The 52,400-nt window shown below is 39.8% G+C and overlaps 2 protein-coding genes across 6 annotated transcripts; one reads left to right on the plus strand and one right to left on the minus strand.

The window, feature by feature from the left end:
* The first annotated feature begins 5,094 nt into the window (after nucleotides 1–5,094).
* On the plus strand, nucleotides 5,095–38,993 carry ry (xanthine dehydrogenase rosy). Of its 2 annotated transcripts, XM_066299846.1 has the most exons (24): nucleotides 5,095–5,412; nucleotides 5,632–5,689; nucleotides 15,649–15,745; nucleotides 16,557–16,714; nucleotides 18,339–18,578; nucleotides 18,741–18,924; nucleotides 18,980–19,165; nucleotides 19,514–19,668; nucleotides 19,725–19,853; nucleotides 21,235–21,483; nucleotides 21,554–21,856; nucleotides 25,169–25,444; nucleotides 25,515–25,684; nucleotides 25,746–25,901; nucleotides 26,087–26,395; nucleotides 27,023–27,223; nucleotides 27,282–27,418; nucleotides 27,471–27,607; nucleotides 27,666–27,835; nucleotides 29,714–29,811; nucleotides 31,518–31,693; nucleotides 36,426–36,649; nucleotides 36,708–36,875; nucleotides 38,801–38,993. In XM_066299846.1, the coding sequence occupies exons 1-24, from the start codon at nucleotides 5,347–5,349 to the stop codon at nucleotides 38,849–38,851; spliced, it is 4,098 nt and encodes a 1,365-aa protein (XP_066155943.1). In that variant the 5' UTR covers nucleotides 5,095–5,346; the 3' UTR covers nucleotides 38,852–38,993. The 2 variants fall into 2 exon arrangements, with proteins under 2 accessions (XP_066155943.1, XP_066155944.1); XM_066299847.1 differs by lacking the exon at nucleotides 5,632–5,689 and having other exon boundaries at nucleotides 5,096–5,412.
* On the minus strand, nucleotides 38,989–51,273 carry LOC136348732 (uncharacterized). Of its 4 annotated transcripts, XM_066299844.1 has the most exons (9): nucleotides 50,977–51,273; nucleotides 50,342–50,926; nucleotides 48,454–50,281; nucleotides 46,296–46,822; nucleotides 46,099–46,226; nucleotides 41,797–44,526; nucleotides 41,561–41,734; nucleotides 39,153–39,390; nucleotides 38,989–39,087 (listed from the first exon to the last, which is right to left on the minus strand). In XM_066299844.1, exons 1-9 carry the CDS (start codon nucleotides 51,161–51,163, stop codon nucleotides 39,002–39,004), a joined length of 6,483 nt encoding a protein of 2,160 aa, XP_066155941.1. In that variant the 5' UTR covers nucleotides 51,164–51,273; the 3' UTR covers nucleotides 38,989–39,001. The 4 variants fall into 4 exon arrangements, with proteins under 4 accessions (XP_066155941.1, XP_066155939.1, XP_066155938.1 ...); XM_066299842.1 differs by having other exon boundaries at nucleotides 48,454–50,926; nucleotides 50,983–51,273; XM_066299841.1 differs by having other exon boundaries at nucleotides 48,454–50,926.
* Nucleotides 51,274–52,400: the final 1,127 nt, after the last annotated feature.

The following is a 52,400-nucleotide window of genomic DNA, read 5'->3' on the forward strand; positions in this document are numbered from 1 at the left end:
TGAGAGACTCTGGTCCTTCCTTAACAACTGTAAAATGTTGTGTGGCAGAGTTTTAACGCGGTCACACGAATTGCTAAGATGGCACCGCAGTGGTCGACCCAATGACGCTCCAGATTTGACCAGTCCAGAAATTGTGATTAGCGAAAAATCACAAGACTGTACTGGAAGAAAGGGATTTCCAAAAATACTATACGTTGCGTTCTGATCCAACAATTGGACATGAGGAAGCCGTGCCAAAAGATGAACAAGAACTGCGCCGTGAGGACGCGTCAATGGAGTGCTTGACACAATTTTGCAGCAATGACACCGAGTTTTTGTCAGATTCGTAATCATGGATGAAACATGGGTCCATCGTTCCACATCAAAATAATGGAAAATGGAGAATCTGCTCCGAAGGAGAAGTGAACCGTTCCATCTGCAGAAAGGGTGATTTTTGGGATAATTTTTATTGACTACCTCCCTGAAGGAAGAACAATAAACGGAGGTTATTATACAAATTTGGCGAGAAGAAAGTTGCATTTCATCGTAGCGACACACCAATCGACTTGGTTTCGAAATTTTTCCTCGTCCGTCCCATTCGCCAGATTTGGCCCCCTCAGATTATTTTTTATTTCCAAATTCGAAGGATTCGGTCGGTGGAAAGAGATTTGTGAGTAACGAAAAAGTGACTCAGATATCGGTGTCCATTTTAAAACTTCACTATAAGCAGGGTGTGGAAGCCATAGAACGTCGCTGGAAAAAGTGTGTCAACATCAAAAGGCACCATGTTGGGAAATCATTTAACATTTTCCAATATTTTTTCTCCTTAGTCGAGTACTTCCGAGATTATCCTCGTATGTTCAATTTATTTTCGGCAATCCCACTTAAAATTATCAATTTTATCGTTACGAGTGAGCACGCATTTAATTTATTTCAACCAATCTGACAACCCTGTTGGCGATTAAATATAACTTTAAAATGAATGCTAATGTTTGTTAATATATACCTGCAGGGGGGCATATCTAAAATGTTCATGATTTACTCTGTCGCAAACCAAAAACAAAGAAATTATGATAATCCCAATTTCCACACTGTTATCTTAAAATTCAGATGTAGTGAAAATAGAGATTTTCACAGACAATGGCTTCGGTGTAATTAGTTAATATTTATTTTCGTGTTGTCAATAAAACTAGGTTTATAAAACTTTTGTTGTGTGAGTTAACTGACATTAATATCACAAATGATTTATTAAATGCATAAAGTAATGTTTCACATTTTTTGCATTAAGTAATTAGTCCAATTAATTACGTACGTGTACAAGGTGTAGCAGATCGAGCAGATGTTTCAGGGCGTGGCAATGCCCGGTATAAAAAGAGGAAGTCACTAACGTACCCGTAGTCAAAAACACGCCATTTTTGATATACAGGGGAACGAAGTTCGATTTTTTTACATTTTTTGCCATTTTCTTTCGTATGCCGTAAGGTAGCTCAACAAAATTTCGCGTTCCTGAGTTTTTAAATCCTCCACAAGAAAACGTCAAAATTGCTGGTCTCCATATACAGGACCTTACGTTTTCCTGCTTCGCACGCTAATTTTTGCTCTTTGACTTTTTCGGAGCACCCTGTATGAATTCTGATTTCGCCTTACGATTCCTTCCCTATTTTTTTTTAACTTCTCGATCTCTTGTATTATTCTTGTATCTTTCATCATTTACTAGACATTTGCATAAATGCCTATCGATGCGGATTAAGAAAGGCGGAGAGGAAGCAAGAGAAAATCTTAAGCATTTCTCAACAATGAATCACATGTATTAAATTAACAGGTATACGGGTATGAAGTGAGCGTCAGGATATACCAGGTATACTGGTATGAAGTGAGCGTCAGGATTTACCAGGTATACTGGTATGAAGTAAGCGACAGGATATACCAGGTATACTGGTACGAAGTGAGCGTCAGGATATACCAGGTATACTGGTATGAAGTGAGCGTCAGGATTTACCAGGTATACTGGTATGAAGTGAGCGTCAGGATTTACCAGGTATATTGGTATGAAGTGAGCGCCAGGATATACCAGGTATACTGGTATGAAGTGAGAGGATATAAATGTCTCGATATAGGGCATTTGTTGTAAACAAACCTTTTTATTTGTTTGCTTGGGTGTTGTGCAAACTGACAAGTTCATTTAGTACAAATCAAGTTCTTGAACAAATAACAATAAATTATTTCATTGTGACAAAAATGTCGAATTTTGTACCACAAAATGATGATTTGCGGAAAGCATTCATGTTTTGCTTTCATTTGAAGAAAAGTGCTGCAGAGTCGCATCGAATGCTTGTCGAGGCATGTGGTGATTATGCTTTATCAGAAGCAACATGCAAAAGATGGTTTCAACGATTCAGAAATAACAATTTTGATTATCAAAATGAAGAACGTGGTAGACCACCACAAAAGTTTGAAGACGCCGAACTGCGATCAATAATGGATGAAGATGACACTTTAAGTCTAAAAGCAAATGGCAGAAATGTTAAATGTTGCACAACGGACAATTTCTGATCGCTTAAAAGCTGTGGGAAAGATCCAAAAGTGTGGAAAATGGGTGCCGCACGAACGAATTGGATGGAAGACAGATGGAAACCGAAAAAACACCTGTGAAATTTTGCTTCAAAGACACGAAAGAAAATCAGTTTTGCATCGAATTGTTACTGGAGATGAAAAATTGATTTATTTTCAAAATCCTAAACAAAAAAAATCATGGATCGATTCGGGTCAACCATCAACATCGACTGCAAAACCTGGTCGATTCGGCAAGAAGGCAATGCTGTGTGTTTGGTGGGATCAGAAAGGTGTGGTGCACCACGAGTTTTTAAAAATCTGGTGAAACCGCTAATACTATCCGCTACCGACAACAATTGATTAATTTAAACAATGAATTGATCGAAAAACGATCGGAATGGGCCAGAAGATACGGGAAGGTAATTTTGCTCCGTGACAACACACCTGCACACAAAGCAACACCGCTTCAGAATACCATCAAGACACTTGGCTGGGAGTTGCTACCCCATCCGCCGTATTCACCAGACTTGGCTCCTTCGGACTATCATTTGTTTCCGTCGATGGGACGCGCATTGGCTGAGCAGCACTTCGATTCCTACGAAAAAGCAGAAAATTGGGTGTCTAATTGGTTTGATGCCAAAGAGGCACATTTCCATTGGCGTGGTATCCAGTAATTGCCAGGAAGGTGGTCAAAATGCGTAGAAAGCAATGGTCAATACTATGAATAAATTTTTTTTTCTTTCCTTGTTAAAATTGGTGTTTTATTTTCACGAAATAGCGCTCATTTCATAACGGTAGACCTGGTAGTGAAGTAACATTAAAAGTAAATCTAAAGAAAAACAAAACTATAGGAACTGCTGAAAATGTCCTCCTCTTGCTAAGATGCGAGCTCTCACTCTGCGCCTCATAGGCCGGCGGACTCTATCACAAATGCCAGAAGTATTGCGAACAATTTCTCATAAAGTCGCTCTTCTGTTTCCCAACTCCTACACTGCGTCAATGGGTCTGGTATACCAATGATTTAAGGTGTCCCCAGAAAAGAAGTCGAGTCTATTCAGGTCTGGAAGTCTAGGAAACCATGGCTGCGGTTCCCTTCGACCAACCCAAAAGTTGCGACAACGTTGGTTTAGGAACTCCCTTACTTCCACATTAACGTGAGTTGGTGCACCATCGTGCACGAATCACGTTCGGGTTCTAACAAGAAAAGGTACCTCTTTTAAGAGGACAGGAAAATCTTCTTCTCGGAACCGACGATCATTACCCCCATTCAGTCTTAATATTTGTAACTGTTCTTAGATGAGGTAGTACCCGATCAGAATACCTACGTACGTAAACTCTGCACTCTTCATAGGAATTGCAATTGGCCTGACCATAAATCAAATGCATCTGTGCATCCTCTGGAACAGTAAACTCAATCGCCATCACTTAATAAACACTTTAAGAACACTTTGGAAACAGAAGGCGAAACTAAGGCCTGAATGCTAAAGGTCAAAAAGCAAAACTTAACTTAAACTTGCCCACCCTACTTAGTTTTTTTACCCTTAATATTCAATATACATCAGTAGGTATTAATGCAGATTTTTCGTAAACGGTGAAAGATACGAGAACAATGGAGCAGATCAAAAAGCTAAAGGAACGAGGAACAAATCCAAACGCGAAATCAGAATTCATACAGGGTGTCCCGAAAAATGTTGAGAAGCAAAAAAAATAGTATGCGATCGAGCAAAATATAAGACCCTGTGCATTTGGAGACCGACGATTTTGATATTTTCTTGTAGAGACTATTCAAAAACGCAGGGGTGCGAAATTTCATTAAGTTATCTTTGGACATATGAAAGAAATTACCAACAATGGAAAAAAATTGAAATTTATCACCCTGTATATCAAATATGGTGCGTTTTTGACTTTGGGTGCACCAGTATTTTCTTCTTGCTTTACGGAGTACTGCCGCCCCCTGGAATATCTGCACGACGATCTGGTGCACCAGCACAGTAGCCAAAGAGATTATAATATTTTTGGGCACTTTCAATAGCTGCAGGTTTGCAAGACAAACTAACAAAGCGCAGCTTGAAAGCTGGGAAATTTAAACCTATAGTACCTGCAGTCCCTCACATGAAGGAAGCAATGCGCACGTATATGCGATTCCAACTTATTGAAAATCTCGGGGCGCTGCTTCATGCAGGCATTTCCCCGTGCAAAAGACACAATGACATATATAACAAACGAGTCTAATTGGAAATTCTGCAATGTCATATTTTATTCGGAATGCGTCAAATTCCCAGCCTTGTGCAATCCAGCTAAGAAGTTAGAAGCATAGTCCTTTCCCAATCAAATTCGACGTTTTAGCCGAACCTCCGACGACATCCATTTGCCCAACTGTCATCGCCCGGTTTGTGTACGATGAAAATCACCTGTATGGCGCTCCACGATCGACAAAAAGTTGGAACGGCATATGTGTGTAAGTTTGAACGTTCAGCCTCCATGAATGGGTTGTGGTGGAAATGTTATTCAGGTGATTGTTAGGAATTTGTACCTAGTGTAGATTAATGTGTTGTAGTTGACACAATTTAAATAATATCTTATTCAAGACTGGTAGTCTGAGATTGTTCTTGGTGTACTTATATCACTCTGTAAAACGGGGTAAATCGAATTGTTAAGTCAATATTCAACATAACATAATTTATCAGATTGAGCAGTACTTGTTTTCGTTGTTGCTTCATTAGGCGGTATATAACAACTCATTATTATTACAAAGCATACTTTTATATTAAACTCACGCAGAAACGTGTAAATAGACGCAGTTTGATCCTCAATATGGTGGTCCCAAATAAGGAAAATGATGTTAGCGATATTTTGGTATTTTATTTGAATGGGAAAAAGGTAAGTAAATTTTTCTATTTCTCCGACTTTTGCTTTCGTTTTTTACCTTCTTTTGAAAAAATTTACTATAACCAGGATAAAATTCGTAATTTAAAATATATTGAATATAACGTTGAAATTAAATTTAAAAAAATGACGTTGGACTCGTCGTGCAAAAGGAACGATCTCCTGATTCTGGATTATTAAAATTCCGATCCAAAATGCGTGACTTGTTTCCAGATTGAGGATTCCAAGGTAGATCCCGAATGGACGTTACTTTATTATTTGAGGGCTAAGTGTATCCTTTCTATGTTGCATTTTTGTGATTTTTATCGTATTATTAAATTCCTTTGTGGACCACTGCTTAATAATGGACACTCAACCCTTTGACCGAAGGTTACGCATGTCCTACGTGCTTGAGACGGATTTTTTATATTTTCCTTCTGCCGTTTTACGAGAATAACGCCTCAGATACGAGGGGGAATTGTTGGAGCGGTGGAGTTGCACCTCATCCTCGGTTAAAACTAACTGAGAATCAGATTCGTCCCGTACTAAGGGCTCTGACACAAAACTCTTGTCAAACTTTCTTAAAATAATAATAATTTAATAAATATAATAATAATAACAATAATACGAAAGGTGCAATAATATTAACACAATAAATATATTAACAATAATATAATAAATACAATAACTACAATGTAATAAAAAACTTATTGGTACTTCGGTTCAACTCTCAGTTCTTTAAAGCTTTATCATCGGCACGTTTCTGACCAGCAACACGGGTAATAAACTCTCTAAAAATCGCCGTCGCTCGTGTAACTATTCTCTTACTTAAGTTAAACGTTTTTCCCCTCTGCGAACCCGGCGAGCATTCATTTTAACTTAAATCAGCACTCGTTGACATTTTTCATACTAAATTCAACAAAGCTCACTCAATCCGTTGAAAGCGCATTCCGCAGCAAAGCACCAAACCGCCTGCTAAAGTCGGGACGCCACCGGGCAATTGCTCGGGACGTCCGGGAAATTAAACTGCGAAACTTCGTTTTTCGGCAATTCTTTAACAAATCTGAAACTACTTTCGAATGACGATAAGACATTTATCGCAATTTGTTTATGGGTGATGTAAGGCAAATTTGGAAATTTCAGTTTGTTCATGACTCACATTCAGTTTAGCCTTTTACGGGGGCAGTTGCAGAAGTAGTCTATCTAAAAAAAAAAAAAATGGGAAAAATTACATTATTTCTCATATAGTCTCCTTTGGGATTCACCCCTTTCCCATCGATTCTCTACCGTTTCCATATGGTGTCTATAGTAAAGAACTTCGCATGTTTCAAAACGGGCGCCGAACTCAGATCAACCCCTTTTTCACCATTTTGTCAAGGTTGGAAATACAGAATCGTCTGAGGGATCTAAATCTGGCGGATAGGGCCGATGAGGGAAAAGCTCGAAATCAAACCGAGTGATTTTAGCCATCGCGACGACGGAAACGTGGGCTGGTGCTTCGTGTTGATGAAACAAGATTTCTTTCGATCGCTTTTTCTTAATTCCTTTGTTCAAACGCTGCAATGAACTTGTACAATATTCTTCCTTTATCGTTTTTCCTTTAGGGGAATATTCAATGAAAACTATCCCCCGCGAATCCTGCGAAGTGAGGCCACGACCTCATTGGGTCGACCACCGCGGAGTCCGCGTTGGCAGTTCGCACCTCCGCGTTTAAACTCTGCCCTTCAAAATTTTAAGGTTGTTAACGAAGGACCAGATGCCTCTAGTAAAATCTAACGTCGTTTTGATGTCGGATGAACAGTGACTTTCAAACCAAAGTATTGAATCACGAATCGATGATCGATTTTTTCCATATTCACAAAATCTCCAAAAGCGTTCATTAAAAACGGCTCTGAAGCCAACACGAGCTGAACGTAGCACCCTCATTCCTTAGATATGGGCTTTTTAAGGTTACGTCTTTGTAATATTATAAACAAATTTTTAACAACAAAACTGGCATCTATATGTCAGATTGGGTACTTCTGGGACTACCCTCGTACGCTAGACATGCTCATTATTTTTAATACGTTTTTGACCCTTTTGACAGTACTATCGATATCGCAAAACCGACCATACAAGTAAGTCTACTAACCATTTGAAAAAAAAACTAATCTTTTTTGTCATCTTCCTCCTCAGCTACCTACATATACAGGGTGTTAATTAAGTACGTAGATATTTCAAGGGATGAACCTCTGACCGATTCCAATACAAAAAATTCCGCTTAACATATGGTAGCAACGGGTCCGTTTAAGAGATACAGAGTGTTTAGCGGGATGTATGCGTGTTAAGCGTACTTAACATGCGTACGTGGTAAGTGCGCTTTCGGTCAAACGGGGACAACTCTTGAGATGAGTGATTTATGAATTATAATCTTCTAGTGCTCTAATACATTATAGACCCAAATTTAAGTGAAACATGGCGAATTACGAACACCATGTTGATCTATAGTGTACTTAAAGGTTTCACCGACATTTTGCCGCATGCTGCAACCCATACAGAGCTTTATTTAATTTACGTATTGCGTTTTTATTGCTTCCTATACCTTCGTGAAAACCTCTTCACTCAATTTTCCATTAAAGAAAACTGGTTTTATATCCGTATGATACATAAATAAATTATATTGATTTGCAAGAACCGGCATAAATCGAAAATTTGAAATTCTTGCAACTGATGCAAAAACTTCATCATAATCTACTGAGCATTGTTGACTGAGTCCTCGAGCAACTAATCGAGCTTTGTATTTCAATGGGTTACCAAATTCATCATTTCAATTGTAAATATCCACTTACAGTCGACTATGTTTTTGTTTACAGGTGCTGGTACTGAAGTCCACGTTTTATTTATTATGAATGAATCAATTTAATCCTTAATTACTCGCTCCCAATAGATCCTGTCACTTCTTTCCATAATCTCTTGATATGAACTAGGAACTTCGCATAAAAGAATTTGTGCACATAATAAATCATTTTCGTCAATAGGTTCTTCATTATGCGACGCATGCGCAACGGATTGAAGCCTTTCTCTTCTTCTGAGTTCGCCAAACTCATTTTTATTATTCCTATGGGGAAGAAAATCGATTCTTTTATTCACCACCATTGACAATTCCTTAGATTCACTATCTAACTTTTGTTCCTACTAGAACCAGATCCCAGCATATCTGATTTATTGCATGTATCAGATTTTAGAGACTCTACTGATTCTGCTGACTCTACTGACTCTACCGTTTCTAACTCATCAGTTTCAGAACTAGAGTTTTCAGTAGTTAATTTATTTAGATCCCGGTCTTACAGGTCTAGATGCCACAAAAGAAGTACTGAAACCTCTCAATGCCTACACACCAAACTTTATAGCCGTTTCGTTCGTGCCCCAATAAAATTCCTTTCCAAGCTTTATCGTCAAATTTAGTTTTTAAAGTCTTGTTATACAGGGTGTCCCATAAGTGTTTCGTTATATTTTAGTGGGTAATATTTTTAGAAGTTTAATTTCATTTAGACGATAAACAGCTGGAACATTTCAACGCGTCAGAGCATCAATGAGCAGGCGAGCTCAATTATGTCTTGAACAAAATGGCCGCCAATTTGAACAGTTTCTGTAATGTTATAGCAAATTAATAATATTTAGAACACGTTTAATATTATTAAAACCATTTAGAGGATGATATCGCGCATGTAGACAATTTTTTACTAGCAAACGCTACATCGGACGAAAAAGCGTCAAGGGGGCATTTCTCTGCTAAATGAAATTAAACTTCTAAAAATAATTTTTATTTTGATAAAAAGCAGTGGCGCACCATTTTTTTCTTTAAAAATGTGCTGAGAGGTGTCCGTGCCCACGCCACTGGTGAAATTAAAAATTACCTTTTTGCATAAATAAGTGCGTCTACATTAACTCTCAAAACGTGCCGAATTTCATTTACATATCTCAAGCGGCTTGAATATATCAATAAAAGTTGGATTTTTTAAGTAAAATGTAACACCCTGTATCTTCTTAATGAAGCATTGTTGGAATATGGTTTATATGGGGAGTCATATTATTTTTCAATGTACTAAAATATAATGAAACACTTATGGGACACTTTGTATACACAAGTCGTCGAACCAAATACCTTTAAATGTTTCAACTGTGGCTTCTTACCATGCCACGTTTCATATGGTATCTTGACTTCTTTAAGGGCTTCAGTTGGTCATATATTAATTAGGTAAGAAGCTCTTAAAACGGTTTCTCCCCAAAACAGTTTTTCTAACTCAGCTATTAGAACTCGTCTCTTTTCAGTTATCGTTCTATTCATCCTTTCAGATACAGCGTTTGATTGTGGAGTTCTTGGGAGCGTTAACCGGTAGGGAGATGCCCTTTTGAGCACAGAATTCTTTAATTTCGTTTCACATACATTCCCTACCATTACCGCAATATAAGTGCACTAATTTTAAATTGACACGAGATTCGCCCTTTTAAACAAAATCCTGAAACACGGTTAAAACTTCAGATTCAGACGCAATTAAATAAGTTACGTAATGGTGGGTATAATCGTCCATGTACGTAACAAAATAGTTTTTACGATTTAATGTAGGGAGTGTGATTGGGCCGCGAACATCAGATTGAATGCGAATGATCATCATATGATTAATGGACGATTTGTATGTTTTTTATCTTTTGCCTTTCTAAAAGGTAACCAAGTGGTTCGCCTTTAATACAGGCTTCACACGTTTCATCATCAGGCATCACACATCTCGTCATCAGGCATCACATATTTCATCACCAGGCATCACACGTTTCATCATCAGGCATCACACATCTCGTCATCAGGCATCACATATTTCATCATCAGGCATCACACATCTCGTCATCAGGCATCACATATTTCATCATCAGGCATCACACATTTCATCATCAGGCATCACATATTTCGTCATCAGGCATCACACATCTCGTCATCAGGCATCACATATTTCATCATCAGGCATCACACATTTCATAATCAGGCATCACACATTTCATCATCAGGCATCACATATTTCGTCATCAGGCATCACACATCTCGTCATCAGGCATCACATATTTCATCATCAGGCATCACACATTTCATCATCAGGCATCACATATTTCGTCATCAGGCATCACACATCTCGTCATCAGGCATCACATATTTCATCATCAGGCATCACACATTTCATAATCAGGCATCACACATTTCATCATCAGGCATCACATATTTCGTCATCAGGCATCACACATCTCGTCATCAGGCATCACATATTTCATCATCAGGCATCACACATTTCATAATCAGGCATCACACATTTCATCATCAGGCATCACATATTTCGTCATCAGGCATCACACATCTCGTCATCAGGCATCACATATTTCATCATCAGGCATCACACATTTCATCATCAGGCATCACATATTTCATCATCAGGCATCACACATTTCATCATCAGGCATCACATATTTCATCATCAGGCATCACACATTTCATAATCAGGCATCACACATTTCATCATCAGGCATCACATATTTCGTCATCAGGCATCACACATCTCGTCATCAGGCATCACATATTTCATCATCAGGCATCACACATTTCATCATCAGGCATCACATATTTCGTCATCAGGCATCACACATCTCGTCATCAGGCATCACATATTTCATCATCAGGCATCACACATTTCATAATCAGGCATCACACATTTCATCATCAGGCATCACATATTTCGTCATCAGGCATCACACATCTCGTCATCAGGCATCACATATTTCATCATCAGGCATCACACATTTCATAATCAGGCATCACACATTTCATCATCAGGCATCACATATTTCGTCATCAGGCATCACACATCTCGTCATCAGGCATCACATATTTCATCATCAGGCATCACACATTTCATCATCAGGCATCACATATTTCATCATCAGGCATCACACATTTCATCATCAGGCATCACATATTTCATCATCAGGCATCACACATTTCATAATCAGGCATCACACATTTCATCATCAGGCATCACATATTTCGTCATCAGGCATCACACATCTCGTCATCAGGCATCACATATTTCATCATCAGGCATCACACATTTCATAATCAGGCATCACACATTTCATCATCAGGCATCACATATTTCGTCATCAGGCATCACACATCTCGTCATCAAGCATCACATATTTCATCATCAGGCATCACACATTTCATAATCAGGCATCACACATTTCATCATCAGGCATCACATATTTCGTCATCAGGCATCACACATCTCGTCATCAGGCATCACATATTTCATCATCAGGCATCACACATTTCATCATCAGGCATCACATATTTCATCATCAGGCATCACACATTTCATCATCAGGCATCACATATTTCATCACCAGGCATCACACATTTCATCATCAGGCATCAGGCATCACACATTTCGTCATCAGGTATCACATCTAACGTATGATTTGCATCCTCAAACATCTGTTCACCTTTCAGTTCACTGGACTCAACCTTACCAACATGACCTAGTCCTTGATGCCATAATTTATAGATTTCTTTAATTACCAAGCTATTTATTTGCTCGTTAACAGTCCCGGAGTTTGAAAATACAACAAAGTCTACAATAAATAAATTATTCAGTTCTTTCCCATTTAAGATCAATTTACCATTTTCAAATATTTCAACCCAATGCTGACCGAAAACTACCGTTATTCCGGCATTTTGTGTCTCCGAAACTGGCAATAGGTTGTGTGGTGCTTCCAGGCATCTTCCAGAATCCCTTCGATTCGCGTATTACTGATGTTCTTTTAGCTCGTATATAAAATTCAGCTTTCTCTACAGATATCTTCATTGGAGTTGATAAATGAAAGAAAGTCGTAAATAGGTCATCCCCATCGACGACGTGGTCTGAAGGTCCAAAGTCGCCAAGAAATGAGATGTTCCTTCCATTATTTGGTGATTCACGTGTGCCTGCCATAAACGCGAGACCACCCTGTGAAGTTGTTGCATCTTCTATTTGGATTGTCGATACTGTTTTATGTTTATTAATAGATTTCTGACGTTGGATCTGCTTTCTCTTTGCAGTGATAACGATCCTTTTCGATGTGACCATCTCGACCACAACGATAACGGTTCAGTTTACTTGAAAGACATCTTTTGTACGGTTCAGTGCCGATACATTTTAATTTCTTTTGTTCTGTGTTGTTGCTTTTCTCAGCATGTAATATCTTCGTGTTTTAGCTTTGTTTCTTGGTCGAGTAACCTCGTTTTCGCAAATTCCGAAGTAAATTGGTCTTCTTTTAGAGATTCTATTGCTATTATTACACCGCCGTATGGTGTGGGAAAAGTTACAAGCAAATGTGATACTTTATTGCTTTCTCCTATTTTCGCTCCAGCAACCAGCAATTCGATTATTAAATCAGCAAATATCGCAAAGTGTTTATGATAAGAGGCGTGTGGGCAAACTCGGCGACCTCTTTCGGAGGGTCGATTGAATAGCAACGCTTTTCCGTTCATAGATTGCACCTAAACCCTGTATAATCTCTCTCGCAGTTTTTGTAAGTTGAGCGAAGCCAAGCAAGGAATCTGATGAAAAATCAACAATAGCACCTCTTGCAGCTCGATTGGCCTTGTTGCATTCTTCCATAAATTTTTCTGGGATTTCTTCGTCCATAACACTCACTACATTTAGTTCGGTTAATGACGCACGTATTCAGAGTTTCCAGACACTGTTCACTATCAAAAACGTGCATGTTCCGTTTCACTTTTAAACTTTCCATTGTATCCATTCCGTATTAATCACTAAACCGCACGAGTTTTGAAATATCCGCTTTCCCTTTGTCCCAGCTTTGAATCTGGACCCATAATCCATTGGTCATTATTAGTTATGGTGGGCGAATTAAAGAAGAGCACACACTTGTTACTTAAATCTTCTATTTAACTGAAGCCACTGGATAAGTCAATGTGTGATTTCCACGATGAGCTCAGGTCGATTGTTTGTCCCTTCCAGAGACACATGCACCAAATCCTTATGTTTATACAAACTCGGAGCGACCGGACTCAACGTATCCCCCAACGAAGACAATTTATGTGTCCAAAGAACTAATATGTAATAGATTTTGTCAACTAACGTCCATTATCCAACAGTAAGTATATAAATATGTAAGAAATGAAAACTGCTTCAACCTCCTTGTGAAGATAACAGTCAAAAAAGTGAATTGCTCTTACTCTAAAACGGCGTTTAACAAAAAAAAATATATTTTTTTCGTTTAAAAATAAAATGCAGATGTCATATTTATTTCGAGAAAAATCAGTGTCGTACGATTTTTTTTTCGTTAAATATGTTCAAGGTAGCGTCCTTGCGCGAGCTACTGCTGAAATATATCATTACGCTTTACTTAAAAAAAATTGCTGTTTGACATGAGTAATGCCTAAAAAATTGAATAAAATACATAAAGCTGCTAATGGGCTTTTTAATAAATTTGTAGCTTTCCACGAAGCTTTTTTGGGGTATGACCTACAGTTGCTCAAAAAAGTATTCGTACAGCGGGAAAAAAATTCTGTGACCCATAATTTTCGACTGATTTTGTTCAAAATTGGTATAATGAAAAATCAATCCTAAACTCAGTTTAGGTGTTCGAGCAAGTTTTGAAAATTAAATTTTTAGAGTGCTTTTCATGGTCTTAAAAAAAACTCCATTTCGAAAATTTCTTGTGCGGTGGAAATTTTTCAGTAGGATTTTAATGATCCTGTAGAGGGGATTTTTCTACGTATATCCTGAAAATTTGATCAAAGTCAGACCACAAATAAGGAAGTTGCAGCTTTTTAAATTCGCCAAAAATGTTTAAATTTTATTATTTTGCGTGAGAATCGTCACTTTTTGACGTTTTTGAAAGGCTGCAACTTCCTTATTTGTGGCCTGACTTTGATCAAATTTTCAGGATATACATAGAAAAATCCCCTCTACAGGATCATTAAAATCCTACTGAAAAATTTCCACCGCACAAGAAATTTTCGAAATGGAGTTTTTTTTAAGACCATGAAAAGCACTCTAAAAATTTAATTTTCAAAACTTGCTCGAACACCTAAACTGAGTTTAGGATTGATTTTTCATTATACCAATTTTGAACAAAATCAGTCGAAAATTATGGGTCACAGAATTTTTTTCCCGCTGTACGAATACTTTTTTGAGCGACTGTATATCGCAAACTACGATTATTATTCTACGTGGATATCGTGGTTGCAGTTTGACCCCTTAAAGTTGGAACACCCCATATAGCTGCACAAAAACCTAAATATAAACGTTATTATTGAGGACGCGACTAAGATTGTGCCAATCGCTTTACGGAGAATCGATGCGTTACGCATGTTTGCGTTAGCGCAAAGATGCGTTTAGATTGGAGCACGTATGTTCTCAGCATATGCGCACAGCATCCGTTTGCGTTCATGGAAACCGTTTAATTTAAAATTTCTTTTCCGACAAATTTCGCATTTTTTAAGAAAAAACCAGAGCTGTGTCGTTACTCCACTCTATGACGAAACGAAACTCCTTTTCAACAAAATCGTGTGTTTATGCCGAAAAATGTGTGTCGCCATTAATCGTCTTGTGCAAACTGAACATTCCTAACATAATTATTTAATTTGAGAGTGTCCCCGAAACCGATAGCAACTGAATCGCGCACGCGACTATTCGCGCAGAAAAATACAAGGCGAGCATGCGTGTATAATCGGATACACTTGCGCATTCGCAGTAGATCAATGCATACGTGCTCAAATCTGAACGCACTTTGACGCTTCGAATCTTGCTGCATTGATATGCCGCCCAGAAAGAGGACACAACGGTCCTAGAAACGGCTGAGATCCGCCAATTCTCATTTTGTTACTTGAAAATCAGCAATTTTTTTCTTTAACTTATCTACTGTACTTGATTATAAAATGATATGAAGATAAATGGACATGACGAGGATATCGAGTTCCGTTGAGGCCCAAAAAGTGACATTATTGGCCCTGACAGATCTAAAGTTAAGGACTGCCCTTCTAAGTGGCGCCTGCGACCCTGCACTTGAACTGAAAAGTGCACGATGTGCGTTAACGTCAAGTTCCTGGTGTTTACGGACGTAAATGCGTGGCCACCATGCGTAGGTGCGCATACCTTTTACGCATAATCTGCTTAAAATACCTATTACTTGTGATTGTTTTTTTCCTTAACAATATTTAAGTACGCCTATGCGGTACTAAACTTGGATGTGGCGAAGGAGGATGTGGAGCCTGTACCGTGATGGTTTCAAAGTTCGATAGAACGAAGAAGAAAGAAATGTATCCTTTTTAGAGAGAATGAGCAGAGTTACCAAGTACAAGTAATAGTGGTGCGCAAGTCTTGAAAAAAAAATTATTATTAAGCCTTTCCCAACCGTTTTGCTAGATTATTCGAAACAATTTCGACGGCGTGAAGTTAAATTGGTGAGTATACGGGGCGTCCCAAACGCAAATCGCCGAAATTTGGCCATATTATGAACTGCAGCTCAAAAATGCTTCTTCGCAGGAATAGATGGCGTACCTCGCGCGCACCTTATTCTTGGTCATGCAAAATTTTGATTTTAATTTCGACGCCCGTTGGGACTTCACCTGCTACATTTTTTTATAATGTTACCATAACCTCACAACAAATCACTAACAGTTTTGCGTTACACAAGTGATATTTTCTACAGTATTTGCTAAATAGGGTTTTCGAAATAGACTTCTATAATACGTTTCAGATAAAATGCCTCACTAATACCCAACACAAACACAAACATTTCACTTCATCAACATCATAACTGGTTTAACTTTCACTATGAATATTTGTTTTCGTCCTGAAAAAGATAACTAATCTAAATATGTAAATTTTTCCATTTTAAAATAACAATGTGGAGGAGTTCGGGGAAATATGAAGTAGACAGGTGATATGGAATATGTCTCTAACGTCTGTCAGCGCCATCTCTTGTACAGCAGCGCAAATGCAGGTGTGTTCAGATGACTTCTTAAGCTAACATGTCAAATCTCAGTAACTGCTAAACATAACTTTAAATATTTGACAGTTATTCGTTCGAGTGTATTTCAAAGTTGTTCCTTAACGACTTTTGTACAGCCACATTCCCGTCAATGCTTGTTTAGCCCCCGTATGCTCCATGCATGGCTTGGCGGTGACTACTGTTGAAGGCATTGGATCAACAAAAACCCGACTTCATCCGGTACAAGAAAGGATAGCTAAAGCTCACGGATCACAATGTGGCTTTTGTACTCCAGGTAAGGTTTCCTGGGAGTAGCAGCGGTAAGTCTAGCGCCCTCTAACGTATCTCGCGCTAAGTAGAACGCACTGGTGGTACATCATCGAATGGAGCAAGAAAGCCTATTGTAACAAGATATTACTCTTTAAAATTAATGAAACGAGTATTATACAGGATGTAAGAGTAAACCCAACCATATATTTTCAGTTACCTCTCCATTGCGTTTCTTCAGTTATTTCAAATCGTTCGTATTCTAAATGAATCGCGCCATCTAGCAGTAGAATCACGAACTTAAAATCTATTTCCAATACGTTTCCTTGGCCACTTTTGCCACCAAAAGTTTTTCGAGTATTGTGTTGACGAAACACTATACACGGTGTATCATCCAATACAGAACGGAGCCATACCTATATACAGGGTGACGAACCGAAAATTTCCCCTCAATACTTTTCCTTGTAAACGAATAAATGAAAATTTGTTTGGACACGTACAACCTTAGTTGCCAGAGGGAAAGTTTTTTACACTTCCTCTGCTCCAACCCCTACAAAGAGGTGACTGTCACCCTTAAAATTTGAGGGGAGACTTGGAGGACATGAAAATCCAAAAGGAATTCAATTTCCTTTGTTGTGCACCTTCCTCGTATTATTTGGTCGATAAATGAAATTCATAAAAAGGATATTATTTTGGAATTTCACTTAATCTTAGAAAAACCTGCTATTATCAATTTGTTCCTCCCAAAGGCAGACGCATTGAGAAAGTAGATGTTAAATGGCGCTCAAGATCTCCTGATTTGTCACCATCGGACTTTTTCCCGTGGAAGCATTGAAAGTTTAAAATTCACACAACCAAACTCAATTCCTCAGAAGACTTGCGGCAAAGAATAGCGTACGAGTGTTAACAAGTAATTCTCGAAAAATTTCATAATGTTCGTGAACATATCGCACAGTGACTTCAGGATCATGTGGAGGTTGGAGATGAACATATTCAACATTTACTTCTTTGAAATACATAAGTGACGAGATATTTTGTTGCTTTTACATTTAACTTCTTTACTTCTCACGAACTACTCAATCGATTTCAACGAAGGAGATCTACAACGAGGGGAGTGCAATTCCCTTCAAGACAAGATTGCACCCGCCCCCCTACTTTCTATTCAACATTTTAAAGATGGCAGCCATCCCTTTGTCGGGGTTGGAGAGAGGGGGTGCAAATATATTATGTGAAAAATGTGTTCCCCTAAAAACTAAAGTTTACATGTCGAAGTATATTTTCATTTATTCCTTTGTAAAAAAAACTTGAGTGGAAACCTTTCCGCGACACCCTGTAGAGCTATATACTTCTATATCTATATTTATCTCTCCGTATGTAAATTCTAATATTCTCCAAGAGAAATTACTGCATTTGACTAATTACAAGTGGTGTAAAACTCCTTTTTTTAGACAATAATGAAGTAATACTTGATAATTAGCAATTTTTGTGGAATTTTACCAACTTACCGATCCTGCTCACTTAATGGTTGCCCGAAAAGAACAGAAACTATTGTAGAAAGAACCAAACTGCAATAAATTGCCAAATGCCAATTGCAATTGCTAATTACTAATTACTAGATGATGCAAATGACCAAATCCTATTTGTTTTTTCAGGAATGGTTATGTCCATGTACACTTTACTGCGGCAATCACCAAAACCGACGTTGCATGAACTGGAGGAGACTTTCCAGGGAAACCTCTGTAGATGCACCGGGTACCGCCCTATTCTGGAAGGGTTCAAAACTTTCACTGAAGAGTGGGAAGTAGCTAGGAACGTAAGAGCCGTGAACGGTACCAGCAATGGAGTTTGCGGTATGGGCGACAAGTGCTGCAAGGTGCAAAACGGTACTAAAGGTATGTTTAAGGTACAATGTTACATGATCGAAAACTGAGATACTTAATAAAATCCTTCAGAGAGTTTTCCATAGCCTCGTTCGTCAGAGAGCCATTTTACACTGTTTTTAATTATTACACTCCAATTAAGCTTGATGGAACCATTCGGGTACTTTTCTGTAGAAAACGGCTCGATGAATGGAAATGGCGTGCAGCAGCAAACAGACCCATCGGAAGAGGTGCTCTTCAAGACTGAGGAATTTGTACCATACCATCCTTCTCAGGAACCGATTTTTCCCCCGGAGTTGAAGCTTTACGACAAATACGACAAGCAATATTTGCTGATTGAGGGTCCGAATGTCCAATGGTATATGCAGCTTATAGAAAAATACTTAAATATTAATTAAAAATATCAATGATAGGCATCGTCCGACCACGTTTAAACAATTACTGCAGCTGAAAAATACGTATCCTCATGCCAAAATCGTGATAGGAAATACGGAGGTCGGAGTTGAAACGAAGTTTAAAAGAATGGTGTACCCGATCATCATTCAGCCATCAATTATCAAAGAGCTCAATTTTCTTGAAGAAACATCCGAGGGAATTAGGTAGATAAAATTCAACTAACTATTTCTTCCTCACGCTAAGATTGACTCACAAGTGCGGGAATCCGCGATTCTATTCTATTCGGGGAATTATTCGTATGTCGATTTCGATCGACTTCGAACGGGAATGGCGAATAATTCCACGAACAACGAACATTTGCCCACAACAGTTCATTCGCACTAGTTGGCACGTGCCGAATGCTGAACGTTCGCTATTCGGGACTCGCCGAATTCCGCATATGTTTAATTTCTGCTTAGTACTGCGTTCGTCAGCACGACCCTGTTGTTTTGACTGTGAACTGGACAGTAGAGCGAGATTTTTCGCATTTTTAAATAAAATTATTATTCCAGAGTAGGAGCGTCCTCTACATTAACGGACCTTCGGCTGTTCTTAAAAGAACAGATAGAGAAACATCCTGAAAGCAAAACCAGACTCTTTAAAGCCATGGTGGATATGCTCTATTGGTTCGCAGGAAAGCAAATTCGAAGTGTTGGAGCTATTGGAGGTTGAGCAGAGTTAAGTTACGTTAAAAGTACAGGGTTAAGCGAAAATTATCTGCAGGCAACATTATGACTGGTAGTCCGATTTCTGATATGTTACCGATCCTGATGGCCGCTAAAGTAGAGTTGGAGGTGCAGCATGCGGTAACGGGGCTTAGAATTGTAATATTGGACTCGCAATTCTTCACAGGTTTGTTCAGTTTTTCTGTTGTTGATAATAATTTTATGACGCAAGGAGTAAATAAGTAAGGAGGAGCGATGCGCAAAAATAAGACATAAAGCTTTGCAGGATATTTAAATACGTTTATTTGATGTCGAACTATTTTCATACTCTTTCATAGCCTTTTCATACCCTTTCATAGCCTTTTCATACCTTTTCATAGCCTTTTCATACCCTTTCATGGCCTTTTCATACCCTTTCATAGCCTTTTCATAACATTTCATGGCCTTTTCATACCCTTTCATAGCCTTTTCGTACCCTTTCATAGCCTTTTCATAACATTTCATGGCCTTTTCATACCCTTTCATAGCCTTTTCATACCTTTTCATAGCCTTTTCATACTCTTCCATAGCCTTTTCATACATTTTCATAGCCTTTTCATACCTTTTCATAGCCTTTTCATAACATTTCATGGCCTTTTCATACCCTTTCATAGCCTTTTCATACCCTTTCATAGCCTTTTCATAACCTTTTATGGCCTTTTCATACCCTTTTCATACCCTTTCATAGCCTTTTCATACCCTTTCATAGCCTTTTCATACCTTTTCATAGCCTTTTCATACCCTTTTCATACCCTTTCATAGCCTTTTCATACTCCTCCATAGCCTTTTCATACATTTTGTTTTCGACTTTTAAAATCATAAATAAACAAATTTTGATTGGAAACTTTCTTATGTAAGCCGTCATTGTTACATACTTTACATGCTTAAGGCTTAAACTTGGGCGAGCCATCGCAGGCAAGATTCCTCTAAACGAAAAAACGTTCATTGTCCATCGTCCGGCAACCCTGTTTTTTTATCTGCGATTAGACCTAAAGCCGGGTTCGCTATTTTATTGTAATACATAAATGAAACAGAGAGATTAACAAATGGATTGTAAAGATTACTTTGTTTAATTTTAAATAATTCCTTATTAAACAACTTTTAAGATACCAAATGCACTTCCTAGGCACTGATGATAACCTCGTTGCCTTATTATTTTTTGATATCTTGCATTGTTCTTTGTTCGTTAAATTTTTCGGTTTTTTCATTATGTTTTGTTTGACTTCCCACCCTTTTCCGCAAATCCGCGCGCTATTTTCCCGCCATTTCGGGACGACCGCCCTTGATGTGTGGTGGGGGCGCTGGACAAGTCCAGACAACGCTATTTTCAGAATTCTATTTCAACAACTCGAGATTCACACTAACTCCTCCGCGACAAATACGATATTCGCCCTTTTCACCAAAAATTTTTCCAATTGCAACACCCTGTATTTCAGAGACGAATAATTCGCTCGTGTAAACTTTTTGTCTTATTTTGATACAAGAAATCATTTCCCAAACTTGTTCGCATTTACCTTGTTTGTCTTCAGGTTACAGGAAGACAGTATTAAATCCAGAGGAAGTACTCCAGGCTGTGCGCATACCTTTTTCAAATCAGAATCAGTATTTTGAGGCTTACAAGCAGGCAAGACGTAGGGAGGACGACATAGCTGTAGTCAATATGGCAGTGAACGTATCCTTCCTACCCAAATCTGATGTTATCAAAGGCATAAGTTTCGGATTTGGGGGAATGAGTTTCAAGACAGTTAACGCCCCCAAAACGGAACAATTCCTCATAGGTTAGTTCCGAGCTACCTGAAAAATTTCAAAAGTTTCTTTATTCCATCTGAAAAGTTCATGAATTTACAGGAAAACCTTGGTCGAAAGAAACTGTAGAGAAAGCACATATGCACTTACTAGAAGATCTTCCTCTGGACCCCTCTGCTCCGGGCGGAATGATCGAATATAGGAAGTCTCTGACCTTAAGCCTGTTCACGAAAGCTTTTCTTTTAATATCTGAGAAGCTAAGGCAGAATTTCATAAAAGTTGAGCTCAGTCCGAGGGAACTAAGTGGGGCTAAAGGTATAGAAGACTTTCAGCAGAAAAGTTCTCAGTATTTTAGCGTAATTCCGGAGACTCAGCAAAAGTATGATGCTGTCGCAAGACCGATGGGTGAGTTTTTTCAACTTCTCTAGTGGTAAATTGCAAATAATGTAACGACTCTTTATAACCTAAAATCAACAATTACAAGTGAGTGTAATGACGCTTCAACTCGTGCGTAATAATATTACGCAACAGCATTCAGCTGAGACACGCTGATGAATTATCTTGACGGTGGCAACCACCCCACGGTGTGTGTTGATTTAGGATTTTCGAATACATGTATGGAAAAACCTCTGGAGATTGGCATAATTACGAGGCAGGATCAAATTAAAACCGTAAAAGTGCCCCCCCAAAAAATCACGGGGGGAATTGCGTGTTATAAATAGGGGGGGCAATATTATTTATGAGATGTAAAAGGCCTAGCAAAAATCATGACGTGGAAACAATTGAGTTGTTCACAAAGCAACAGTTCAAAAATGGCGGCTTCACTAGAGCATTGCACTAGGCAGGAACAGCGTTATTTTATTTGTTTTTTGCTAAGTGAAGGGTCGAAACCTCTTTGATATTCACCATAGGACGAACGTACAGTATGGAAATTCGTATCCCTCTCTCCAACAAGTGCATGAATGGAGCAACAAATTCAAAAACGACTGGCGACTTCCGTAGCTGATTCTCCCCTATCTGGTTTGCAAATGGCGTTCTCACGCTTGAGCCGATTTGAGCAGCTGAAGTGTTAATGAAAGAGAATCGTCGTATTATTCTTTACGAAATCACTGAAATTTTAAATATTTTTCCGCACTCCACATTACGACTGACATTCTTCAGATCCACAACATGTTAACAAGGCGAATTCCAAACCAAGTGCCCCAGAATTGAAACAACGACGTGTTGTTGCTTGCGGAGAACTCTTGAGTAGGTATGAAGTAGAAAGAAATGCCTTTCGGACAAAGATCGTAACTGGAGACGAGTCCTGGGTGCACCTTCATCCACCTAAAACCAAACGAGGAAGCGAAGAACGGCGACAGGCGTCTTCACCAAAGCTCGAAAAAATTCGCATCCAGCTTTCGGCAGAAAAGGTTATGTCGATCCTGTTTTGGGATGCTAAAGGGGTAAATTTTAGAAGACTTCATGCCTTACGGAGGCGCAATTGCTAGTGCCACATATTAAGAACTTCTGAAGAATCATCTCAGGCAGGCTTGAGACGGTTCTTCAGAAGTCGATAAATCCTCAGAAGTTGTGAGTTATTAATAGCAGGCTATCAGAAGCAAAAGGCAAGAATCTCTGAGTAACGGCGTCCATTTGCGACGCGATAATGCGCCACCACATCCTACCCGGACAGCCGCGGCAGTAATCCATAATTTGAAGTTTGAATAGCTACCACATCCTCCATATTCGCCTGACCTTGTTCCCAGCGATTATCTTCTATTCGTTCACCTTAAAGAGGTTTTAGGTGGGAAGAAATTTGAAATTATATCAGATCGATGAAGCGATTCAAGTGGCGCATGAGTTGCTGTGCAGCCTACGAAAAGTTTCTTTTTCTTTAGGTATTCAGGCACTTGCAAAACGATGGAAGTGCATTGAACGTAATGGGGATTACATAGAAAAATTACATATTCGTTTTTGACATTGTTTCAACAAACTAAGTTTTTTTTTAAGTTTTCATTTGACTCTCCCTCGTATTAAGACGTCAATGGGCTCATGGTGAAATGACTCGTTCAGCTTCTATTCCCTTCATAAAATATTATTCGAAAGCAAGGCATGTTACTGTACTCGACGATGTTTCGGACCTCGTTCTGACGAATCTGACGTGTTTTCACTTCTTCCCAGATATCAGAAACCGTAACAGACAAATGTAGCTTTAAGGTTGATTCTGAATTAGCATTAAAGAAAAAACAGAACTATTTACTCGTTTAACCGACCAATTGTAACTGGCGCCCTTTCGACAATCCCAATGATAAGCATAAAAATTTTCGTCACCTGTAGGTACTACCAGAAGGCGTTGAAGCGCTAAAGAAATGAGGAAGAAATAGTACTGAGAACGGTAACGAGAAGATCTAGGAGATTCGAGTGAAGAAGCAGTACCAAAACACATAGGAAATGATTAAGGAGAATCGAAAAAGTTTCAGGATGAAGAAATATTAACTCTGACCGGATGAAGTCTGCAGTACTAGGACACAACGGAGAAACTGAGCTAAAAGCAGGTGCAATTGACAATAAGCCAGAAGTAGAATCAGTAAGAGGAACGTCATGGAAAATATAACAACCTTTAACTGTAAGCTGACCAACTCGAAGAGAAACAGTACCAAAAACGATAAGAGAAAAATTTAGAAAGATTCAAGAAGGAAGCAGTAGCAGAATCAGCAACGAGAAGATCAGGAAGAATTAAATAGATAATATTATAAAAAATTACTGAGATTGATAAACGAAAGGAGGACTCTGTAAACCTGAAACTCGTGAGGAGTAGTCCCTAAATTATCAACACAACACCAAGAGTATCGATTTACAACTCTATATCAGTTTGTTCATTTCATCATTATGCATTAGGTTCCAGCAGAATCTCATGAATAACAAAATAAATAATTCTACTGGAACTTAACGGATAACTGTGAAATAAGCAAACCTATGTAACATACAGGAATTGTGCGGCAAAATGTTTTACCGCACGCCAACATTCAACTAAACTTACAGAACTTTGTACTCGTCGTATTGCCCCTTCAGTCGGTTAAATTTGGGCTGTGATGAGTATGATAGATACGTTATCTATCAAAGTGCTCAAACTAAATTCATTTCAAGCTGGCTAATGAGATAACATGTCAAAATTCGGTTGATCAAAAATGTCTTCGGACCCGTGCGCTTCGAGAACTCAGTTCCATTCGAATAAACAGTTTCAAAATTTACTGCACCCCTCATTTCGACAGTTAAAATGATTAATATTTCAGAGAAAAGTAGAGAGGGAGAAAGAGAAAGAAATTTTCAAATCCCTTAACGACACATTAATTCAACGAGTTTGTTGAGTTAGAGATTGAAACGAAATACTCTCCGGTTTGCTGCGACATGTCTGCGCGCATGCGTTAGAACCCGCTAAAAAAATCCACTGTAATATGAAACGACTGGGGAGTGGGAGGGAGCTTTGGACAAGAGAATCTGAAGCTGTCCCGTTAGTTTTGCAGACCAATCAGATAAGGACGAGAGGAGATGGGGATATGATTGGCAAAAATTTGACTGAGCTTACGGGAGACAATAAAGTTAACGCACATGCGCTCGTTGGAAAAGCATTTTTACTAATACTGAGTTTTCGAATGCCTCGATAAAAAGGAAAAATTAAAACACTTCCAGTTCCAAAATTCATGGCTCGTAGTTGACGACGTCATAACATTTCAGTGCATGCTTCAGCATATAAACAAGCATCAGGAGAGGCAGTTTATTGCGACGACATTCCATTTTTCGAAAATGAACTTGCAATGGCATTCGTCGTGAGCTCTAGGGCTCATGCTAAGATTTTATCGATTGACACATCTGAGGCTCTGAAGTTGGATGGTGTGGTGGGAATGGTGGGAATTGACGATATTGGCGTGGACCGAAATTTGTGGGGCACGGTGATAATAGACGAAAAGGCGTTTTACTTCGACGAAGTCACCAGCCAGGGACAAATCATCGGTAACACCCCCGCACACCACAGTGTGAAGAGATCGCAATAGACTGTTTATAACACTGACAAATATTTTAGTCGCCGTGGTCGCAACGCATTACGGTATTGCCCAAAGAGCTGCGAAACTGGTCAAAATAGAGTATGAAGATATTCAGCCAGTAATCCTAACCATCGAAGAGGCCATTGAGAAGCAGTCATTTTTTTTTAACCCATGCAGATCGATCAGATATGGGGCCGACGTTGAAGAGGTGATTATCGAGCTCCAGCGCTGACCCTCATGGGTTTTAAGTATTGTCGACCAACTTGCAGGTGTTCAACAATGCGCCCCATGTCTTGAAAGGCCAGTGCAGAATGGGCGGTCAAGAACATTTCTATTTCGAAACGCAGGGTGTGCTGGTAGTTCCGAAGAGGGAAGATGACGAAATGGACATATACTCCGCCACTCAGAATCCGACCGAAATACAGGTTTGTGAGATGCCAAATTCGCCATTATAGCCGATAAACAATTTTTAAGTATTCCTCTTGCATACGTTCTTTTGCTCAGTTAAAATTATCATTTCATCTCAATTATCATTTATTAAAAAAAAAATCAATTCAACGAGTTCGAACTGCTGGAATTCAAAACGAAATATTTTTTAACCTGTTTGCAGCATGTCTGTGCGCACGCGTTAGGAACCCATCAAAACAAATTGTACTGTAAAGTGAAACGCCTTGGGGGAGGCTTTGGAGGGAAAGAGTCCAAAGCTGTCATGTTAGCTTTGCCAGCGGTTGTCGCTGCCAGGAAATTCGGCCGACCAATCAGGTGCATGCTGGACCGAGATGAGGACATGGTCATGACTGGCGGCAGGCATCCTTGTCTGATGAAATATAAAGTAGCTTTTAACGACGATGGGAAAATATTGGGGTGCGAGGCCGAAATTTACCTAAACGCTGGGTACTCTGTGGATTTGTCAATGGGAGTACGTATCCTTCTAGTGCTTTTTTTGTTTCCATATGTCCCTCCACACGTTTTGGGAGCCCAGCCAAAGACCTAGTCCGTAGGCATTAGGCTCCTGCAGCCAGATTCAGGGACACTATAGCTGAAGCTGTACTAAAGCCAAGCTCAATTCTTAGTGAACAAACCACCTCATTTGTGGTTGGAGGAGGTGACGTCTAAAATACTTCTCATGTGCATTTTTTTTTACGAAATGGTTCAAACGATATGAACAAATGTACGATAATGGTTCAGCTAACACATGAGCAGAACTCGTTAAATTACCATAGGAGTGGTACCCCTAGGTATACTAATATTTTTAACACATTAATATGGCGTTTAATGGGAGGTTTAGGTAACGTTCCTTTTAAATATATTCCATTCATGTCACTTTTCTCCTGGGGAGTATTTTTGAAAATTGACCGCATTAGATTTATCGTTGCATTTCCAAAAAGTATTAACTAATCTTACAACAATCCAAACAATTTAAAACGAATTTTTCCAGTAAAATCCAGTTTTTTAGAAGGTTTTTAATTCTCAAGTTGTCAACTGGCCAAAAGTCTGTAGTGTGCGGTGGCTGGATGCCTAGATTAACACACTAATTATTCAACAGGTTTGTGAAAGAGCTCTAGCACACTTGGAAAACTCGTACTATATCCCCGCTGTCAAAGCTACGGGTTGGATTTGTAAAACAAACCTCCCTTCTAACACGGCATATAGAGGTTTCGGAGGTCCCCAAGGCATGTTTCTGGCCGAGAGCATGGCTCAAGACATTGCAGATTACTTGGGCGTTAGCTGCTTACAAGTCTCAGAGGTTGTCGATCTCCTAAACCAGCTGTAACTTTCTGAATATTCAACTTAAGGCCTTCTAGATCAACTTATATAAATCTGGACAGTCCACGCCCTACAATCAAATCGTGGAAAATTGCACGTTGGATAGATGCTGGAAGGAGTGCCTCGATACGTCTCAGTATTTCAAAAGGAAGAAGGATTTAGAAGTCTACAACGAGTATGGATTTAGAGAAGTCGCGCTAAAAATTGTTTTATTCGTGAATTTGCAGGCGAAATAAGTACAAGAAACGGGGCATCTCTGTGCTTCCCACAAAATTCGGCATTGCATTTGGTGCCAAGTTTCTGAATCAGGCAGGTGCCTTAGTTAACGTTTACATGGATGGATCCGTGTTAATACATCATGGAGGTAACGGCTGAATCAAATGTTTCACTGCTGATGGGCGTTGACGTCGAATTTTTTTCAGGCATTGAAATGGGTCAAGGTATCTACACAAAATTAATTCAAGTGGCCAGTCGGGCTTTGAAAATTCCCACAGATAAAATACACAACAGTAGCACGAACACTGATATTGTTCCTAACACTAGTCCGACAGCAGCTAGTACGGGAAGCGAGCTAAATGGGATGGCTGTATTGGTATGATCTTTGAGTTTTACTGTTATACCATTGTTGTACAGAGCGGAAGAGCCAAATGGAACAACGTCACTATTTGCATACCACGTATGTAAAAAAAATACAGAAACACCTTAATTCAAAATTCTGAAAGCACACCCTGTATTGTAAAAATGTCATTTCGATATTCAACCCCCCCCCCCTTTTGGGGGTCACGTGACAATTGCGACCCCCAAATTTTAAACTAGAAGTATCGGTTTGTGATACCTCGTTCGAATGGTCTGTTCAGAATTGCTATAGCTTTTTGGAAGAATAATAGGAAAAAAATTGTTTCATTGACGAAATTATCTACCGGAAACCAAAAACTTGTCAATTAATGCCACTTCGTTATTGACAACATAATAAAATAATAAAACAGATCAATCTCAATGTACCTCGACTTAACTTTTCCAAATCAGTTGTGGGTAGCGAAGCGAGGAACGCTAGAATGGCCACCACGATCACCCGATCTTACTCCGTTAGAATTTTGCTTGTGGGAACGCGTAAAGGGTGCGATACACAAATCTGAACCTTACAATTCAGCTAACTTAAAAGGAAGAATGACGCATGCGATTAGACCGGTTGCGGCTCAGACGTTGATTCGTGTTAGAAGAGATTTTTAGTTACTTAGCCAAGGGATTCAAGGCATGAACTTTGCGTATCTCATAGAATATTTAGAACGGTTTGTTTAAATAATTTTATTACATTATCGGTAACGAAATTGTATTAGTTATTAAGTTTTAAATTCAATGTAGAGAATGTCGTCAATTACATGAGTTTGTCTATTTTTTATTATTCTTTGAGATGAAGTTCAACGCCATAGCAATTATGAGTAGAGAATTCATAGATTTTTCAATTGAGGAAGCACAAGGCCACGCTTCCCATTTTAAAATTTGGGGGCCGCAACAGCCACACACAGGGGGTTAAATTTAGGAATGGAATTTTTACGTTACAGCACGTAATTCCAAAGTCAAAAATTGACGTTGTTTCAATGTTTTTTCACATATGTCGAAACATGCAGATACTGAATTTCTTCTATTTGGCTGTTGACGTCATGGTGACGTCACCTTAAGACTATCCACCGTGTGACAGGTCGCTGTTCCTATACGGAACCGAAGAATTTTGAGATTTTAATTTAAGGGAAACTGCGCAGGTCCTTAAAATGAAAAATGTCTGGACACCTGAAATATATTTTCGGGGGGACGCGACCCCGGGGATGAAAAGAAATCTTGTCGGTAAGACGTACTGGAGTCCGTAGTACCAGCCTGTGTGAGGTTCGCCCACTAAAGAACTCCTTGTTTGCGAAGGATTTCGAGCCCGCGCCCGAATCCTCTATTGCGCTTTCGGGCCCCTTTATTGTTTTGCCATCAGATAACAAAGTCAAGCGGTATTATCGCTTTCTACTCCCCCATCACTCTAGGCCTTTGTGTGCCTCTCTGGGGGGTGACGATGTCGCCTCTCTGGGGGGTGACGATGTCGCCTCTCTGGGGGCTGACGATGTTACCTCCCCGACCTTCGGCTTGAATTACCCCGCCAACAGAAGGTTCCTCCGCCCTCTTCTCTCCTTCTGGACGCTTCTTTCTTCATCTGCTGTCAAAAGTCCGAGGTTCCAGAATGGCTATCCAAATTATCGGACAGAACCGTAGGCCTGGTACATCCAAACATCAACCCAAATCAGTTTTGGAACCCAAGACTCCATTGAAAAGTTATAAACCTGCGTTTTTTACCGAAATATCTAGACTAACGTGGATTAGAAATTAAGTGACGCATGCGCACGAGACATTAGACAAGATAAATCCGAGATTTTGTGGAAAGTTTCCTCTTTTTTTTTTCAAAATTATATGCGTTTTAATCTTATTGCAGTATGCTTGTGAGATGATTAACGAGAGGCTTCAACCCTACAAAGATGCAAATCCTAAAGGAAAGTGGGAAGATTGGGTTAACACTGCTTACCGTGATAGGTAAGTGCCGAACTGTTGTTTTTGCGAAGTGGTTTTAGCCTTTTGCTTGGAGCCTCGTTCTTATCATAATTTAAATGAGTTGAATTCTGAGTGATCGTTCCGATAACCTGCGGTAGATCTGCAATTTATAATAACAATTTTAGGTAGATATTTGTTATTAAATTAATAAAAATGCATCTTATGCACTTTCCAGGACTTAAAATTCAGATTATGTGTTAGTTTACGACTCTTTTAACAGATCGTCTTAAATAAGGAGATCTAAAGCGGTCCACACGTCATTTTTAACCGTCTGGTGTTTTGGAACATCCTTATAGCAAATTTTCCGGAAAATTTCCATATAAACAGTCATAATTAACAATGGTTAAATCAGATGGCTACAAGTAAACCTTTGATGAATGGTTGGGTGAACAACCCTGTAGAGCAGCACGGTGTAGCGGGCAAGCCGAAATAACGTTCAAACTAAAATGTCATATCTCCTCAAAAAATCTTCATAGGAGAAAGATATGCCTGTTCCGTTGTTCTGGTAGCCGGGTAGTATGGTATTCGCCGACAGTGCCTACCCGCTAAAAATCTCGATATTCCTGTCCAAACCTGCGACCACCCGGGACTGTTCCTAAGGTATGAAAACATCGATGTCAGAGAAGCGCAAATTCCGGTGACTTCGTTGTTTTATTTTTCTATGGTGGTTGTTGATTTGTCATATTTGTTAAACATTTTCAATGGTGCATTCCGTCGTTTTCCTTTTCTTTGAACGATGAAAAGCGGCATTGCTGCACCAGCCCCCTTTAATTTTCCCTTCAAACGCTCTTTCGAGCTAAATTTCCGGTGTTGATAGTACCCACGCACGCACTTGGTTCCTCCCTTTGACTATTAAAATCCGAGTACCGAAAAATATAGTCATCCGCGGAACCGGCGACTGCGCAGGTCCCGAATTCCGGCTTAAATTTTCCCCATTCGGTGCGCGAACGCCCTGCAGCCTCCGCGCCACTTAAGTGCCCGAGTTAAGTAACAATTTAGACGCCTGTGTTGGCACAAAGGCAAGTTTTCCAGGCCCGGGATTAACCTCTCAGCCGACTGATCGTTGTGTTCTGGACTTATCCATCGTTCCTGCCATTTTCACGTGGTTGTTATTCTGGCCACTGTCCTGTCCGCCTCCGTCAACTATGGAAGAACGCCGGGAAGTGCTCTCTCTTCCGGGAGAATGTTGATGGGGGAGGGGGGGAGAGTGCCCGGAAATACTTGCGCTGCTTCAAGGGGCACAACGTGATGCGCACATATGACTCGCAGCGGGGCTTTTCTTTGAATCTTCAAATAGCCTTAAAAAATTAAATAAAGGCGTCATCAGTAGTTTTCGTTGCTCTCCAGCATATTTCTAGAACTGTCGTAAACTTCGATTCGTCTACGGCATTTGAATCAACACTAAACAGCAAGACTTCGCCGTTTCTGCATCTCTTATGGTTTGCGAGATCCCAGTGGTTATCTGAAAGTTTCAAACGCCCTGTACATTTTAAAATATTATCGCAATTGTGACGGCAGGAGGGAGTAGCAACTAGCAAAACGGACCTTTTGGCTGAATTTATAATTATTCAACTCATTTGAACTGAATAGGGACCTTGGAGAAGATGTTCGAAAGGTGCTCCTATTCGTCCCCTCCTCCTCTTTTTTTCAATTTTTATTATTAATATTAACCCTGTTTTTCTTGTTAGGGTGAATTTGTCCGCGCAAGCATTCTACAAAACTCCAAATATTGGACACGACTGGAACACGAATGAAGGAAATCTATTCAGTTACTTCACCTTTGGAGTCGCATGCTCGGAAGTAGAAATAGATACGCTCACTGGTGACCACAAAGTATTGAGAACCGATATTGTCATGGATTTAGGTATACATTTTCCTTCAAAAAAACCCTTACAAGTAAATTTCCAGAATTTCAATGCTGTCCTTAATCCTAAATCCACCATAGGGCGCCCCTCCAACATAGCAATTTCCCTTATTGTTATTATTTGTCTTTTTAGAACAAAATGTTGAAGACACAAGTCGTCCGTAGTAACATAGATTTTTGCAAGAGTTCCATGGAGAAATAATTAAGTGCCATGTTTTTGGTATATGGTGGAAACTGCCAAGGTAGTCCCAGAAGATCCCCAACCCCGTACACAGTACTGGTTAACAGTAAAGCACCAAATAGAATTATATGTAATATCCTTAGAGATGTCAAGCGGTTCTCAAAATTTTATTACTGAGCTGAAAGAATTTATTAACAAATAACAACAGTTAACAATATTTGAAAGAAAAAGAACGACTTTAGCTTAAACTGTAAAATACTTCTCACAAAGTGTTTCAAAGGCGAAGCAACGCATAACTAAATGAATTTCTTATTACTTCAGCACATCTGCGACTCACAGATTCCAGGAAACTCGTAAGGGTTGATTTTGGAAGGGACTTCCGAACACGAACAATAACGCCGAAGAGCTGGTCACAGTTTTTGAAATTTTTCCGATTTTTTCTCTCTCACCTTGCGGTCAATGATCTCCCAGAAGTCCTCTATGGGGTTTAGGTCTGGGTTCCGGGCAGGCTATTTCAGTGCACGGTCCACGAAAAAATCGTTCTATCTTAGCCTAGGGTTATTGTCGTGTCGAAATTCTTACGACAGTGGCAAATATTCTTCGGAGAACGAGATAATTGTGTCGCTTATAATGGATAAATGTTAAAATCGATCCATTACCCCGTCAGTTTCAATGAATGGAGCCACCACAGTTGCCGGGTAACATCCCCACACCATCGCGTTTCTTTCTCCATGTTTTACGGTGCCACGAGTGAATTTTGGAGCAAACCTCTTGTTAACGGGACGGCGCACCCAGCAAATACCGCGAACCACTTGACTGCAAGTCGAATTTGCTTTCGTCCGAAAAAAGCACCGTTTTGCACTTCTCCACCGTCCAATTAATGTGTTTTTCGACGAATTTCAGTCGAAATCGTCTATTTTTAGTAAAATTAAGTGGTACTTTTCCAAATAGTTTACGTTCTGTCAGACGTCTCCGAACAGTACCAAGAGAAACATCAGCAAGATCTAACTTTTTTCATTTCACTGCGGTGCGAAACGGATTTTCTCGGGACAAATTTTCGATGATTTCGTCCATTCTTTGGCTGGTTTTTCTGGATCGTCCAGATTCTGCTCTATTTTCAACAGTTCCTCGATTTGAAAAACGTTCGATTGGACGAGAGACGATATTTCGATTCAGTTGCAAATGGCTTGAGATGATTGTTTACTTCATACGCGACCGCTATTCGGCAATTATCAATTTTCGAACATCCATTGACGAGTTGCGACCAAAAGGCATTAGTTACCACTAAATTAAACGAAAATAACCGGGGGACAGGTTCGGACGCGCACGGACTTGTTACTAACAGGGAGTGAATATACGATTTTGTTGGTCTACTTTGGGTCTGGCTTAAAAGGAACGTAAATAATTAGCGGGCAGATGACCAGGATGAAGTGGGTTTTTGAACATTATTTAGTTTTTTTACCATGGTAGAATTGAACTATATGTACAGTGAGGGACAAAAGTATTGACACCCCAGAAGTTCTATTATAAAATGACTGATTTTGGTACATTAGCGAGTAAGAAAACCAATGAAAACTGACTTATTTTAAACCTCACATCTTGAAGCATTAGACGCTTCTACATTTGCCATCACGTGACTTTTCTAACAAATAATAAACAGCGAATATATAAACTAACTATAGAAATCCATGGACAAAACACACTTTGGCAATATACATAGTCAGTTATAACCAACACTTCGTATGAAGACCTTTTCTTTGTATTACTTCAGCTAACCGTCTTGGCATTGAGTGTACTAAATTTTGAGCAAAATTTGGTTCTGTGTCTTCCCATCCTCTTTGTAAAATTTCCGTCAGCTTTAGTTTGCTTGAAATGTGATGTTTCCCTGTTCCTTTTCCTAATTCGTTCCAAACACGCTCAATTGGATTGAGGTCTGGCGAGTGTGGAGGCGTATGTAAAGTGCGGGGAACATTAAATAAAATCCATCGTTTCACCAGATATTTCGGATCATCGTCCTGTTGAAAATAGAATCCGCGACCTAATTGAAGTTCTTCAGCGCTCTGCTTTAAGATATTTTTAAGAATATTAAATAAATGGTCTCGTCCCATCACATTATCAATGAAGACAAGATTTCCAATAAGCTATACAGCCCCATACCAAGACACTACCACCTCCATGTTTGACGGTTTTACGAAGATCTTGTTCAAGTTCTGTGTTTGGCCTTCTCCATATGCGCACTTTACCATCGGACTGAAAAATGCTGAATTTACTATCGTCGGAAAATAATATGTTGTTCCAAAATTGATTGTCCTGGTCAATGTGCTCCTTGGCGGAATTTAGTCTGTTCTTCTGATTTGCTTCACTGATATAGGGCTACTTTCTGGCCACTCCAGCTCTATATCCGGCACGATGAAGGGTCCTGCGTACTACTTTATTGCTAACGTCTTCTCCATCCTTTACTCTTAAAATAGAAGCAATTTCTGATGCACTAGCTCAAGGATTAAGTTTAATTTCATTGAGAAGTTTTCTCTCTTCCCGTGCAGGTAACTTTTTCGGACGACCATTTCTGGGTTGATTCAAAAAAATATCTGAGTAAGACCATCCATCTCTTCGTAAGTTTGCAATAATTTTTCTATTTTGACCCTTGCGTCCCATAATTAACAAAAGTACTAACAGACTGCAAATATTTTTAACTTTGCTTGTTCCTACACGCAAAGAATGCATATTAAATATAAAAAAATGGTAAACAAACTGTTTGTTAATCAGAAAAACTATTTAATTATGTACATTGCCAAAGTGTGTTTTGCCCATGGATTTCTATAGTTAGTTTATATATTCGCTGTTTATTATTTGTTAGAAAAGTCACGTGATGGCAAATGTAGAAGCGTCTAATGCTTCAAGATGTGAGGTTTAAAATAAGTCAGTTTTCATTGGTTTTGTTACTCGCTAATGTACCAAAATCAGTCATTTTATAATAGAACTTCTGGGGTGCCAATACTTTTGTCCCTCACTGTATATCTTTCTCAAGAAGGCTGCCGATTTTCTAGAGACCCATAATTTTTATTTGTTGCTTTATTTTTGACAAATACTGCAAACAGCGGTTTTTTTCTTTAAAATTTGGCCAAAATACAAAGACTTAATCTTAAAAAGCTGATAACTAAAGATTGACGGTGCTACGTTGATTTGTATTGGTTTTGGAGCTTTTTCCGGGTGAAAGCTTTTAGAACTTTTGAGAACATGGAAATAATTGGTCGTCGATACATGTTACTATACTTTAACTAGAAAAGTCTTATTTACACGGGACAGGATTAGATTCTACTCTGGCCCTTCGTTAACAGCTGTTAAACATTGGGTGGCAAAGTTTAACGCGGTCGTACGAGCTGCCAAGACGGACCCCACAGTGATCGACCCAACGACACTCCAGATCTGACCATGCCAGATATTGTTGTGAAAATTCACAAAACTGTACTAGAAGATTCCATAAAGTATCGTCCATCGCATTTTGACCGAACATTTAGAGATGAGAACATTGTGCGCAAGATGGATGCCGCGATTATTCACAATTGAACAAAAACAGCGCAGGGAGAGTGTTTCAAGGGAAAGTTTGCCAGCGAAAAATCCAAGTTTTCGCATAACCATGGATGAAACATGGATCCATCGTTTCACACATGAGACGGAAACGCAGTCAACAACAAAGGACAGAATCGGGCCCGAAGAAGGCGAAAACCGTCCGTATGACGGAAAAATGATGGCGGCAGCTTTTTGGGATGCACGCTGGACACTTTTTATTGATTATCTCCCTGAAGGAAAAACAATAATGTTATATAAATTTATTGTAGCACTTGAGCGAAAAAGCGAGGAAAAAACGACCGCGTTTGCCCAACAAGAAAGTCTTGTTTCATCGAGACAACGCACTACTACACACCTCCGTCATCGCGATGGCCGGAAGCAATCGACTTGGTTTAGAGAATTTTCTTCGCCCTCGCCGTCCTATTCGCCAGATTTAGCCCCCTCAGATTGTTTTCGATTTCCAAACTTGAGAAGAGATTTGCCAATAACGAAGTGCTGGACTCCGAGGTTGATATTTATTTCGAAACATTTCAAGCTTCTTGCTGTGAACAGGTTATAGAACCCACAGAACATCGCTAGGAAAAGTGTGTCAATCCCAAAGGAGACTACATCGATCGAGAGATGATGTAATATTTTCCATTTTTTTTCTTTAAGTGTGAGGTCGGGAACTTCTGGTACTATCCTCGTTTATTTATTTTAAATGGGACACTCTGGGGATTATTGTCTGAATAAATGGGGGTCTTCATGTGGATATCACAAATTTAATGATGGTCATCTTAAAACTTGAATTTTTGCAAAAGTTTTGAATTTAATTGAAAATTTCCGCTCCATAACAATTCTACTTGGAAATCTGGCCGTTGATGAAGAAAGCGAAAAAATTGATGATAAAATCATCTGCCGCTGTTGTTTTTTATTTAAAAAAAAAACAAATAAACACAGAAAAATGTTATTAAAATCCTTTATATTTAAAATTGTTTATAGGAGAAAGTTTAAATCCGGCAATCGACATCGGTCAAATAGAGGGTGCCTTCGTGCAAGGATACGGACTGTTCGTTTTGGAAGAACTCGTATATTCTCCTACGGGCACGTTATTTACAAGAGGACCGGGTACTTACAAAATCCCTGGCTTCGGCGATATCCCAGCAGAATTTAATGTGTCCCTCCTGAAGGGGGCCAGCAACCCGCGAGCCGTGTATTCTTCTAAGGTTGATAACCACTCAAACAGCAATTGACCGTCACACGCGATTCAACGATCTCTTTTAGGCCTCGGGAGAACCACCGCTATTTTTGTCTTCTTCGATATTTTTTGCCATCAAAGAAGCCATCAAAGCAGCTCGACTGGAGAATGGAATAACCGAAAGTCTACATCTCGATTCTCCAACTACAGCTGCAAAGATAAGGATGGCGTGCACCGATAATATCACCTCAAAGGTAAGAAGTGGTTGTTATTATACCGTTCGGCTCGCCCCCCCCCCCTCCATATCGTCCCCTCTTCTCGTCAATCACACCTCCCTTCCCTCCCTATCATCCCCATCATCCTCGTCATTCACACCTCCCTTCCCCCCTCCCCTCCCCAACCCCTCGTTCTTCACACCTCCCTCTCCATCCACTCCCCTCGTTCTTCACACCTCCCTCCCCTCCACTCCACTCGTTCTTCACACCTCCCTCTCCTCCCCTCCACTCCCCTCGTTCCTCACACCTCCCTCCCCTTCTCGACAGTCCCCTCGTTCTTCACACCTCCCTCCCCTCCTCACTACTCCACTCGTTCTTCACACCTCCCTCCACTCCACTCCCCTCCACTCCCCTCGTTCTTCACACCTCCCTCCACTCCTTGAGGTACCACTTGGCCCATGTTTCATTTTTTTTTTAATTGGCCATTTTGCCCTATTGTTGACTTAAGTAACATTTAGAAAAATAAACAAACATCAAGTTATAGCACTTTGCATCCATTTGGATGCTGCTTTTGAATTAAAAAAAAAAGAAAAGAATTTGTGAAAAAGTAAAAGGAAGGAGGAGTCACCATGTAGACCGTCCAACGAATACGGGCCACTATCCATATCTTGGAAATTATGGCTAGGAAAGAGTTGAAACTTGGGCATCACGCTAAAGTGGAGGTCATCTATTGATTAAAAATATTTTCATGAAAATACCACTTCCGGTTATACCGGAAACGAATGTCAACTCACCTGTTTTAAACGGAACACCCTATATATCATAACAAATTTCGGTTCCGTGGAACATTATGAATATTTTTCGTGTATAGTGTTCTATATCTATATCTAAATCCAAACGTTTTCATTTTATTTAAAAAAAAAAACAATTTTCAATGTTCAGCACTTAACAATTTATTTTAAGTAACGTCTGGAGTTACTAGGTGGCGCAACAATCGTCAACAATAGGCTCCTTTCTTCTGTAAGATGCTTTGACAGGTCCGCTCGTTTTGAAGTGATCTATTATGCGTTTGAGGAGTTTTCGTGGTGGCTTCTGTTTTTCTGGATATCGAATACCAAATTTATGGCTCGTTCTGGTTAGTACTTTGATACATTCGCCATAAATAATAAATATATTGAGACAATATTCGTTTGAATAATTTACGAGCGCCGCCATACTTAAATTCTGGCGAGCAGCGCCACCTAGTGACTCTAGACGTTACTTAAAATGAATTGTTAAGTACTGAACATTGAAAAGTGTTTTTTTTTTAATAAAATGAAAACGGTTTGATTTAGATATAGACTATTGATTTGAAAGTAGTACTTATTTCTGGTGTTACATATGTATTCGCTGTAAAAATAGGGGGTTCCCATTTAAAAAATTTGAGTTTTTTACAATTCTTGAATGATAATTTTGGACTCTCTTTTTGAACACGATGCATAAAAAACTTGATTTAACTCACTGATCCAAGGACTGTAAAGCATTTTGCACAATAGTGCAGAATTTCACTGCGAAACACTTAGCCATTTTCCAATTATTAGAAAATACATTCATGGCTGAAACTCTAATTTTTTTTTGAAAATTTTATATATCTTGGAAACCGTAAAAATTAGGTATAGAACACTATACTCGCAGAATATTCATAACGTTCCACAGAATCGAAATTTCTTGTAATATATAGGGTGTTCCATTTAAAATAGGCGAGTTGACATTCGTTTCCGGTATAACCGGAAGTGGTATTTTCATTTAAATATTTTTTATCAATAGATAACCTCCACTTTAGTATGATGTCCAAGTTCAACTTTTTTCTAGTCATAGTTTTCAAGATACTGATAATGGTCAATATGCGTTGGACACCCTGGACAGAGCTGCACGCTATTGGGTTAATTTAATAACATTCGCATTTTTTGGTATCTTTTTTTTAGATAAAAATTCCGGAACCAGGTTCGTTTATGCCGTGGAATGTGACAGTATAACATGTGAAAACTGTAAATGTAGGTTTGGTATCATGCTTGTATTATATTATTATTAGTGTAAAATTCTACTATTTTACTTCGGCTATAGTTTCTTAATGCGATCGATTCGAAAAAAAACAAATAAATTTTGTTAATAATCACAGTTTACTTTTACTTATTTATTGATCTGCAATATCCTTCGAACTTTGAGCGATTTATCTTTTCTACATTAGTCCCCGCTAGGTATGTGACAGCAGCTACCACCGGAAAAAATCAGGCAGGAGGTTTTGCAAATGAAAGCTTAGCGACAGTGATGACTTACTTTTGAGTTGAAATTCACTACTTATGACGCCACGCCCAATAGAGGAGATTATCACATCCGCCTTGTATAGTAAGCAAAATTTATATTTCATCACGACCAACATCAGGAGCTTGATTTCGCAACTACCAATCTTTCTCTTTTGCCTTCCCGCACCTTTTAGACAGATTTGGTAAGCTACGACCAATGAGTCTTTGATATGATGCGCGATTCGGGCTTCATGATCATTGTTTTCCCCATTCTGAAATGTTGTGTATTAGAGGAGTTGGAGAATTTTAACTCCACCGACTTCACGACTTCACAAGGTGACGGCCAGGCGATCAGCTATGTTTTTTATATGAAGTCTTTGCTGCATTTGAGGCTATTGTAGAGCCATTGTATACCCCAAGGCTGGATTACATAGAATTTTACTGTTCTAAATGAGGATTTCGCTCAGAAATAGAAGCATCATAACGAACAAAATCGTAATTTTATTTACGAAAGTGGGGTCTAGAACTACCTGTTCAAACTCAAATTCCTCATATGGCATGTGAGTTGAAGGGTATAGGACACTTAATACCAAAATCGGAATATGGTCACGTTCAATCACAAAGAAAATGCTTTCCTCCCGACCGGTAGTGATCTGGAACGGGGAAAAAACTCGGAAATCCTTATACGGGCTGTTCAAAAAATACTGTGCCAAACTTAAGGAAGTTACAGGGGACATTTTAACGAACACTTCGTCTGAACATAGTTCAGACTCTTTGGGAATTCCTGAGGTCGACACTAAAGTATGCTGAAGGGTTTGTCATAAGCCCATGACGAATGGACTTCAATAGTTGTTGGCAGTAAGATTTACCGACAGTAACGACGCAACACACCGTTTGAATATCCTGAGAAGTCACAACTGCAAAATACTAACCGAAAAGCTCCATAGCTTTAAGAAACAACATCTAGTGGTCGTAAGAAGTAGAACAACCTAGAAGCCGACGAAGGGTCAGTTCCTGGGCTGCTGAGATCCTACAATCCCACTACCTGTAGCTTTATAGCTACTCCAAGGCGATAGGGCAAGGGGAGAGGGGGGTCGGCGAGACTCTGGTTTGAGGCTTCCATGCAACAGTTGGTGGTTGACTCTTGGACTCTGTTCGCTTTTATTAAACGTTCGAAGTGATCTCCGTTAGCATCCCTGCAAAGATTAATTCGACATAAAAAGTTAAAATGGACCCTCGAAATTTCTTAAAATATCCACTGAATTTTGAATTCGTCTCCACAAATCCTCTTCGTCATTTACGGGAGTTAAGTGTTGCACGAACTTTAGAGTCCCATATAAAAAATAATCAAGTGGAGTTAAATCAGGAGAGCGTGGTGGCCAGATTACCGGAGCATCGTTTCCTCTACCGATCCATCTGTGTGAAGATCACTTCGGACATTTAATAAAAGCGAGCAATTGAAAAAAAATACAATTACTTATGAGGCTCATGATTTATCAGTTAAAATTGCATTTTCAAGTAGTTCATGAGATATTCACTGCGCCAGAGATACGGTAAACTTTAAAAGTCAAATATCTCAAAAAAGAGTGCTTGTAGAGACTTCTACCAAGAGACCTTTTTTTCCTGAAACGCGCAGGAAAACACAAATTTAGTCATAAATCAATTTTATACCGGGTGATAAAAAAGTTATGCCCTTTTAAAGAGGGTCTATGATGCGCTGACAACGCCCTCTACATTGTGCATGGAAAATGTAAACAGATTCTGATTTTTCACCCCTAAAAACCCTTCGATACGACATTTTGTGTAGATAGCAGCATTACCAACGAAGTAATTAAATTTTTTCGATTTTTTAATCTTAACTTCGACGCCCTGTATTTCGAAAACCGTCCACTTTTGGATTGGACAAATGAGGTTAAATCATCACGTTCTGACCCCAGGAATATGTGGTAGGATTTTGTACAGGTCTTTCACACACACCCTGTATAGTGGTTGTGACTCGTATATGTCAGATCGGGCACTTCTGAGACTATCCTCGTATGAACAAAAATTAGAGGTGAAATAGAGAATCAGACGAGCCGGAAACTGAGGGCAATAGAGAAGATCCGCCATCGCCTGAAATAATGCTAAACCCGGAGAAAACATGACGAAGAGGCGAGGTTCCTCGAGCAAGGATCCCACATAAGCCGGACGCCAGATGACCAGACCAAGAAGGTTTCCTCGTCTGTATACGAGAAAAATGGTTTTGTATTTTGGGGGGAATGACGTTACAAATATCTCCTTTCGATTTCAGCGCTCTTAGACGTTTCTACCAAGAGGCTGAATTACTGAGCAGGAATATTTATACCTGTCGCTGTAGGGCCTAAGCCATACTTTCGCTCAGGAATAGAAAGTTGATACTAGATAGTATCGCATTTTTATCTGAAAAAAATGATGTAGAATTACCTGCTCCAACTGAAATTCTCCATCATTGATCCGCTCTAACCATTCGGAAATGGCGGAGATCTTTTGGTCGTGATTTACATTTCCATTAACTCGCAGAGCTTCAACCAACTCTGGAAAACGTTTTCTGGCATTTGATCCCAGAGACTGCAGTTTTATCTTCAACTTCTTAAATAACTGATGTGAAATCGCTAGTTCAGTGACTCTACCAACACATTTTTACTAAGTATCCAACCTACCTTTGGTGCCGATTTAGTATCAACCACTTTTCTCCTCCGAACACTTACAGATTTCCATGAGAAAATTTTGAAAAATGCTCGTTTCTTCTGTCGCTTTTGCTCTTGTATCAGCCCCAATATAACGTTATAAAACTCTTTATCATCGTACAACTTATTACAAACTTCCACCTCTTTGTCATAAGCCCTTATCAACGCCTTGAGGAATTCTACCATGGACGCATCATTATAACCTAAGGGCTGCTTTTGAGCTTTATGTAGCTTTCCATCGTTCATAAGATTCGCCACGAATGTCGATCCCAGTTTAATTTCGCTCTTGTTGTTTAAGCAAGAGTTGCGTAGAGTAAGTTTCCAGCCCCCTAAGGGACACGAAGATGGGGCCCTTTCAATTTCTTTGATTTCAAGGAATTGAGGCTCCGAAATTTCGGCTCCATCTTTCACGGTGGCAGCCATGTGTTCATTTTCGGTTAGTTCATTACCTCCAGAAATACTTGAAGCTCTATTTTCCAGCGTTGCCGACTCGCTCTTGCTCAGCAGAAACTGTAGGGAAAATTCTGTATTTTCCTGCTCGTCAGATTCCCTCAAACTGTTCATTTGCCTAACTTTTCTAGCATATCTCTGACCGCTCTTTGTCATCTCCTCAGAACAAATATTCTCGTTCAAATCCTCATTGCTCGTCCTCCTGGTCGATCTGGATGGTTTGAATAGGGCGGCAATTTTAAGTCTTCCAAAGAAATTGACTAGACGGTTTGGGGAGTACCGGCTAGATCTAATGGTGGAATAGCCGCTCTCGGCAGACTCTGAGTTGCTCTCGGCAAAGTGGGACATGTCCATGTTGTATTGGCATGTATTGATATTAAAGGTATGATCAAAGGGTCTAAATAGGTCCACTAAGAAAGTTTCTCGATTGATGGCTTCATTGTCAATTGACGCTTCATCCTCGGAGAAGAACTTAAACGAGGGAAAAGTAGTCGCTAGGGTAGGGCAACTCATAGACTGAATTATTAAACGCCATCCATTCTCTTTGGGGCTCTCGCAGTTGATGAATTCTACAGCGTGAAGCTCCTTGTCTGAAGGTACGACCATTAGAGCTGAATCGCTTGAAAATGTATGCAGACCAGCTGAATATATTTCCACGATACTAAGTGTATCACATAAAGCCGGAGCAGGAGCAGCAATGGTGGGAATACCTGAAGAGTTTCCTTCCTCAGACTTTTCATGAGGGCGTTTACTCTCTGGTGAATTTTCTGAGGCTGAAGGAAATCCGATATTAGTCTGAACATCTGATGAGTTCTCTTTCTGAGACTTTTCAAGGTAACGTTCGCTTTCTGACCGATCATCTAGAGATGGAGGATCAGGAGACAGAACATCTGGAGAGTTCCCTTCCTGAGACTTTCCGAGATGGCCGTTACTTTCTGATCGATATCTAGCGAATAACGATTGTATATTGTCTATTAATGCCAAAAAGTTTTTGCAGGCGGAGCATTGTTGTGCAAACTGTAGACAGGTGCACACAGATTCCTGGAACATGTCATCAACCATAGCCTGCAGGTTCAGAAGTCTCTTGCACATTGCTTCCAGACGTTCCTGATCTTCACCCATGGTCATACTTATTCCATCTTTCTCGGATTTACAATCATCATTTTTGAGTTCACCAGCGGGAGCAACCTCAGGACCTCGACTAGCTGATGCCGATGTTTTATCTCTATCTTTCCGTAGAACGTTCTCTTTATTAAGGCCGAGAATTGATATTTCGAGCATGTGCTTCGCACATGCAACTGTAGACTTCACCTCGTAACTCTCATGCCTCCCATCCTTCCTAATGATAAAATTTTTCTTCATCTTCTTTCCCCTGGAGGTACCGTAAACTTTTCTCTTCTGATATGCACCAATCAGCCCAGTGCTAAGTCTATTTGTAACATACTGGTGTGACCCGTGTGACTGAGAGGTATCTCTTAGGTTAAAGTTGTTGGCGAATTTCTCTGTGGTATTCTCAATATCATTGCTGATACAGCTTCCGCCCTTCGTTTCTACAACGAATTCGTTTCTATCCACAGAACCGGCATTTCCACAGCGAATTTCCGACTTAGGTCGATCAGTGTCATCCCTCAGAGGTCTTTTTACGTTCACTAAAGATTTGCTCTTGCGATTGAGGCGATCTGAGTTTCCTACATCACTCACCAACGAAAAAGAACCCTCTGTTGCTTCTTTCGATCCAAAGCTGCCTGACTGGTAGCTTCGAACGGCCACGCCGTTGTCAATAAGCGGATTATTATCGGTTATGGTTAAAGTTAGACATCTAGTATTAGGGCCTCCAAAGGGATCATGGCAGTGGAAATAAGACTCTGCCACACTAGCAGGTTTTCTGCTCTGGACTTCATTAGTCTCGGGACCAATCCGACTTACGCCAAACGGAACAGCTTCACCTCGAATCCCACTCACTGCTTCTTCACTAGTCTGGATCTTCTGAACACTTTGTTTTCTAGCAATGTCAAGCATATTCTTGGATGAACTTCTGAATACTTTAATGCATTTAAGTGTTATAGCAGGGGATAGTTCAACTTTGACTTGCATTCTGGAATTGGCCGATTCGTACCGAATGCTTTTAATTTCCATCCTTCTAGTAGAGCCTGTTTGAAGAGGGTTTTGACGATGGGTGGGCGTTTTTTGTTGAGAATTGGAGAGTGGAGGCTGTTTACGACGTATTATTTTTCTTGAGTCTTTTTTCGCAACCTTCAGAGTAACAAATTAAAGATATACAGGGTGTCCGTTTCTGGAGCACAACCACGTGGATCTCGGTATCGGTAAAAGTCACGAGGTCGGTTAAATTAGGGAAAAGGTTGAGAAAACCGGAGTTCAAGAATATGTCGTTTTAAGATTTGAGATTTGTCGATAACTTTTGGAGATATTCGAAAAAAAGTGGAATCGTAGAAAATCGTTTTTATTCTATCTTTCGCTTATTTAGTGAGTTAATTTTAAATAATTAACAGTTTATTGTTGCAAATTTTCCTCTTCTAGAACGAGCGATGTCATATTTGAAATCTTACGTTTCGATTTTCGACAACCATCATCAACTTTGTTTTTTCCTATGGGCGCATCCATCTTGAATTGTCGCATTTTCGCTAAAGCAACAATCGACATCGCCACGTTGTAGAAGAAGAAAAGTTGCAATGATGAAGTGCCAATGATCTTGAATGGCGTCGCAAAATAACCTGAGAAGAAAAACATTTTTTTTCCCAAAATTTCAGTATTTTTCGAATACCTTCGAAAATCATAGGAATTTCTCAAATTTGAAAAAAGGCACATTTTTCAACTCCGCATTGTGCAACTTGCCAGCTCTACATGATTAAACTGCAGAAGCGAACACCATACACTGCGACATTTTTCATACACTACCCAATCTAGAAATATCTCTGAAACACGTTCTCGTTTGTTTTTTTTTTTAACTAATTAATCAGGACCCTGATAATGAGTTCTCACGAACTAACCTCAGCTAAGCCGGACTAGCCTAAACTACCCTGAACTGATTTACACTCACTTGAACTGACCCTTTTTTTAAAGCAGTGTATGTGTTAAACGCCAGCCAAAAGACATTGATGTTGTTGATGTAATTCGACCCCCGAGTGCGGCACTTACCCTGAGGGTATACCCACGAAACACTCTTACCGCTCTTCACCTAGAATCCCCATCGCGACCACCGACAAATACTACCTCAGCTGAGGAATGAGGAGACTATTCCACCCCAACCTCTTTTTTTTTATAGAGGTTGAGGGGAATCTACAAGCAGACATTGGGGGCTTGGCACTCGGCGATCTTATTTGCTCCTTTTGTGTCGAGTTAACGTCCCGATCCAGGGCACGCTGACCAACTAAACTCCCTGTCCTCCCTTCACCGTTACTCCCCCCGGAACCACTGCAAGGCATTACTTCGGAGGGTGGTGGCATCTCTCCCTAGTCTAATCTGCAACGTTGCGGAGGACTCTTCCTTGCATCACACCTCTCTCGTTCTCTTTCAATATTTTTTCTTCCATGATCGTTTCACTCATTCTCACAAACGCATCTCATTTGCTTTCGCTCTCTACTATCTCTCTGCCAACCGCGTTTCGATCCAGATTGAGGCCGCTCTCCCTGGCTTCCGTTCGAGCGGTCTCCCATTCAGGAAACTTCCACTACTATTCCACCCTAACCTGGACTAACCTGGACTACTTATACGAAATCGTTCATGAACGAAACGGCACGTTTTGATACAGATTTTTGTACAGACTACTTAGCAACATTTTGTGTAGGCAAGAAGCGTCTGACTTACTTGCATGGGGGACTCTTTAATTACTCCAATTGGAGAAACTGTTGTCGACTTTCTATTTCGAACATAAGCGATTTCAACCCTCTTCTTGACTCTCCTACCCTTTATTGGTAACGTCAGTTCGCTTTCGCCTAAAACATGAATAATTAGTTGTTTTTTATCTTTATGCCAGAGAACATATTCAGAGCTAATTAACTCACCCTGTGCAACGTTCACAACAAGTTCCGCCTCTAGTTCATTGTTTTTCCTCCTCCCAGTAGTTCCTATAGGTGGGGCAACAGTTAAATCCACCTTAATATCAAGAAAAGACGAATTGGCAGTTAAATCCATCTCATTTGCAGGAAGAGGTGAATCAACAGCTAAATCTATGTCATTAACAGGAGGAATCGGCCTCTGGACAACGTTTGGACCTTGAGAGTCACCAACACCCTCAAGAATCGAATTCGCATCTCCTTCAGGGCAACTGCATTCTCTGGGCTTGATTGCCTGATATTCTTTGCAAGGAGTAGTTTGGGATCCCGTTATTTTCTCGATGGAAAGGGGGAAATTGTTTTGCAATCTGTTAGTATTACTTTGAGGACGAGGATTTGGTTTAAATGTTGTTTTCACGACTTGCTTGGCCCCACCGCATATGGCGACATCGGATTTTGAAATATTCATCTGCCGGCGGAGATTTAGATTGGCAAACAACCTAGAATCGGTGTGGGATTTGTGTGGCCCGTAAAATCTATGAGAAAAGTTTCAATGTCAGACTACAAGTATCACTGGACATAAAGTTGGAACATAAAGATTGTGCAACTGGGAGAAGGACCGCAGAAGGTTGAATATGTCCCCGCAAAACCCAATGAAGTGGGTTGCATCATTAGCGGTTGAAGTAGGCGGAGTCAGTATAGTGTCCATATTTCTCACCGTTTCACAATTTTTACTGATATAAAATCTAGTGATTTTTTTTTCATTTATTTACATTGCTGCAGTATGCTCTCAATTTTTTTTTTAATTTCCATTGCCGGGAAAGTAGCGAAATCGATATTAACTAACAATCCAAGTAGCAACGCCAGAAGGACTGACGGCGCCCACTTGGTTGGTCTTTGTCGGAGGTATATTAAATTTTATGCGGTCTTTCTCTCACTTATGCAGTCCTAGAGCGGGCGAACAGGATGCTCGCGATCAGGGGAGCACTGGTCAAGATCCCGCCGATCAGATTGCGTGTGGAAGAGAGGAGAATGGTCTGGCAGAGAGGTAAGGGTTTCAGGAATGAGGCCAGAGAGTGTGTGATGAATAAGTGGAAGAGTGAATGAGCAGTGTATGATGGGTGGACGAAAGCTCTGCTCCCGAGCATAAGACAATGGGTCGAACGTCAATGGACGAAAACAGCGTACATGCTAACGCAGGTATTCACTGGACACGGAGTGTTTGGGAAATACCTACATAGAATAAGAGTTGAGGAGAGCGACATATGCTGGTTTTGCGGGATGCGGGGAATCGCGGATTCCCCGAAGCACACACTCTGGGGATGTCCGGAGTGGGAGGCTGAACATATCGAAGCTAGGAGGGCAGGATTCAACCTGGACAAAGAGACGATTGGCAGGAAACTGGTGGGGAGCGAGAGGAAGTGGAAGGTGTTCGAGCTCATGGTAAATAGGATTATGTTCAGGAAGACGGAGACACATGGTATGAAGAGGAGAGTGGAAGTGTAAAGTGTAGATATTGCGACTGGACGTCCTGAAGGAATGCCGATCTGGCGATACCGGGGCCATAAGAAGAGAGGGGGTAGTTTTAGCGGGTAGGTAGGCGCAGGCTCGAATCCCATACTACCCGGCTTTGATAGGCCCGGTGTCTTTTGAAGATTTCCACCTCCTCGGGCACAAAAAAAAATTAAAGATATTATGGATGGTTTTGCCTTTCGGGGCCTGTGAAAAAATAATCTGTTGCCTTATGCTGAAGAAGAAATGCCATTACGATGGGTTTTTGTAATATAGTTAAATATATGCCTTTGAAAGATTGACCGTCCCTTTCACCAGATCTAAACCCCATAGAGGAACTCTGGGAGCATTTAGACCGGCAAGTTCATCGAGATAAAATTACCAGCGTTAATGGACCGTTCAACTTATTAAACGAAAAATGGGAAAAGATTTTACGTAATATTGTGATACTCTGGTAGATTCCATCCCAAACGATATACAGCAGTCATTCAGCTAAAGGGTTATGCAACAAAGTACTGAATGTTTCATGAAAGATATTTAAAAAAGAGTGTAACTGTTTGAATTTCCATACTTTTGACCATCACTGTATGGGCTTGATATGAAATAACCCCAAACCCTATTTAACCGAAAAATTTTCAAAAGGCACAGTACTTACCTACATTTTCCTTCTTCACAGCAAACACGAATCTCATGGTCTCCGTTCTGGGACGGAATTTTGTCATGGGAGTCTTGGTTGTTCAGGTAATTTTCCGAGCGACTGCTGGTCAGCCGTCTACAGTAGAACTCGTTGGTACCAGTAATAGGAACAAAATATTGCTCGTTATTATCATTAATGAAAATGTCTGAAAATCCCTCGACGGTGTTGTTCAAATTAGAATTTCTTGTAGTCCAAATCTGATTAGAATTTTTTAAGTCCTGTAAAACTTCGGTTTCCACCCTCTGGTTTTTATTTTGCAAATACTGCTCGTTGATAGTTTCCTCTCCCGAAAGACTTGAAACCATGCGGGTGCTGTCGCTCATCAAAGTCCTCCCATCACAACTTCCCTCCGAGGCGTCATCTTCAATGGCAGAATATTTGTAATACGATTTAAACCTCCGACATAACTTCCTCTTCTCCAACACGTCTCGATCATCCGAGTACTTTTTCACTTTGTTTCCGATCACATCATCTATTCTAACTCCATGAGGATGAATCGCAATAATCAAAACAACTTTGCATTTAGGCCTTTTAGTACTTCGTGCCTTCTTGCCACTCTTGAAATCCTGGATAGGAGGCTCTATTCCATTCACGCTAAAATCATGTCCATTGGCATGGGTTTGGGATTCTCTAAAACTACCCGGGAGCCCGAAGATTTGTCTTAAATGAGAATTTCCTTGTGCAACATGGGTCTTTGGAGGACTTCTCAATAATTCATTCTGGGGATATGAAGGCAGCTTCGCTTTCATTGTGGATATCTTTTGATGGTCGGGTTCTTGCACAAACTTCCAAGGCGAGCAGCTTCGGGGGTTGCTCTCATGGTACCTCACAATTTCTCTGCTGGTAGAGACTATTTCTTGCTCTGAGCTTGAATCAGAGTTATATGGTGTCATCATACGGAGCTGCGGATGATTTGTTTGAGATCGCTGTTCGCTGGAACGAGCCTGATTATGATGAGAACGAATCGGTGAATGAATAGTTTTATCTTCTTGAAGTCTTCTTCTGTGGCCATAGTTATGCCGAGATTTGTGTATTGGCACTAAGTTGTCCGGAAATTGATCTGGACATATGTTGCGCAATGTCCTGGAATCTTCTTGGTTCTTTGCTAAACCCGCATGATCTTTTGAACGGATGCGATCAAATGTTCGTCGAGAATCATGACGTTGATGCGTTCGATTTGTGAACACTTTAGTTGCGCTATCATGAAAATTTTTGTGAACATTTACCGTTGTTACACGAGTGCTAAATTTTTCTTCACTCCTCCGAGTTCCTTTCTCCGAGATCGGCCTTTCTTTAAGTCGCTTTAAAGCTTCGTTCACAATATCCGCCTTCATCGTAGATCTTGTTACGTTACCTTTGACACATTCTCCGCTTTTGTATCTCTTTCGTCCTTTCATCACCGATTTGCAGCCATTGCTCGCGTGTTCTACTTTCAGTTCTATTTCTTTGCTTTTGTTGATTAATGTGCTCAGTTTTCGATGTATCAACGATTGAATTTTTCTCAAGTAAATCTCCTCTACAATTTTATAGATTTTGTGGTCTTCACTTTGAAAGTGTTGGTCACGCGAACACTTTCTTGAATGACCGCATTCTCTCGTAACATGGTTCTTTGCCCTTAATTTAATCTTCTGCCGCCACTGACCTCCTGCACGCTCTCCAGTCCCCCACTTAACATTCCTCATGGTATTCCTTGCGTCTTTGAGTTTTCTGGATTCGATCGGCATAATGCTTCCTCTCCGTTGAAGTTTTGACTTGTAATCAGCGTTACTCATCTCAGCTGCAAATTCTTCATTTTCAGGGCGTTTGCTCTTCTTCTTGAACTTTATTAAATCTTGCTCTACCTTACCAATATCAGGGTCCGCGCTGGTTTTTGAGCAAGGATCAGATTTTCGCCCAGAAGGTTCTGCCACCAGTTGATTATCATCTTTGCTGCCTCTCTTTGAACGCCGATATAAATACTTAACTTCAGCCACAGTCTCGTCATTTTCGAGCAGAGGGGAAACATGGCTCACCTGGCAGTATATAACTTTCTGAACCTTACTGAAGTTCTGTATAGTCAGGAACGGGGACCTATCTGTGGATTTGTGACCTTTCTGGAGAGACTTTCTACGTCTCTGCTTCTCTTCTTTGGAATTGCCAACCACTGCCTCATTCTGCTGTTCTGTTTCTTCTTTTTTATCACATTTATCATCTTTTCTAATATCTCGGTCACGACTCCTTTGGAAGCGATAATTATGTTTTCGTTCCCATTCTCTCCCGCGCACTTTATCCTTCGACGCTATCGAGGTTTGAACAGCATCGTTGAAAGATTTTTTTTTTCTGAAGACCAGTTTTGTATTGGTTATGGCAGCGGGAAGTACATGGTGTCTGAATGCGATTTCACGTGCTTTTGCATGCGGTTTTTTAGATTGCCGGTGGGCATGCCTTTCACCTAAAAATAACCTAATCGTAGCGAAAAGAAATAAGATACCAGTAATTAACCTCTGCCCTTTGTAGCTTCTCTCTGGACATCTGCAGATTTCAACTTGCCAGCGTGGGTTAACTCCGTATACTCTCCACAAGCATTGTTGTCAAATTTGAGACTATCTGTGACATCTTCTTCCACACATTCATATTTCGAATCAGCCTTCTTTCGCCTGCAGCTGCCCTTAGGTTTAGGATGGTGCATGTTTTAACGGCGTTCTGGTTTTCTTGTATTCCTTCGGCAATTCGTGCTTCAAGGGTCAGACGTGTGCAGTAAATCGCTTAAAATCGAAAAAAAACGTTTGTCAATTTAGGATAAATTTCTTTCACACAAGACTTCGCATGAAGTTTTACAGTTCACGTCAAAGTGGCATAGGTAGGAAGGTATTGACCGGTTCTCAATACTTATAATATAACTAGAGGAGTGCTGGAATAGTAGGAATCTGGTTATTAACGCTGAATTGAAATGCTGGATTGACTATTGATCGTACACCTTAATTTTTAAGTTAAGGCTTCAAATAAAAAATGAAGGAACTGCTACTTAGTAATATTAGTGCCCTAATTATACTACTAATATGAGTATATTTTAATTCAAAGTAAATTACTTCTTGTTTACATCAAAAGATAAATATTTGTTCATATTGCTTACATAGTACAAAAATGAGTATTAGTACACATATGAAAATATAAATTTTTTTCATCTTTCGGTATTTTATTTTGCAAAATTATTGTTCTGTTCAGTTTGGTGAAGAGTTTTTAAATTTAAATACATAGTTGTTCCGCCATGCGCCGAAAATCAAAGAAATTAGGTGATAAAATCCCTCAATTAATGGTTGTTTTTCACAAAGATAGTCAGTCTTTACGACAAATTGCCAAAGGTGTTTTTAAAAAGTCACAGCACGGTATAGGCCGTCATAATCAAGTTTCAAAAGACTGGAAGTATAAAATCGGCCACTCGTACAGTAAGACCTAAGAAGTTAAGTCAACGAAATCGTAACTTAATAAAAAGAAGAATAACTGAAGATCCCTCATTTGGTGCTAGTAAGTTGACAACAAAGATTGAAAACACATCAGGAATTACAGTCACGCCTCAAACTATCAGAAATAACATTAAAAAAAAAAGGATTTTATGGCAAAATGGCCAGAAAAAAAAATAAAGCGAATCGCAAGAAGAGAATAATGTTCGCCTCAGAGTATGTCAATAAACCTTTGAAGTTTTAGAGGACCGAAATACAGGGTGTGTGTGTGAAAGACCTGTACAAAATCCTACCACATATTCCTGGGGTCAGAACGTGATGATTTAACCTAATTTGTCCAATCCAAAAGTGGACGGTTTTCGAAATACAGGGCGTCGAAGTTAAGATTAAAAAATCGAAAAAATTTAATTACTTCGTTGGTAATGCTGCTATCTACACAAAATGTCGTATCGAAGGGTTTTTAGG

The sequence above is a fragment of the Euwallacea fornicatus genome, chromosome 35 (genome assembly GCF_040115645.1).
Source record: "Euwallacea fornicatus isolate EFF26 chromosome 35, ASM4011564v1, whole genome shotgun sequence".
Classification (NCBI taxonomy): Eukaryota; Metazoa; Arthropoda; class Insecta; order Coleoptera; family Curculionidae; genus Euwallacea; species Euwallacea fornicatus.

Bases quoted from the DNA above. Each gene is read 5' to 3' on its own strand.
- ry (XM_066299846.1), top strand. From the start codon at position 5,347: ATGGTGGTCCCAAATAAGGAAAATGATGTTAGCGATATTTTGGTATTT. The intron at 19,854-21,234 runs GTTTGTTCAGTT...GTTTGTCTTCAG, and splicing joins GGACTCGCAATTCTTCACAG to GTTACAGGAAGACAGTATTA. The intron at 27,836-29,713 runs GTATGATCTTTG...ATCTTATTGCAG, and splicing joins TAAATGGGATGGCTGTATTG to TATGCTTGTGAGATGATTAA.
- LOC136348732 (XM_066299841.1), bottom strand. From the start codon at position 51,163: ATGCACCATCCTAAACCTAAGGGCAGCTGCAGGCGAAAGAAGGCTGAT. The intron at 46,227-46,295 runs GTGAGTTAATTA...TTCATGTTTTAG, and splicing joins TGTTGTGAACGTTGCACAGG to GCGAAAGCGAACTGACGTTA. The intron at 39,088-39,152 runs GTAAGTCATCAC...TTCCGGTGGTAG, and splicing joins TAGTGAATTTCAACTCAAAA to CTGCTGTCACATACCTAGCG.